We start from the raw sequence: 72,089 nt of genomic DNA on the forward strand, positions 1-72,089 counted from the left end.
ACAACACATCTTGTAGATATTAACTTAAAATATGTTGTTTCAATAAAAGTATGTTATTTATTATGTATTTTATGCTATACAAATGTTGCAGATCTACATTTGTTCATTGTATTGAGAATTGAAGGATATTGTGTTGTTTATCCTTTATTTGCTCATATATTTCACTTCAAATTAAACTATATTCATAAGATATGTTGTACATTCATGAACATATATTGAGAATTCGTAGAAATTATGCTATGCATATATGGACATTCTGTCGAGATAAGGGCAAATGCATCTTTTTGTCCACAACAAAATTTGTAAGAAGGTGCATTTTCATATTCCATTGGGTGCTGAATATAAATTTTTGTTTTCTAGACTCTCTAAGTGAGATTCTGCCTTCGAATTATTTAGAAAAAGTTTAAAAAAAACAACAACATGCTAATTAAGAAATAGGGCGATGGGATGAAAAATAATATTTGTCTTCCCACAAAAAGGATGAAGTATAACTGAAAATAGTTTTTCTATTTTTTAAAAATTTTATTTATAGATCAACAGGTATTTTTCATCTAAACACTGAAAGATTTGCATGGAAATTTATGATTGTGATACAAGTAGGGTTGATAAAATTGGGCGTCCCCCCACACACGCGTATATGTATATGCTTGGTGACTTGTCAATGGAAAACTGAGAATACATATATTTAGTAATCACTAAAATATATTATATTTGTTATTCAAGTTGGATGACTTGTTAGTGAAGGATATGGTTATTTACAATTATGCTATACATCATTTACTACTAACTTTTATTTCACCAATTTTGTCTCTCCAAGTTTAATATATATATATATATAGATATATATATAAAATGTTTGAATAGCCTAGTGGATTATATATATGTTTGGGCTAAATATGAAACGTCGTTCAAATAGGTCACGAGGCTAGTTGGGCTGGGTAATTGAAACACCAGGCCTAATATAAACAAAAGAGGCTGGCCCCGAAGCTTAATGGAGTTCACAACACATAAACGTGCCAAAATCCCGTCAGCTTCAAATATCAGATCGTTGGCACGAAGACACGATCCTAAGTGATGCCGAAATCTACGTCCAAGTAGTTTGGTGAAACAGGCTGATGGAGAGACCGTGCCATAAGTTTTACGGGATTCTTGAATCTTTTGTAGAATGTGCTAAGTCCCAAAGAAAAGGCTTCTACTATCAGACACTATAAATAGGAAGAAGAAAAAAACAAAGAGGACAGTCAACACTCGATCAAGACTCGCATGATTTACATTTACTTGCCCTTTTCGGTTCTTAGTTTTTAGTCTGTAATTTTTTAACACTTCAATAAAATTACATACTTATTTTACCAAAGCCTACTATCTTTTTACATCTGAGCGAACTGTGGTAAGGGAACTCGGGATCCTTTTGTTATCTATTTGAGACCCAGCGTCTCTAGCACGCCTGGTATTTATTGTTCAATCACGAACAATTTGTGGCACACCCAGTGAGACCTGTGTAACAAAGATGGCAAGGACGCGAAAAGATAAAAGGACTGATGAAATAGGTGCTGGTTCTCACGGACCAGAAGAGATCTCTACGCACGCAGGATCAGAACACTTATCGCCCGATACTGGAGCAGCTGATCATCGTGATCACGTAGTGCCGTTGACAATAGATAGCAACAGCATGAACCCTAGCTCCAAGTCAGGAAGTGGCCAACCCAACCCATTGATCATATCCAACGGACCTGTGGCAGAAGTGCTGCAGGGAATTCAAGACCGGATGGATAAGCAGCTGGAAGAGAACTAGAGGTTCTTTGCAATATCTCTGGAAACATCAGAATGCAGGGAAAAGGAACGACAACAAATCATGATGCAGGTTATGCATTAAGGCATGGAGAATATAGCCGTATTGTTGAAAAGCACCCATCAGGAAGCAGGCTCGAACATAGGGCCGCTCGAGGGGCAGCAAGCTGGAGTTAATACAGGTGCTGGCCATCGGGGCCGCACACTTGTAAGAGACATCCCTAACTACCAAGTATTTGCACACAGTCATCCGTTAATTAACCCTTCATATTATCTACAGGATCCTGGCACGAGTGGCATGGGGGGCACGATAATGATCCTGGAAAGTGCTGTCGAGCCTCAGAACTAATTGGTGAACATGGAGGCTTTACGGGATGCCATTCAAGATATATACGGACCAGGGCTGAGGCCAATCGACCGCCCCACCTTCTTAAAGCCTTATCTGGAGTATATAGATAGGGACAACCCATACCCTCGGGGGTACAGAATCCCTGACTTCACATTGTTCTCAGGAGACGGTACATAGTTAACCCTGGAGCACATTGGGAGATTCACAATCCAGTGCGGTGAAATTGCTAATTATGAGAACTTTGTTAACTTAAAGCTGAGGTTGTTTCCAAATACTCTCACGGGCCCGGCGTTCATATGGTATACATCATTGCCTCGTAACTCAATCATCAACTGGATGGAGATGGAACATAAATTCCACATCTAATTCTATAAAGCAGAGCCAGAAGTCAGCATAGCGGAACTCTGCAAGCTCACACAACGGGCTGGAGAGACAGCAGACCAATACTTGGTGAGGTTCAAATGCCTGAGGAGCAAGTGCCACGTGCCGCTCCTAGAAATCAAATTTATCAAGCTATCACAGGCAGGATTGAATATAGAGCTCCAGAAGAAATTTCATGGAATGGAATTTTGAGATTTCTATGAACTTGCGATCAAGGTATGGGGTTATGAGGAATTACTCAATGAAGAGGATCATCACTAACGGACTACAGTTAGGACCTACTTTGGGGACCTAGACATAGCGGTGGTAGAACTAAAGAATGCTAGTAACTACACATGCCCAGCCCTGGTTAGGAAGGCCGGAGAACTGCGCAAAAGACCAAATGCAATCCAGTACATCTTTGATACCATAAAAACAAAGGAAATTTTTGATTTCCTCCTCAAGGAAAACTTCATCTCTCTGCCCATGGATCATAAGATTCCCTCGAAGGAAGAACAGAGAGAGAAGGAATACTGTAAGTATCATCACTCGTGGAGTCATAGTACCAAAGCATGCTGGGGATTCAAGAATGTCGTCCAGGACCGGATCAATAAGGGAGTTTTGAAATTCCTTAAGGAAGAGTCCATGGTGGTAGATGAGGACCCATTTCCCCCATTTGCTATGGTCAACATAGTAGAGATAACCTCTAACAAACAATGGCTCAGAAAGGCTGATGGTAAACCGAAAGATGGGAGACCTTGAAATGTCTGGAATAGAGGTAAAGTAACTTAAAGAGACGCTAAGACAGTATGGGACCGCCTGAGGAAGCCTACGGGCTGGTCCAATAAGAACAGATCTTCCAAATGGGATATAGGCTCGGAGGGGCAAAACATGAAAAGCCCGAATGGCTCCAAAGTAATTTGAGACCATTTGGGAAAAACCCAGAATGGAGACAGTCAGCAGAAAAGGAAGGAAAATAGCAAATGACCTTTAGGATGGGATGTTGGCCCGGAAGGATTAGTGATGACAGAACCAGATGGATCTAAGGTGGTCTGAGACCATTTAGGAGAACCATCTGGCAAATTTGACTTCTTCATAAAATACTCAGTACCCCTTGAGTCAGGGGAACCATTAGTGGGGACACTAACGGGCTAGGATGTAGGCCCCGACGATTTACCATTACCACCGTCAACGCAATCAGAAAATAGCATAGAGCTTTCTTTAAAGCCAAAATCTGCTCAGGGTTCAGGCAGGTTCGTTACGCCGCCTGGCAACGTGCCGCTTCTGAAATGGAGAGTTGTGAGGCACAAAAATTTCCAGCTACCTTAACAAGAACCCAGAAGTGACGTCTTCAGTGAAAATGAGCTACATAGAGGTACCTTAAACAGTAAAAAACTAAGGTACAGGATAGCCCCGACATTGAGGCTAGCAAATTCAAAAGAAAGTCCACCGAGGATTAGGACGAAGGAAGTGAGGCTGAAAATTAGAAAAAAGGGGCCATTCACATTGGAGAGATACCGCTCAACCTCTACTGCATGGTTTTGTTAACACTACCTTCTTAATTCCGGTCCACCACTGGCAATACCCAGGACCAACAGAAGCAGAACTCCTCGGGGCCAACACAGATGGGCATTTTATCTTATTAATTATCTTATATCTAGTTTTATCTTATTAAATTTTTCTTATATTACTTTTGAGTTTGTTGTTCTTGTCTTTGAACTTTCCATTATCCTAGCAAGTTTTACTTTTTGAAAATTCTCATTAATCTTTATTTCATTATCTTCGTTTATCAAGATTCGTATATTCTATAAAGTCATGTACTCATATATAATTAATTTTTTTAAAAAATATTTTTTGCGACAAACATAGTATTTCTAGTAATTAATGGGAGCTGTGCTTCCTGGGCAATGACGTTTTCCTTCTCCCATCTTATATATATTTGCAACATTTTTTTGGCCATGTAATTTTTTGAGAAATAAAAACTTAATGTATATGCAAATACAATAATTTCAAATTTTTTGTATTAATTTAGTACATATAAGTATTTTAAAGAATAAACTAGGCTCATTGTTACTTAATCTTTTTTTTTTGATAAAAATAATTGTTACTTAATCCATCTATGTGAAAGTAGTGTTAAAATTTTGTTCAATGTTCTTAGCCCAAAACACCATTTGTTTGGGCTTCGGCCCAAAATATTATTTTCGTGAGCTCCGCCCTTCTAAGTTTATCCTTAGTTCAAATCATCGTTTTATTAAGCTCATTGCTTTACGACCATCTCTACATTCACTCTTTGCGACATAATTAATTATTTCCCTTTTTGCTAAGTAAGCAAAAAAATATAAATTAATTTGAGTAATTAAATATTTAGTAAATATTTATTTAATAATTTTCAATAGTTGATAATAGTCAATCATCGATCAATTGTTTGTGCTATGAAATTGCTTGGAGCTAGGCGCTAATTCATATTCATTGATGACAGCAACAATTATTGATTTAACTAATTTGTTACAACAAAAAATATAAATTAATTCGTGCAGTTGCATGGAATTTAAATCTGAAAATAATACAAACTTTGAAAATTTAAATTAATTAATCAAAAATTAATTTACAATAATATCAAAATAAATTAATAATAATAAAACTACAGCACTTGCATATTCTATTTTTATATTAAATATCAATCATCATTTGCCATTGAAATTGTCTAATGAAGTCAAATAATTGCATCTTGTTACTATGAACTTCTCGTCTCTCTTTATTTTCTCAATGCTCTTGTTCCTGAAAATCTAAGATACTATTTGAGAATGCAATCTAATATTATTTTATCAAAAGAGCTTGAAGTGTGATTTTCACTTATGATGTGTTTGGATCAATGAAGATTTGAATTTGAATTCAATCAAAATCTCTTGTATGGATACACAGAAATTTATAAATTTAGAGTAGGTTCAAATCCTACTCAATTTCTTATTACAATTTTTTAACTTTAAATTCCCTTTACACATTAATCATTTAAAATTTTAATTACTTCAATCAATCTAAATACTACCTAAATCGATATTAAAATGCGTTCAATATTAACAAGATTTCACACTAATAATACTTCCTTTTGTGACAAAAAATGTTTAATTTATCTATTATCCGAGAAAAAAGTTATGTCTTGTCTTGAGCCAAATAAAGTTTTTTATTTCAATAATCAATACCATTTGTGTTTTACTGTACCCAAAAAAAAAAAAAAAGCTATTGTTTTAGTTTCCCTTTTGTCAAGGGAGAAAGCTAGCAGGAAAGTTCTAAAGGGTATTATGTACAATAAGGTCCCACTATTTTTAGTTTCCTTGTTAATCAGTTATAAATAAGAATCTTAATTACAAACTAAGAGTTACATTTAAAATTTAAATATCATATTTATAATTAAAACTCCTGAAAATTTACAATTCTTTGAATCGTGATTTGTAACTTACTTTTCAGAATTTTTTTAATAACTTAATTATCATTAATTTTTTCTTTAATACGTAACTGTCATTCTTTTTTTTTTCTAAAAAAAAAATAGGGGGCCACTACAGTGAAGACCACAGATGACAAGACCTAAGAAAATTGGAAAGAGGACACAAAGCCTTCTACCGGTTTTGGAATTAACATAATCAAATAGAAATGGATGTTGTTCAAATATTAACTCATAGAAACATCCCCTCAATGCAGGTCGTCATTAACACTATTATTATTTCATGTTTTTGTTTGGTATTTGTAAGCTTTAAGCTGCCAAATATCCTGTTTGAATTGTATAACTAATCCAATGCTTTATTAGTGGGTATGTTATTGCAATTTTTCTCAAAATACTTAATAAGAAGATCAATCTAATCAGGGCTATAATGTGTAATATTAGTTTATACAATCAAGCCTAGCACAAGGACTTATAAGTGGTAATCAGAATATAGTTTTTAATTTTAAAATATATAACAAAATTTCCTCAAAGCATAAAAAAATTTTATGTTAAGTTATTTCCATTTAGATTTCAGCCATATTTATCTTTTTTTTCCTTCTTTGACCTCACATCTATTTATTGTTATACTCAACAATTCAATTAATAATAATTACTTAGAATACATACACTAATTATATATTTTTTGATGTGTAAAAATTATGTAATTAATTTTAAATTTTTATATATACATAATATTTTAATAAAAGTATAAAGTTCTTAATTTATTCTTTAAAGAAAAATTCAAAGATTTTACCCTTCAAAAATAAATAAATATGATAGATCAAACTATAAAAACTTAATTAAAACAAAATAAATTATAAGAACCTAATTCAAAATTAATTGAAATTTTAGGGAGATGTGGATTAATTTCCCAAAAATCAAAATCATTACACTATAAAAAGACATTTTTTAAAATATAAGGTCGGGCACAATTCCTTATATAAAATGACATTTTTCAATTTATCAAGTGTGAACAAATCATTAAATTGTTTGATTATATGATGCTTACTTAGTATTTTGAGATAAAAACCACTTAAAGACAAATAAGGATTAAAAGCCCTGATGGTAAAAAATATGATAGCTCTACTTTATTTTCTTTCCCAAGCAAATATCCATTGATTACATGCAACTTACCTGCAAAAAAATAAAATGGTAGCGACAAGGATACTATCCTACCAACAACAACTTAAACAAGTTTATAAAATTTTAAAAAATTACAATAGAGACGAACAACGCTATACCATATGTACAGGTTTCACAAGAATTTGATGCCTATAATGGATGATTATAAAATTTTAAAAAGTTACAATAGAGACGTCATTGTCACTTCCTTTGAAATTTGATCCACCACAGCATCTCTGTTTCTTCAGCAAGAACCTATAATGGATGATTATAAAAAACAGAGTTAGTGAACAATCATGCCAAATAAAATCATGTAGCAACCAACAACGATTAAATTATGAGGACTACAAGTTACTAAACACTAGTCATGCCAAAAATTAACATGTAGCAGTCAAGTCATCATAAACTGTTCAGAGGAAAAAATGGCTTGGCCCAGTGAAACAGAAGACCAAAAGCATAATCACATATACTCTCAATCTCAGACAACATTCTTTTCTACCTGCCAAAGTCCATACAATGCCATGGCTTTTATGGAATTTTATTCATCAATTTTATTTTCATTGCTGTGATCTTGGCATGACTCATGTAGGCTAACATTACTTTGAGTGCAAGATTTTGCAAACTATAACTATCATGAGGTTCCAAAGAAAAACCATTGGAGGCAGGTCAGGAACATGCTCATCCATCATTCCTTTCAAGATCTCGTCAAGTTCAACATCAAACAAAGGCTGCGCTTGACCGTTACAAGTCACAGTATCAACAGAAGTACCCTCGTCAACTTGTGAACTTGGAGCCTCCTTGCCAGCTGAATTAACATTAGAATCTACAAAGTCATCATCTACCCATTCTTCTTCTATGAATGGTGCACCATACTGTTCACCGTTCCTAGGACCAGATCCGCTTTTCTTGTTCACCTTGTAAAGTGCACAATAGTCCTCATAATTGGCATATTAAAACACAAAGAAAACACAGAGCTTAGTAAATGATACGTTTTCACTATAAATATGAGTTCATAATGAAATATATTGAAGGATAAAGCAAAAGGGACGTTTGAAGATGATACCTTAAAATTCTGTGATCTTGCAAGTTCTTCTTCCAATGTGTACTCATGCATAACCTGATCAATTCGATCACCACGTGGTGCTCTACCTCTATAAGTTCTTTTACAAGTTCTTCAGCGCATGAATTTGACTTCTGATTCTCCCATTTAAAGTTTCCATGTAATAGTACTTGTATTACTATCGCCTTGAGTAATCCAAGAGCTGCTGTTGCAACTTCTGATTCAAATAATGGACGTTCAGAAGTAGGGATTTGTAAGGTTGGATACTGACGGTTTAGTGAAGGCTAGTAATCAAGGGGCATGTGGTGGAGTGATTAAGGATGCATGGACCTTAATTATATGGGATTTTAATTTGCTGCAAAGTGATTGTGTAGAACAAGCAATCAGCATAATCACAAGAGAACATGGCATCGATTATCCTTATTAGGGTATCATCGAAGAGACTACCAGATTACTCAATAGAAAGCGTCAAGTTTCAATGATTTTGTGTATAGAGATACCAATTAATTTAAAGCTAGTGTTTTGATCTTTAGCTAGATTAGATCATTATATACCGAGTGATTTTTGTATCCTTCGTCATTCTCCACACACGAACGAAATTCTCATGATAATTATATATAGTGATAAATGATTGACATAAGAAATGTGTAATGGATTTTCTGCACTTGACTTAGGCGCATATATATAGATAGATAGATAGATATCTTAAGCAATTTTTGCCTATTAATTAAATTAGATGACACCATGAAATGAAAGAGGCAGTCTTTGTTTTTTTATCTGTTTTTTTATAATTACTTATAGATATCTTCTTATTAAAAGTAATCTATTCCAAACATGGTTGGGTATTAAATGTAGATACTTCTCCCAACGGTGATTTGAATTTTGATTTATCACATGTGAGATACTAGACCCTTTTATAAGATCCAATCTCGTTAGTAGTTTTCTCTTTATTTATTTTAGGTCTCACTCACATAATATTGGATTTAATTAATATAAGGCAGTTGTGATTTTTATAATTTTGGATTTAAAATTCAAAATTTGGAAAATAAAAACTACATAATATAGCATAAAAATAACATGAGGTAATTAATTGATTAATTAGATTTGGATCAAAGAAAATGAGTCAGCCCAATACAAAAAATCCAACAATGTGCAGCTGCAACGAAGAGCGAATTCACGGACACTTTTCACAACACCATGCCTGTTATCATAATGAGTATGAAAAGAATAATCCGAAGATGACTATGGACCCCTATAATAACAAATTTGATGATAATTTCATGTTCACAATACAAAATAATTCTACTTATATGAAGATGATCCAAATTGTAAACTCATATATCCAAAGTATTCACATCTAATTGTATATATGTTACTCAACAGATTTTCCTAATTAGATATTCCACAAGAGCATTGAGTTCAAGGCATTAAAAATCCCTATTTTCTTCTTACTTTTCCTTTTATCCAAACCAAGCCTAATCAACCTAAGTGGTTAGAAAGGAGATTGAACTTAATGAACTTAATCTGATTTTGGCAAGAAATTTTTGTTGAGTTAGAATTGAGTATGATTTTGAGTAATCAAAGGATATTTAAGTATTCTAACCCTTGCAATAAAATTAAAACCAATTTAATTAGTGTGTTAAGTATAATGGAGCAAATAATGGTTTAGGATTCTAGGGTGCTTTCCTTATTGTTTTCTTGAATTTAGAATGCTTTCCTAATTTTACATCTCTACTTTTAATTTGAAATATCTATCACTACATTTTGCTTGCTTAACTTGATTGAAAATTGAAATTTAATGTACATCTATCATTTAAGTTGATTCTCTATGGGAAGGATCTTGATTTACTATTAACTACATTTACTGCTCATACATTTGCAATGTCTATTAATTTTGGTTCGCATCATCTTAGAGTAAAATATATGCTAGAGGAGGTGGTGGTGAAAACATCCAACCTCCAAGTCCCTTGAAGCCAAACCTGCTAGGAAATTAATTAGCAGCCTGATTCTTATTGATTGAAAAGCAGATAGAATTCAAAGGCTCTAGCATGTTCCAAACATCTTTAACCATGGCATGATACATCCAAAGCAGATAGAATTCAATGACTCTCCACCTTTGCCTGAGGTTTTTTTCCCCCCCACTCGATCGAGTCCAAATAATTGGCCTACAATGCCTAATGGCATATTAATGATGGAGTTCATCTTATTTCTCTAGGCTTTAACCTTAAAATTGATACCTGATCAGTACACCTTACCATCTACTAGCACCTTTACATAACCAAGCAACGAAGAGAAGTGTTGCGCCCAAAAACACAAGGTCATTCCTTGAATTCGTAATATTTGCAACCATGAGTTCCTGAATATGTGTATCATCAAAATACTTGTTTTTGATATGAACATAACAGAGTGTTTATTGTAATGGAAATACTTTTCTACAAATTATGACGTAGTTGGATATGCATGGCATAAATCCATCATTAAGTTGCTGTGAATGTTCAAACCCTCTTCCCAAAACGTGAGGTTTCCAAATTTTTTGGAGTCATATTCTATTGTGAAGAAGCACTAGAAATGCCCAGAGACTACACAGACCAACGAAGAATTAGAATACAAAAGTTGGAGTCCCACATCGAGAAAAAGCTAATTTAGGGAGAGGATGAGAGTCTATATAAGAAATGGAAGGAGCATAATTCAGACATACTTACCTGAACGGGATCAATGGGTGATCATAAAGACCCATGGCCTAGGCCTGGGGCTTCCATTGCACTTGGGAGGAGCCCATGCTTAAGGTCTACCTAATAGGTGGAGCCTACGTCGTAATTTGTGGCAGTGGGGGCCTGCGTTCGCGCGGCCCCTACCCAATTCTAATCCCCAAGGTTAATTTCTGGTTGAAGCTGAGTAACAATGTTTTGGGCCTATTGACAAGTGAAAATGTTTTGGGCCAAGAGCCCACTTTTTTGGAAACATCTTTAAATATGTTTTCAGCTCAGAGCCTAGTTAAAATGTTTATATTCATCTTGAAAAAGGTTAATTTTAACTACTTTAATCTCAACAGATTTTTTTATATTCGGAAGGTAGTTGAAAAAAATTCCTTATAAAAGGCCTTGGATTTTGATGGGCTTATTAAGTTTGACCTTCTCATTATCACCAACAAAACATCAAGACAAGCCTTTGAAACATATAACAAAATTTACGCAAGTGTAACAACTTTGAATTAATAGTTAAAACATCACAACCATAACACACCTTCGCTTTTAGTTCAACAAAGTTACATCCTCAACATTATGCTAAATCAAGCCACATTTATATTAAAACGAATGCATTTGTGGAATCCCCCACCCAAAAAAGTTTGAAGGTCATGATACTCATGAAGCACCTAAAACCAAAGAATTAGAAGATGAAAAGTAATTCAGAAAAAGTGGTTTTTACTAATTACTTTATCATAGCAATTGTGCATGTTGTTGGCTTTTTAGGGCGTCATTATGGGACTCTAGTACTGTTGAAGATTTGGAGATATGCTGCTTAACTTTGAACGAGGGGAAGATGCAGATGATAAATAATAAAAAATAGCAAAGCTGTGGTCATAAATAATTAAAAAAATAGCAATTAAAGCTGAAAGGGATATTCACAAACCATGTCCATGGCTGATCTATGCAGCACTATATGCCTATTTTATCTCATATTATTAGTCTTCATAAATGCTTCACTATGTATATGACAACGATAATAACGAGCTTGTTTGGGTTGGCGTACATTCAATGTGACAAAAGAAATTTCCATTTTTTTTAAATCCTCATATCTAACAATTTCATAATGCAGCTAAAAGCAAATATATGGTTCAAGCAAAATGGAAATCGAAGTCCAAAAATTAAAATTTTCATTTTACCCTGGGTTGCTATTCAATACATATTTCTAGAATTTTGAGTAAACTTTAAAAACTCAGCTAATTTTATAAACATGCTTTTGAATTGGTCCTTGACTCATTTTAAAGCATGACAAGTCCCTTACTATGAAACATCAATACTTTAAATTGCCACACATATCTGTATCGATGTCTTTGATAATTTTTCTATATGTATTTGTAAAGCATCATAATATTATTTTTTATTTTAAAAAATTACAATTTTCAATACGTATTCAACACTTCTAGATTGCGATTCGATACTTCAAATTAGATATTTCATGAAATTTTTTTAAGAAATTAAATTTTATCAAAGGTTGTGATATTAAACTTTTTATTACTAATATCTTTTTTGATTTTATTTTAAAGTCAAAAATTAGTTTTCCCTTTAAAAATATGTTTTAGATGTAATAAAAGAATAAATATTATATTTTTCTTAATTATAAAAATGTGAGAATGTAATCTTATGATATATAAATCTAAGGAGTTATGCATTCAGGTTTTGTTCTTGTCTGCAGTGTCTTTGATAAAGATTCTGTACTTGATCATCGATTTGATTAACTTGCAACAAGAAGTTTTCTATTGTAAGTAATAGGTGATCAAGTTTGGAAACTATCCTATGAAGAACTTTGTTTTGGATGATAGCATTTTGAAACTGCCAGTTAGAAACTTTTTCTGTTGGTGTAATAGGCTAGTAAAACCTAATATAGAAGCTATCCTTTTTTTAGATAATAATCAAGGAGGAGAAGATATTGATATTATACCTATTAGTAGGATTAGATAATAGGCAGTTAGATATAGATAAAATAAAAGTATAATTAATATTATGTTTCGCTTGGCATTACACTGTTACTATAAAGAATTATATATGTGTGCGCTAGTTTTACATACATACATGCATACATGTATGTATGTATGTATGTATGTATGTATGTATACTGGTTTGAATATTTTTTAAATTGAAATTGTATTAACAACTTTTAAATTTCCATATCTAAAAGTGATTTTTTATACCAATTAGCCTCCGCTAAAAAATTCAACGAACATGAAATATGTGTGTGTGTTTTATATTTTTATATATTGGACGGAACTTAGATTGTATATATAAATTAAACAAGTTACTGAAGTATTCTTCACTCATATCATATTCTTTCTTTAAATTATTCAATAATTTAAAAGCTTGGAAATTTTGTCTTTGTCTGTGACTGTGACTGTGATCATTACGCTGTTACGCATTTGCCTTGTTTGATTTTCTGGTAAAAAAAAAAAAACAGATAAGTATGTCATAGTGCCCTCAGAGTTTCGAATTATTTTAGAAAAAGTAAAACAAATCAAATTTAATTAAGAAATAGGTCGATGGGATGAGAAATAATATCTGTCTTCCCACAGACAGGATGAAGTATAACTGAAAATAGTTTCTCTATTTTTAAAAAAAATTTATTTATAGATAAGTATTTTATCATCTGAACACTAAAAGATTTGCGTTGAAATTTATTATTATGACATAAGAAGTATTAACTTGTTAATAAAAATTATGGTTATTTATAATTACCTTATATATTATTGACTATTAAATTCTATTTCATCAATTTGTCTCTCCAAATTATTTATATATATATATATATATAAAATTTTTTGCATGCATATTACAAGGCTTGAATAGCCCAGTGGTTTGCATACTTTTTTGGGATTCATGTGGTGTTGAATTCTAATCTTTCCAAAACCATCTCTTCCCCAAAAAAAATCCAACCATATGCTAATGCTCAAGCGACTAGCAGAGGCTGGCAGGCGGCCAGAGCTCCGGTGGCTATGGTAGATGAATTAAATATTTTTTGAAAATAATTAATATAAGGATATTTTTTGTATTTGCACAAGCATTTGGGACCTAGTAGTTATTTGGGCTTTTCATGAGATTTTGGTGTAATTGAATTTATTGGGTGGGACTTGATAGTGATTTTTCCTTGAAAAAAAAAAAACGACCTTCCAGATTGACAAAATGACTAAGCGCTTGGATAACTTAAATATCCTTTTAGATGACATATAATAAAACTGAAATAAGAACTTAACAGTGGCAACTATTAAGGACTTATGATTATATCATGGTTGATCTTAAATAATATTTAAAAATTTTAATTTTAAAAATATTTCTTTCAACAGTAGCAACTATTTATTGCTACATATTGCCAATAATATCATTATTTTATAAGATACTTGTAATAAGTGGTGTGATACTTGTAAACAGTGATTATTAATGAGCATATTTTTCATTAATAAGTCACCAATAACAAGTATCTCATACAATATTAATTATTTAACGAGCATATTCCTCATACTAGCATAAATAACAGACTGTTAAATTCCATTTCACCAACTCTATCTCCAAAAGTTCAATATATATAAAGTATTTTGCAACTATTTAATAGTTTCATTGGTCTAGGGGTTCATATTGGGATCCAAAAGTTTTTGTCCTCAAATTCTCTCTTGACCAATCCATGACCAATGATTTCCTCATTAGTGATGGTGGCTCCAAAATGGATTCTGGTCATTGCTAGACAGCCAGAGTACTTCCAATGACTGGTGGTGGATTTTTCTTCTTAAAAAGTAAGGGTATTTTAGCAATTTTCCTTTTTAAAGTAAGGGTAGTTTGTTCATTTCTGATGACATTAGAGTATTTAGAATGCCTGAGGAATTTTGGAATTATTTCCCCCCGTTTTTTTTTTAAACCTTAGGGAGCAATATTTTAAATGGTTTAAACTATAAAATTATTATAGTAAGTCAAAATTTAGGTATTAGATTTTAATTAAGTCAAAATTAGAGGGAATGAGTTGAATCAAATTAAAATTTAAGAACTAAAAATAAAAACTTCATTAGACAATAATTTTGTTGAGTACAAAAATTTATTTTTTATTCTCTTAGATGATTTAAAAACGTTATTTAAATCCGATTGGCTTAATAATGTGAAATTTTGTAACTGTAATATCAGAGAGAACATAGTAAATAAAATTCTTGCCAAGCATTACTTCGAAAATAATTAGCTAACCGCGGTTAAAATTCCATAACTTTTTTTCTGGGCAATTAAAATTAGTATTTTGCACTGTTATGATTAAACGGATATCGTGATCATTTTTTTTAAATAAATATAAGTAATGAACGATCTCATGATAAGCAATCAAGCATGTAAGAATTGGCTTTTGAACAATATAATTTCTATCTTCAAAATATTTTTCAACAATCCACATTCCTTAACAATAAATCTAGTTCAAACGGTCGCCCAAAAAAAGATTCATAAGTTTATGTTTTTTTTTTTATAGAAAGTGTCCTAAGTTTATAATGTTTGTAATACTGTACATGAATAATTAATGTCGAAATAAAATATTTTATAACATTTTTCGCATATTATTTTCAGGTTTTTGCATAATGACCATCCAGGTCTGGCTATTTAGCTTCAAATTCGAATGAGATTTAAGGATTTTTGTTTTTGTTTTTGTTTTGTTATAATTAGATATTATCCATGTTCAAGGATAAAATTGATAAGACGGATAATTGCTATGACTTCAACATAAAGCTTGTAGAACACTACGAGTAAATAGTTGTGTCTAAAACTAGTTAGGGTTTAAAACCATTTTCCTTCTAAATTTTTGTTTGAGTATTGAGTACATTGTATTGAAGGGTGTGCCAATATCCTCTCTAAACCATTTTTTTAAGAGGAAAATTGCTCTTCCATCAGAGACCCATTATCTTCAACATTATTTGCTGGCGTGGAATAGTTGTTGGGTTCACATACAATGAGAACAAGGCATTCTAACCTATTTTGACCATCTGACATGGCCCAAATGGGTTGGAAGTAATAGCGGAGTGGCAAGAACAAAGCCAAATTAGCAACAAAAAGGTGGAAAAATATGTCAAAATACGTGGGCCCCATGACTATTGTATAGTAGCAGATAACAAAGAAGATAACGAGTCTTTGTTGGAAGGCCCGTTTTGCTCTTGAAAAAATTATCTAGGAGGAATATTGCCTCATCATTTAGTACAAGTTGCCCGTCACTTCCAAAAAAATGTTTAGGGAAAAAATGGTCTTTAAGTATACAAATATAACTCTTTATTATCTTTTACCTTATAATTTTTTTAAAAAAAATCATAGACCACAAAGCCACAAAATATAATAAATAGTTGCTCATATATTCAACAAAAGCCACACTCCACTCATCACAAGAGATACTTTGTATAGAAAGTTCACTTGTTTACGCTTCATTCTCTAAACATGGGAAGACACATCATAGCAAGATTTGCCTTGCTTTTCTTCCTATCCAAAATTGCCCCATTAGGTACATGTGAAGGATGCATTGAACCAGAGAAGCAAGCTCTTCTCAAATTCAAAGAATCCTTTCTTCATGATCCATATAAGAGCCTTTCCTCTTAGAATGTCAAAACCAACTATTTCCTGTGGGATGGCATAGCTTGTCATGATGTTACTAGTCATAGCTTCAAACTTAATGTCAGTTTCCATTTCCTAAAAGCTTCTCATGTTTGATTTATTTGGACTTTTCTTGGAACAACTTCAATGGTGTCCTAATTCTTGTCTTTTTTGGTTCTATATAGCAGTTGAGATATCTTTCTATCTACTATGCTAATTTCACAAGGAAGATTCCCCCAAGTTTGGAAAATCTAACACTCTTGCAGTATCTTGATCTCAATTACAATTATGATTTGCAAATCAAGGACATGAATTCGGTCTCTAAACTTTAGTCTTTGCAACATCTCAACTTGAGTGGTGTCTACCTTGGTGAAGCTCACAACTTGTTCCAGGTACTTCGCATGCTTCCTTCTTTGTTACAACTCTAATTAAGGACTTGTGGACTTCACAACTTGCCAACTTCCCTTCGCCCCAAGAATCATACATTCAATGCCAAACTTCAAGTCCTCAATTTTTTGGGTAATGAAATTGATGGTTGAATCCTTGATGGTTTTTTAAAATTGGACTTCTATTGAATCCCCTGACCTCAGTTTCAACAATATTAGTTCAATGCCATTATGATTGGGTAAATTTGATAGCCTTTTGGAACTTGACATCAATCACAATTTATTTCATGGTATGCTTCCCTTTGCCCTCCAAAACTTAACATCCATTAAGGTCCTCATGCTTTTTGGAAATCATTTGAGTTTATTTCCATCATGGATTGGTGAGCTTCAAAATCTAGTGTGTTTGGGTCTTTCAGATAATGAACATTGTGGTTTCAGCGTCAGTACTATTCAAAACTCAACTTCCATTAAAGAAGTTGATCTTTCTAGAAATAATTTTAGTTCAGTTTCATCAAGGTTTGGCCAATTTAAAAATTTGGTTTCTTTTGATCTTTCACATAATGCACTTACTGGACCCATTCCTATTGTTTTTCGAAACTTGACTTCCCTTGAAGTCCTTTCCTTTATAGCAAACAATTTTAGTTCAATTCCATACATCTTGGTTGGGAGAGTTAAGGAGCCTTCAATTTCTAGATATATTTGGGAATAAAATTGCCACGCCCCAAAAATAAGGGTGACCAGCACAAGATGTAAACCACATCATACATCTCGTAAACCACAAATTCAAGGTTTATTTCATTTAATTAAAATGTACTCAATTTTTACACTGACATTTTAATACTATTGATATTAATCATTATAATAATTATTTCAACATTTTGTAAAAATTTTGATAGAACCTCTTTTGTGAATAAGATCTCTCTAAAATTCTGTATCACAAAAGTTTTCCTTAAACATTTTATCAATCAAGAGCTCAGCTCCTTCCAGCCAATAGGCAAAATGTATAATAAACTAAGGACTCTAATTATAAGTTATGTGGAGCACCTAATTATATATCTCATGACATAATACATAAATTTCACCTTTACATCCATAAGACATATTTACAGAACAAGCCTCCATTCTGTTCCGCAAACACCCATCCTTGGCAAGCAAGACATACAGCATCAATTATGCTATCTGAGACCAAAATAATTTTTCAGTGAATAACATCCCAACAATAAATAAAATGAAAAGTTTGAAATAGTTATGTAAGTTAAAGAGACAATAATTTCCGTAAAAATTTAATAAACTTCATAATAAAATGGCTTTATAAAATTTCAAATAAAATCTCAAATCATTGAACTATCATAGCAAATGATAATTTCACTTGATTTCAATAAAGCACATAAATGAAATAAATATTTATAAACAAATTGCTAAATAAAAACTAATAGAATATGAAATCATTAAATGATTGGATTCATAATTATAGGACTTATCAAAACAATTTACAAACATGGACACACAGTCCAGGAGGGTAACTAACCAAACGCAGCTTATGCCACGAAAACAAACGTGGACACACAGTCCACGAGAATATGTAACCAAACGCAGCCGAAGCCACGAAACAAATGTGGACACACAGTCCACGAAGGTAATGCTAACCAAACACGGCTTGAAGCCACGAAATCAAACGCGAGTACAAAGCCCACGAATAACCATCCCTCCGTTCTATGTGCGTTGGCCATCGCACAGGGCTAGCACCTCCTATAAACACCCTGCTAGCTAGGTGTACCATGGCGCGCCAAGGGCTAACGGAACTGCCGTTAGCAACCAGTGTTCTATATAAAACTCCTTTTTAAAACTATTTTCAAACATGTGAGAAAATCATCACTTTCAAGATACAATTCTCATTCTCAAAATCAAACTCGCATGAATACTTTTAAGCTTTAAAACTTGCCAGAATCAAATTTCATATCCAATGCTCATGCTTGCATTTATTGAATAAAAAAAATTTAACTTCGAACTCGCATGAATCATTCTCTGTATCTATCCAATATTTGATAGAATAAAAATCTCATAATTAAAGTTCAAACTTGACTTCATTGATCAAATAACATTTTAAATTGGTAAAGTTAATTTCTCAAAATAAAGAAATGTTAATCAACAAATATCCAATAATCGCATTAATGCTATTAAAATGATTTCCAGAAAAAAGTAGTATTTTAGTAAAGGAAATTTTGATTGAAAAAAATCAGTTAGGACGCTATCCACTTACCTGAAGTGTGCCCGAGTACTAAAGTTAACTTCTTAGAACCCAATCAAACCTTCGTTCCACTAAATGCCCTATCTAATATAAAAAGAAACTTCAATGGCATAATCAAGTTTGATAAACTCTTTCCAACTCTTGTCAAGTGCAAGCAACAAAACTTAATTAATATTATATATACACATAGCATAATTAATCACTTTAAATTTCAAGTTCTCCTGTCACCCTTTCTATCAAGCAACTCAAAGGCATTCCGAAATCAAATTTTTACACATTATCATTTATAATATCATCCATACAATTTCATAGAATGCAACTTGTCTCAGCACAGTTTCATACTCAAAATTCTTCATACCATTCAAGTTAAATTCATGAACAATTAATACCCAAACTAAGTATGTACCCATAAGAGTTAATGAAATTTCAAAAAAATCATATCCGATCACAACTTAGCATTCCACTAAAATACAATCTCCTAATAAACTTTTTGTCAAAATTCCAAAACTACATTCATTTGCTACTAAAAACTAACATTCCCCTATCAAACAATTCATCAAATATTATGTGCATTCAAACTTAAACCACACGGTTATTCTTTAAATATCTTCCTCAAAATTTCATGAACATATATATATATATATATATATATAAATTTACCAAACTTTTCAAATTTCATTCCCTCAACCAAAATCAATTTAAACTCTAAGAAATGCCAAATCTAAACAAATATTTATCATGCAGCCAGCAAAAATATAATATAGCTACTTGTCAAAAGTGAAATCCTTAATCTTCAACTTAAGCTTGTTAGAACATTCAATAGTAAAGCAAAATTTTAGCGATCAATTCCTAATCCAAAATCTTAGCAATTCTCAATCACAATACATACTCAAATCTGACAAGGGAGAGAGTGAAACTTGGCTCACCAATAAAGCAAAGAGTACCGAAGGAAGGGGAACTAGAATTGCAGTGACAGAACATGAAGATCAAGAAGAGCAGCTGTGAGCCGAAACAGAGGAGGAGAATGACCAGCGAATCAAACCTCCAGCAGCAACAGAAACAACTCCCTTGTACACACTGGCAACGTGCAGAAGGAATAGAGAAAGGATTCAAAGCACCATAGCACAATACGGACGAAAGAGGAAGAAATCAACGGCACAGAGATGAAGGTTGCAAGCTCACGGATCTACTGTAGTTGCAGATGAAACGGCGACTCTCACATAACCTTCGCCGGCAACTGGAAGGACGGAGGAAGAGGAAAAATGGAGTGAGCCTCTCTCCCCCTCCTCCTCTCCACCGACAACCAGCGATCTTTTGAGAAAATGAAGTAGGGAAGAGACAATCTGATCTCTTTTTAATCTGGTTTATTTTCCTTTTTTTTTACCAAGGGGTGAAATTGTAATTTCACCCAAACATTGGAGCAAAATTAAATAAAACCTCTCTCTTGCACGAGGTAGATTCGAACCGAGGAGCTGAAGAATTAATTGACAGCACGACTACCACTAAACCAACAATCCTTCTTGTCTAAATATTTCCTGAATTAATATAAATAGAATTAAATACATTATTATATATTTTAAATTTTTCTTAAAAATCCTGGGTATTACAAAAATCATAGCTACAATGGAAACTTCTATTTCCCAAATTTAAAAAGCATATGTCGTTTTAAAGAATTATACTTAAGAGAAAGCTATCTTCAAGGAGAAGCAATTAGTGACTTTGATTTTTTTTTTGGATGCCTTAGATATGATTTAGAGGTATTGTACTTGAATGATAACAAACTAAATGGCCATTTGCCAATATGGATAGGGTATTTTAAAAAATTAAATTACCTTGATCTTTCAAGTAACTCTTTTAGTGGCAATATTTCTCAAAGTTTCATTCAACTTGTAAATCTTAATGAATTTTATCTTTCAAGGAATTCTTTTAGCAACAATATTCCTCAAAGTCTTGATCAGCTTGTAAATCTTGAAAGTCTTTATCTTTCAAGTAATTCTTTGAGTGGCAATATTCCTTATAGTCTCGGTCAATTTATAAATCTTAAAAGCCTTGATCTTTCAAGTAATTTTTTAAGTGGCAGTATTCCTCAAAGTCTCAGCCAACTTGTAAATCTTGAAGGCCTTGATCTTTCAAGCAATTATTTAAATGGCAATATTCCTCATAGCTTTGGTCAACTTATAAATCTTAAAATCCTTGACCTTTCAAATAATTCTTTTAGTAGAAGTGTTTCTCAATGTTTCAGTCAACTTGTAAATCTAACAACACTTGATATTTCATATAATTCTTTTTGCGGTAATATTCCTCAAAGTCTTTGTTGCCTTGTACATCCAAGAAGCATTCACTACAAAAAAAATATATTAAAATAGAGATAAAATTAGAGACAGCCTAATTATCATGTCTAATAGAGACAAAAATAGAGACTAATTATATTTTTAAAAATAAATTTAATTTAAAAAATATTTTAAAATATAGAGACATATTTAGAGAGTAGAGATTACTTATATACGTCTCTAAAAAAAGCATTGCAAAATCTATCTCAACTTCTATTATTATTCATTAAAAATTCTAAATTAAAAAAATTAAAATGTTAGAAACAAGTTTAGAGATGAATAAATTTCATCTCTAAACTAGCCATCTCCAAATCCATCTCTAATATTAAGGTTACATTTTTTCTAAATTTAGAGACTTAATTTGAGACATTTTTTTTATGAATTTAGAGGCAAAAATTTAACCATCTCTAATTTCCTCTCTATATTTCTTTAAAATTTTGTAATTTTATTTTTATTAATTTAGAGACTGAATTAGAGACGACTGAAGTAAATATATTATAGATTCAATTATTTTTGTTTCTTAATGTGTCTCTAATTCAAAGTAGAGATAGATTTAGAGACAAAGTCATATTTTAATTTTTTTAAATTTTTAGATTATCAATTAATTTAATACATATTTTAAATATATTAAAATATAAATTAATTTTTAAATGTAGAAAAAATTTCATCATTATTTAATGAGCTTCCCATTCAATACAAACAATAAAAATTCGATGTTTGTGTTCAAAAACATTTATCTTCAAAATTTATAGAGTGTTTAAAAATATTTTACACGTCATTTAAATCTTTCTCTTCTTCATTCCTCTTTCTCTAATTTAACCATTCTTATTTTTTAAATTTCTATTTAGTATTCATCAATTTATTTTATAACCATAATTGATTGAATGTTTTATCTCTTTTGTGTTATTCACATTTTCCTTTAGTACGTTTTTAATTTTGATAAATTTTTACTAAATAAAAAATTGTTTTGAATGAAGTCACTAACAATATTTTATAACAACACATTAAAATAAGAAAAAAATAAAAACTTCAAAACATCTATGAAATTGAATATTAAGAAGAATTAATAAAAATACATTTGAAATGACTATAAATAATATGTATACAACTATAATTAATTATTTTAATGCAGAATATCATTTTTATGCTAATTGTGTGTGTGTGTGAATAATGTTCATTTTCAGCATAGGAAGAAGAAAAGAAGAATATGTTCTGAAGTATATAAGAAAATAAATTATTTAATTGATATATAGTACAACTTAAAATTATATAAATAAAATGATATTTAATTTTTCACTTATTAGTTGTAATTTAAAGTTTAATATTTTGTAGTTATTAATTAGTCAAAAATATATACAAAAAAAATTCATACTTATTTTTATCATTAAACATCTTAACTGGCTTTTGAATTAAATTATCCAAATAAATTTTAGTTTATTTAACTAACTTCTGAATAAAAAAAGTATTCAAATATAAATCATGTTACATTCATTGATTTTTCCTCTAACCTTAGTTAAATTTTAACCTTAATTGTAAATTTTTTAATCTAAACACACACTACAAGGCAAATAGTGGAAGACAGTTGTATGAGAGCACGTGAGACACATTCCATGTTGCATTAAAAAAAGACCAATCAATCCGTTCCTTATCCTTTTTATATATTCTCTATTGAGTTGAGCCAACACATATGAATGCACTTATTGAAATCAGGACTGAGAACAGAATTAAAATCACCCGTCATAACTCAAGCATCATCAAAATTTTCTAGATTCCTACCATGAACAAAAGTGGCAAATTAAAAAGGAGACACAAGGCATTTTAAATTAAGAATCTTACAGTGTTGTAATTGAGCATTTGAACAAATATACTCAAATCTGATCCCAGCCTCGTTCCAAAGAACCCAAAGGACCCCTGCAAAACCAATAGTTTCACATCCAAAAGGATTAGATTCAGGGCTGTTGGTTGTATGAATATCTCAATAAACAAAAAAATAAATTTAGGAAAAGTTGATGATGATCCTCCCTTATTTTATTTTCTTTTTCCCACAAGGGACTGGGCTTGTAGTGATGTGGCCCATTTGGCTTGGGTTACCCAACATCACAACATGGTTTCTTGGTTTAGATTTAATTGGGCCCATTGGTGATGCATTATTTTGGCCATCTGCATTGCTTGTTTCCACATGGCAGGATTGGTTTTCAAAATCAGCCTAATGGGCTAAAATAATAGAGACACTAATAATAAAAATATAGGGAAAAAATGAGAAGCTTCGTGTAAGATGAAATTTGAAATAACTAATATTTAAATAAAATAATTTGAAATTATAAAAAAAAGTTATAATAAAACATGAATTTTGACTTGATTTAAATTCAAATTTAAATTTTCATGCATCTAAGCACAACATAAATGTCTTTTTGGGAATACATATAATAAAACTGGACAGATACATAAATTATTTAATATTTAAATATGGATTTTCATTGCATAACCTGTGTAATTAGAAAAGCATCTCTGCAGGAAGTTTGGAGTATATGATCTTTCTATTAATGTCTGGAAAAAGGATAATGAATTTTGGGATGTTAATTCTATGTTGACAGGTTCAGATCATTTTGCAGTGAGAATCAGATTTTTTGAAGGGTAATGTCATTTCTGACTTAGAATTTCTTAGTGAACTGGGTTATGCAAAATATGTATTGATAAATACAATTAAAGTAAATCCATAATATTAAAATATAAAAATTACTGGATAAAATTATGTAAATATAATAAAAAAATCAAAGAATCTCCGAGTAAATGTGGGGTGATAACTTTGCTATCAATAATATAATATTGATCATATTAGTTACTAACATTATATGCTAATTCAATAGTGGTAGAGAAAAGTAAGCCTCATGGATCACACAGTTTTTATCATCACCATTCATCTTCAATGTTGTTTGTATTCAACACTTTCAAACAAACTTTCATGAGAGACATAGTCTTTGCTCTTCGGCATATATCACGTAACTTCAAAGACGTACTTCACCCATTCCGCACGTTATATGTGTAACATTATCAAGATGAAAAGGACATCTATAAGATTTTTAGTCCCTTAAATTTGTCTAAATTATTGAGTTGGTTTCTAAAGTTTGCATTCGTTGTTGATTTGATTCTTATTGTTTAAACAGAAAGTAACACTATAAATATCTGTTAACACGTTATATGTGTAACATTATCAAGACGAACAGGACATACATAAGAAGTGTTGATGAAATTGGACCTACACACATATAATACGCAACAAGAATTTAACTTTTTCTTTTAGGTTGTAAATCATTAAACCAAAAAAAAAAAAAATTCACCCATTCTACACGTTGAAGGTACCATAAAAGACAAGACATGTGTATTATTCATGAGAGACGTAGTCTTTGCTCCAATATATCTAAGTCTTTTGGAATATCACATAACTTCAAAGACTTCATCCATTCCACACGTTATATCTGTCATTATCATGAATAGGATTAACGAAAGTCCTCTCAGTGCTAATTCAACTTTATCCAATAAAATTAAATGGCCATTTATATCATTTCCAGCTTGATATATTTGATCTTCTATATATATCAAATATATATTTCAGTCTTATTACTCTTAAATGACTTTAAAGACTTCACCGGACACCCATTCCACACGTTGTAGGTAACAACATCAAAAACAGGACATGTATTATTCATGATGTAAAAAAATTGATATCAAACAAGATTATCACAAAATATTGTAATCAATTTTTAAAGTTATATCAATCATTTCAATTATATTGAATCAATAGATGCATTAATTCAAAATTATTGAAATTATATATTTGACATTTAATGAATATCCATTTTTAACTACTTTCCTTATTAACTATAAATGAAGTTAGTTAAACATAATTTATATTTGGAATAGGAAGGAGCATATGCCAACTTCCAAGACCAACTCATACAATGCTTTTGCTTTGCAGAGCTAAGGAAACTTCACAAACAGAAATTAGAGGAAAAGATTATATATTTAAGCATATAGTTATTTATAGACTGGAACCCAAAATAAAGGGTGTGTTGAAATTCAATTTCTTTCTTGAATGAGTACATATTTAAGAAATTAAATATTCTATGTGAACATAAGTGAGAATAGAACTTGGCTTCAAGATGGAAATTTTTTCTATCCCAAAAGTAATAATATTTTACTCATATTTTAGCCATGAACATATATAATATTTAAATGAGCAGTAAAAAATATTATGCTAGAATCAAATTACTAACATATAATTTCAACATAAAGGTTCAAGTTAGCAGTACTTTTCAAAGAATACAACTTACCAAAAGGGTTGGGTTTATTAGAAGGGGTTATTCCCTCATAATATAACAAATTAAAATTCAATTCTCTACTATAAGATGTGTTTATATTTAGTGTTTGATAGTGCCTCAAACAGAAATTGACTTCAATAGGATGATACCTGTGGATAACCCAAAAAAAAAAAATGTACACAACTTATTATATTTAATCATTTTTTCCTTAAAAAGATCACAACTAGCATTTGTGGCAATTTGATGTTAAAAAGTCATCCAAATATTCTTCACTCATTTTTTTATTTTTATTAAATATATAATTTCAAAATAAACTTGTAGAACACCACAAGTGAATAGTTGTGTATTTAAAAGTACACAGCTGCTCATTTTTGTATGAGAGCAATGACTTCAATTTTAACTCTGTTACATGACTTCAAAGATTGCGCCCATTCCACACTTTATAATTTATGTAGAAAATAAATATCAAATATCATTTTGAAACATTATAATCAATATTTTTAAAATTACATCAATCGTTGAAAACTTGAAATTGATATATAGATGTATTCATTCAAAATTTATGGAGAACAACTCCCGTCTCACTATAATTTAAAAATAATTAACTACACATTAAATTAAATTATAATAGTTTAATTAATGTGAATTATTTACATATATTAATTAAATTCACATATTTTTATTAATCAAAATATATTTAAATAATTTTATATCAAAATATTCTATTATATAAATTAAATATAATATAGTACAAATATGTATATTCATGTTAATACATAATGTAGATATCATAGTAAAACAAATTTAGTACTAAACTTAAATTCATATTTCAATAGTGTATTAACTTGGACGAGCACTTGTTATCCAAAATGAAGTCTCCAATCCAAGACACTTAAAAAAAAGTGAAAATCATATATTCTCATTCAAAAAATTAACCCTAGAAAAACTGACTTCTTTTATTTTCAATAAAAGGTGCGTTTTATTTCACAAAGGGGCAATTATGTCTTTTCACCAAAAAATTAATTGTAAGAGAGGCTTTTGTGCTTGGAGATTTATTTCAGATTCTATCGAACTTTTAATGCATATATGTTGATTTTGGGACCCGCGATGCAAGCGGATTCTACGAAAGGGCGCTCACAATTTTGACAAAGGAAAATGGCATATTTAATTAATATGAGGACTTGTGAATTAATTTTCTCTTTAATTAATATGAGGTATTTATCAGTAAAAATTATAGCCGTCAGAACTATTGAAAATGAAGTGTGTGAAGCATAATGAATCACGGCAAAGGTATTATGATGTTAATAGATTTGAAAGACTTCGCCCATTCCACACGTTATATATGTATATTATCAACAAGAACAGGATTAAGAAAAGTCCTTTTAGTGCTAATTCAGCTTTAATTTATCCAATAAAATTAAGTGGCCATAATATTCCAGCTTTATATATTTGATCAATCAATCTATCTATCTATCTATATATATATTATAGAATTTATAGCAGTTGCATGACTCACAAACTAAACCAATAAATATTAGTTTATTTTTTTATTCGATACAATAAGATAACTTAGTTAAACAATGATACATTTTATTACGTACTTAAATTTCTTTCCCTCCTTATCAGTTGTAACTATCGAATATGACCAGGATTTCGATGTCTTGTCTTATTGCTTCAAAGTCTTAAATTAATGACTTATACGAGTTCGTGTGTTTAGAATGTTAGAAAAACAAGTCATTATATCGAAGTACTCTTCATCTTTAAATTATTCAATAGTCTAAAAGGTTAGAAATTTATGTGTGTGACTATGATATGATGAATATGCACTTGTTCTCTGTTTTATTTTCCAGTCTAAAAGGAAAAAAAAAAAGATAAGTAGGTAGTAGGGCCCTCAAACTTTCGAATTATTTAGAACTTATTATAATCATTGACATATCTGACACGCTAGAAAAAAAAGTAAAAAGAATTAAATTAATTAAGAAACAGGCCCACATGGGATGCAAACTTATTTATTTCCCTTCCCACCACAAACAGGATGAAGTATAACTGAAGATAGTTTCTCTAATCATATTCACAAATCAAAAAGTATTTTATCATCTGAACATTAAAAGATTTGCGTGAAAATTTAAAATTAAAGTGATCATAACCTATAATTTAAAAATATAAACATTACTGGATAACATTATGTAAATATAATAAAAATAAAAAATCAAATATAAGATTTATAGCAAATTTTATGACTTAAACCAATAAATATTAGTTCATTTTTTGTATTCTATCGATACAATAACAAAAAGATAACTTTGTTAAATAATGATGATACATTATTTAAATTAATGAAATAATGATTTGTTTTAATTCTTACGATTTAAAGCATCTATTTAAATCAAAATTTATTTGTATGTGTGATAATAGATGTGTAAAGTCATCTTTATATAATTAAAATCCAGATGATGAGAACTTGAGATTTGAATGGAGAACTAATTGTAATGGATACAAGTAAATGAAGCTTAAGTTTTTTTCATTTGCTAAAGATAGAGGAAACGACTAAGGTACATTTGCTTATATTACATCTATTACAACCAATTCTCCAATTACATGTTAATACTTGGGTTTTTTCTTCTCTCACTCATCATTTACTTAAATACAATGGGTTATAATTATACTTATGATAGAATCCAAGTTATGAGATTTAATTATATATTTTTTATAATGGACATAAGCAAATGAGCTTGAATTTTAGGGGCTGTTTTGGAAAGTACATATTATAATTTTTTGAAAAATACAATTATTGGTCTCTATATTTTAAAGGGTTTTGGTACTAGCTAGTCCCTATATTTTTTTAATACTCCCAAACCCCTAAGTTTCATCCATTTGCAATGTTAATCCCTATATTTTTAAATATAATTTTTTTATAATATTTAAATTTAATTTAATCTTTTATGCAGTAAAAAATATTATGCGGTAATCAAATTTTTAACATATAATTTCAACATAAAGGTTGGAGGGAACCACAAGTGGACAGTAGCTTTATTAGAGATTATACAACTTTTTATGACCTTTAATCATTTAAAAAAAAAAGATCATCACAATTAGCCAAAGAGAGTTTAAATCCATGACCCCTTAGCCAAAATATTATATCATGTAATTAAATATAGTACAAATATGTTCTTTTTGCCATAAAATATGTATATTCATGTTAATACGGAATGTATTATGGTAAAACAAATTTAGCATTAAATTTAAATTCATAATTCAACTGTCCAGTAAAATGCAAAAGAAAAACGTATGATTTAATTGAAAAATCACACATCTATTAGTAAAAATTATAGACATATGAAATGTTGAAAATGAAGTGCGTGAAGCATAAATAATTACGGCAAAAGTGATTTGGACTAGCACTTGTTTCCCAAAATGAAAAGTTTCCAATCCAAGACACCCAAAAAAAAAAATGAAAATCATACATTCTCATTCAAAAAATTAACCCCAAAAAGAATTGAATCTTTTATCTCTATTAGATGACTTTAAAAACTTCGCGGATTCTAGACGTTATGTAACGTCATCAAGAATAGCACACACACAAAAGTGACAAAGGAAAATGGCATATTTACAATTTCCAATATTTATGTTTAAATCTTTTGCAATAATGAAGCCCTTAAGATGTTCATATACAGTAATTAAAATGTTTTGTTAAGCTATTCAAGTATGAGTAGATTAAGACGGTAAAGAAAATCCCACATCAAATAAAATTAAACTTAATAATTAATATATAATAAAGAAGAAAGATCTATAAACTTAAATATTGATGTTTTGAGTTGAATTGTACGTAATATCCTTCCTGTTTAAGACTTGGTTTTTGAAAAAGTTAAATTTAATAATTAATATATAATGTATATAATAAAGAGGAAAGATTACTCTTGCAGCATAATTTGGGTTTAGAGATAAAAATTTAAAATTATATTATACAAAAGAACATGGGAGTACTGGGTTACGGTGATAGTTTCTCTGTCGTGTTCATGGGCTCAGACTTGCTTGGGATAAGGGGTGGCTGTTATTCTCGAATCTGATTCTGGGAATTGCTGATTCAACATTATAATTTTAAACAGTTAAAATTAAAGGGAATGATTTTGTAATTAGTCAAAATTTAAAAACTGAATTTTAATCAGATCAAAATTATAGGGAATGCATTGCACTAAATCAAAATCCAGGAACTAAAAATATAAAATTTCATCAGTCACTAATTTTGTTGAGCACATACTCCCTCTATTCTTTTATTGTTAGAGAAACTATCACCTTTTATTTATTTTTTATATAAAAAATCACTTATTTTGATAAACATTTATTATACATTTTTTAAATCACCCATTACAATTTATATTAATGAGAAAAATTTTAATCCTGAAAGTGTATGTTAATTTTTTTATTCTCTTAGATGACTTAAAAACATTATTTTTAATCCGATTGGCTTTATTATGTAACAGTAATTTTTTTGGGCTGGAAATTTTGCAACTGTAATGAAAATTGATCATTTGGTCCCTATAGTTTTGACCAACTTATAACTTAATTCCTAAACTTTAATTCATTATAACTCAATTTTTTTAATTTTAACTTATTTGTAATTCAGTCCTTAACTTTTTCTCTTTTAATTTACTCCCTATAGTTTCAATCACTTAAAATTGATCCATGTACTTTTAAAAAATAAAATTATTTTGAACTTATCCTCTTGCAATTTAGTCTATATATTATAAAGATTAAAAATATTTTAAACTTTTAATATTTGTAATATTTACAAAGATTAGGGTTTAATAATTTAAAATATTAGTAATAAATTTTAACATAATTCTAATCTTTATAATTTTATTGCTAATATTATAAATATTAAAAGTTCAAAATATTATAATTTTAATCTTTTAATCTTAAAATTTTTTAAATATTAAAATTTTAAAATATTTTTAATTTTATAATTTTATTTTTAAAATATAGAGACCAATATTTAAGTGATAGAAATTATAGAGACTTAATTGCAAGAGGAAAAGTTCAAAGACTAAATTACAACCGATTAAAAATAGAAGAATTGAGTTAGAACGAATCAAAATTTAGAGACTAAGTTACAAGTCGATCAAAACTATAAGGATTAGATGATTAATTTTTTCCAACTGTAATACCAAAGTCAGAACCATATTAAATAAAGGGAAAATTAGCTAACTGGAAATGTCGATCAAATTTGTCTTAAATTGAATATGTATGTATATAGATCTTTAGCAATTTTTGTCGATTTGTTAGATTTGATGACACCATGAAATGAAAGAGAAAGTCTTCGGTTTTTCAATTGCTTACAAATATCCTCATATTAGAAGCAAATTTTTTAGTAGAAATTTAAATCTTAATTCGCTATGTTGTGAGAAACTAACCCTTTCTACCAAACTCAACTGCATTAGTGTTTTCTCTGTTTTATATAAGTTTTCACTCACACAGAGTATTGGATTCAATTAATATACGGTAGTTATGATTTTTATAATTTTGGATCTAAAATTCAAATTTTAGAAAATAAATACTACATAATATAGCATAACAATAACATGAGGTAATTAATTAATTAATGAGTATGAAAAGAATGCTCCGAAGACGACTGAGGACCCTAAAGAAAACCAATTTGATGATAATTTCATGCTCAAAAAAAAAATCGACTTATATGAAGATGATCAAAATTGTAATATCATATATCCAAACTATTCCCATCTAATTGTAGATATGTTACTCAATAGATTTTGCTGATTAAATATTCCACAAGAGCACTGAATTCAAGGCATTAAAAATCCGGCCAGCAATAACAATTTTTTGTATAATAGTTTAAAAAACAATAATTGAACAGGTGATAATTAAATAATTGTAATCTTATTTATATAATAATAATTTTAAATAAAAATTATAATAAAAAAATACAAAAAATCGTGAACAGAAACAATAAAATAAAAATACTTTTCTTTATATGTGATGCATTGCTCTCTATTGCAGTTAATAAATAAAAATTTATTAACTCATGCAAATTATAGAAATATAAAGTAATTAAGTCCATATTTACATTTCTTTATTTTGTTTATTCCCTCCAGTATATTAAGGAATTTAGGGGATACCTTTGGCATATTTGTTTCTAGGACTCAAACTCAATACTCCAGAATAAGTGTTGAATCAACCCTCAACTATTTTTAAATAAGTGCCCCTCAGTTACTTTACTTTATTGCATATTTTTTAATTGCTCATAATTTTTTTATTGGACGAGCAATATGATCAAATATTAAATATGGCACCTTTCTAGACGGAGATATTTATTGTATACTTTTATATATAGAAGATGACTTCAAAGTCATCTGCAAATACTTTCCATACGTTATATGTAAATAATATCGTCTAAATTTTGTTTTTATTACATGACTTGGAATAGTCCAAAGTCAGTCAATATTTCGGTCTTTATTTGAAGCAAAAGTCCTTTAGGATGCGTTTACTTAAATGAGAATTTGGATTCAGTCCAAATCCCTACATAAAAAGTTATGATTTGAATTTAATTTTAAATTTAAATTCATTTGTTATTGCAATTCTTTTATGATTTATCTTAACTCAATTCTTTAAGAATATCTTAATGCCAAGTACGCAAGGCCTCTCATCATAATCTCTCATCATAATATTTATTAAAATCAATATGGTGTTCACTTTATGTGCAGCGTCTTGCAAAATGGAAATGCATTCGGTGCTCTCCTCATCACTTCTGATGAGATATAGACTCTTTAAATTTAATTTGAATGGTTCAAATATAAACCTTTTTATTTTAATTTTATATTTATAATTTTTATATGAATTAGTGTTGGTCACGTTAAAGACTTTTGTTTTCATTAGAAGACTTGGAGTAATACTTCCCAATGTTTCTCTTTTGAAAATGATGGACCACACGGCTTCAGCATATATTTAATTCTATAATTTCTTAAATTTAAGAAATTATTTATTTTTATATTAATTAAAATTTTAATCTTTATAAAGATTAAGAGTTTTAGTCATTTAAAGTATTAATCCCTAAATTTTAAAATATATTATTTTAAATCATTAAACTATAGGAATTGAGTTGCACTCAGACAAAATTTAACTCCATCTTCCATAAATTCATAGCAGAAACTTTATAGACAGTGATAGCTTCATCAGTCAATGTTAATTAAAATTGTAAGAAAATTGAGTAACTACATAGATTTAAATTATTTTTTTATTATTTAATTTTTGGATAAAAATTTGTTCATACTAGCTTCGCATATATATATATACACTCTTCCTCTGATCTTACTTATAAGATATCTTTTGAAAGTAATTTTTAATCTAAAATATGAGACACTTTGTATTAATTAAATTATTTTTTCTAATATTATCCTCTCTTGATTAGTGTGAAGGTATTTATATAGTTGTATCATTATTTAAAGTCAAGGATAAAAATGAAAAGTACATATTATTGTTTTTATGCTATCAAGAAGAAAACTAACCTTTTTCAAGATATATGAAATGATTGAAAGTATTTTATAATAAGGATCAGAGGAGCATGTCACATAGACATAATTTTTTTATTACTTACTTTTTATTACATTGCCATGAACATGATAACTCTGCTATGTGTATAATATCGTTTGTATTATGCACCGTGAAAGATTCTTTATGAGAATAATGGATTTGGATTTAGTAAATGTGATTAATATAGGCATTGAATGTACGTACTATCTAAACTATTGAAAAACAAATCAATGATTTTCAATTCATACCCCAATAAATGAGTGATTTTATTTAAATAATTGATATCAATTTTAATGATTTAGATGTTACAGGTACTTAATACATGTACTAAGTACAGTCACCGAATCAAAATCTTGAAAACAATGACTTCAATTTCAATTCTACTACGTGACTACAAAGGTTGCGTCCATTCCACACGTTATATAACATTATCACAAATAAGACATACACATAAGGGTTAAAAGACAAATAGACACCTAAATTATAAGTCTAAGAGCATTTAAGACTCTAAACTGTTTTTAGTACAATATTTATGTTTCAATTTTTTTAAAATAGTGCAATATGACTCCAACTATTAACAAATTTTAATTTTGATCATTGGTTGACAAAAAAGTATAGAAAATGACCTAAAAATTATGTAAACGAACAGAGAAAATTTTTTGGTCAGAGTCTTTTTGTATCCTTTTTGAAATTTTTTTTGTAATGTTTTGGTTAACTAATAATCAAAGTCAACTTTGGTTAATGGTAGAGGTTAGACTGCATTGTTTGAAAAGTTAAAAGAGAAAATTACACAAAAACAAAATAAATTTAGAATCTTTGACGCTACTAGACGTATAATTTAAGGGCCAATTTATCATTCAACTTATAATTTATGTTGAAAATAAAATATCAAACATTATTTTAAAATATTTAATAAATACTTTTTTAAATTACAACAGTCGTTGAATTTGATATATAGATGTATCATTGCGTTTGAATTAAGGAATTGATACATTTTTCCTTCATGCAGGGGAACAACTCACAGTCTCTTGCCAGTCACTACCCTCTCAGTATAATTTAAAAAATAATTAACTATTCATTAAATTAATTATAATATTTTAATTAATAAGAATTATTTATATATGCTAATTAAATTTGAATATATATTAATAAAATATATTTAAATTAAATTTTATATGAAATTATTCTATCACATGATTAAATATATATAGTAAAAATATATATTCATGCTAAAACAAAAAATAATATATGTGTACGTTGCCCATTAAAATGCAAAAAAAAAAGACTTTATAATTTTATTTAAAAACAAAAAATTTCAGTAAAAATTATATCCATCAGAAATGTGGAAAATGAAGGTTGGGACGCATAATTAATCACGGCAAAGGGGATTTAGACACGCACTTATTATCCAAAATGAAAAGTCTCCAATCCAAGACTACATTTGGGAAAAAAAATGAAAATCATATATTAATTCATTCTAAAAATTAACCAAAAAATTTGAGTCTTTTATCTCTACTAGATAACTTTAAAAACTTATTCTACACGTTAAGTAACATCATCAAAAATAAAACTTACTCAACACTGATGAAGGAGAATGGCATATTTATAATTTCTAACATTTATTTTTAAATCTCTTGCAAAACTGAAGCCCATATGATGTTAAATTGTTAATCACATACATTAATTAAAGCTCATGTTTTGAGTTTATAGATTGTAAAGTTCTTTTACTATTTCACGTCCAAAGATACCATTAACACGTTATTGCGATTAAAAATATATTATAAAAAAACTAGGGGACTATTGTTTTGTAATTACTACAGTATCGGAAATTAATCATTTGAATTTATTAGTTTTTGACTCCTTCAAAATTGAATATCAAATTTTGATTTATCATTACTCAATTCCCATAATTTTTACTTAATAAAAATTCAATCATTAGATTGTTGGTAAAAAAAAAAAATTCAATCATTGTATTCACCTCATTTTAACTTAATTCATGTAATTTTAATCATTTCAATTTTCAATCCGTACATTTGAAAAATAAAATTAAAAGGTCCAAAGTTTTCTTTTCTGAACTTTCGGAAGATATATTTTAAATGGCTATTAAATTACTGAGTTGCAGTGAATCAAAATTACAGGGAGTGTGTTGCACTGAATCAAAATTTAGGAATTAAAAATTTAAAAAAAGTTCATTTGATCGACCTATTTTAGTTAGATGACTTAAAAATGTTATTTAAACCTGATTCGCTTAATGATGTAACAAATTTTTTTTTTGTGCCAGAAATTTTTGTAACGATAATATGTATCAAAGTCAGAACCATAGTAAATAAAATTCTTGCCATTCTATTCAATGAACGATTTTGCAATATGCCTGTACGAATTGGCCTTTGATATATATATATATATACACATATCTTTAAAATATGCTTAACAGTTTCAGAACAACAAATTTAGTTCAAAGTTCAAATGTTCACCCAAAAAAAGGTTCTTAATTTATAACATTTGCAATACTGCACAAGAATAATTAATGTCAAAATTGAACATTTTACATTGTTATAATATTGTTTTGTATATTATTTTTCGAGTTTTTGCATAATGACTATCCAGATCTGGTTATTTAGCTTCAAATTCGATCAAAATTTTAATAACCAATTCGATAATAATTTTTTTTTTATTTGATGAGTTGCCTTCTATTTCAGTCAATAATAAAAATTATTAATTTACAAAATTTATTAAAATGTAAAGTCAGTCATTATTTACTTTTTTTTTTTAATTGATATGTTGCTTTCTTTTGCGTCAAAAAGATTTTTGAAGTCATTTCCGATACTTTCGGATAAGTTTCTTATGCATAAACCACATGACTCTCATTCATTAATAAATAATTACAAAACACAAATATACCTTCTATTTTTAAAAATTTATTTTTATCCGCCTAATTATTAGTTCACTGTTAAGTCATGTTAGATTAAAATACTTCTCTTTAAATCTAAATATTGTTTAAGAATCATTCAAATCATCCAAAGAAATTAATTCATATATTTATTTTTATTTTAAATTTTTAGTTATGTAAACGTATTTATTTAGTAATTTTTTAAAAAATAAATACATAATTTGGTTCAGAATAATGAAATAAGGATTTAATATAATAAATTTATCAATATACTTTATGTTTTATTTTTCTTTAAATTTCATTTTTGACACAATTTTTAAATTATTTATTTAAATATCAACATACTTAATTATTTAAGGTTTTCTAAATTGGAGAATATATTAGAAAATTAGATTATAAGGGTAAATTAATAATTTCAAAATTTTCATAATAGTTACAACTAAAAAAATTATTTTAAATTCTTTAATAGAATATTCCTAACAGTGTTAAAAATTGAATTAAAGTGTAGGTTTTCAAAATAGAAAAAAAAATCTCTATAATCTTAATAAAATGAAAGGATAGTCACTATATTTTACTCTAATAATAAAAGTGCAGCAACTTTGTCTACATCAGCGACGCATATATCGGCAATACCTTATACAGTATCTTACACTTTCAAGACGTTATATGTAATATTGTCTCAGTTTTGTTTTCATTACATGACTTGGAATAGTATAACAAAGTCCGTCAATGTTCTGGTCTTAATTCATTGAAGCATCACGAGAGATGGCTTCCTCTTCCTTAATCAATTCAAATTTTATTCATGAAAATGATCAGACAATCAACACGGCAAATTGATTCAAAAAGGGGGGAAAGTTCGTTGTGACTTCTCATATTAATATTTATAACTTATAAATAGCACAATGATTTGCTTCAATTTGATATTTTACTCTCAGAAGGCATACTATTTATGTTCAATACTAAGCAGAACATGTATAAATTTGCATCAAGTAATTACTAATTAAGAATCAAAAGATTTAGAAATGTGAAATGAGAATCAAGGATACGCCCTCTGATTCTTAATATAAGATGACATTAACAAACTTCATGTTTGTTAAAAAATGTTAGTATAATCTTGAAATTATTTTTTTCCACATTGTTTAGGAATTAATGACTATTATAAATTGCTGTTTAGGAATTCTTTATTTTTTTTGCCACACTGTTTAAGAATTAAAATGATAATAAATATACAAAAGACAAAATTGAAAATAAAAAAGCATTAATTACTCTAACTTCGTCTTATATTTACGACACAAAAGCTTTCAGATTTTGTCTTATATTAACGATGGGAGTTGTACTTTAACAAATTGGTGTAAATCTTTGGGATAAAATATGCCAAGGTCGCAAGATGTATCATCATAATATTTGTTAAATCAATGTGGTGTTCACTTTATTTGCAAGGTCTTGAAGAGTGCCCAGAACAAGTAGGGAGACATGGGGACATAGCTTGGTCAATGAAATAGTGTTGGTCACATTAAAGACGTTTGTTTCCTTTAGAAGACTTAGAATACCTCCCATTCCCAATGTCTCATTTGGAAATCATGATAATGGACACACAAAAGCTACAAGTAGGATCGATGGACCAACACTAGGTTTAAATCTAAGAAATTATTTATTTTATTTAGTTAAACATACATTAATTCAATATATTTGTTATATTATATAAATATAGATATATGATTATTTTCATGGTTATGTAATATTATGCGGAACTTGATTTAAAAAGGGATTGGACCAAAATATTAATTTTGATCATTAGTTGACAAAAAAGTATAGAAAATGACCTAAAAAATTATATAAAAGAACAAAGAAAATTTTTTTTGTCAGACTTTTTTTGTGCCCTTTTTTAGACTATTTTTGTAATGTTTTGGTTAACTGATAATTAAAGTTAATTTTTATTAATGGTAGGAGTTATACTGCATTGTTTGAAAAGTTAAAAGAAAATATTGCATAAAAACTTAAGGGCCAATTTTTCATTCAAGTTATAATTTATGTTGAAAATAAAATATCAAACATCATTTTAAAATATTTTAATAAATATTTTTTAAAATTACATCAGTCGTTGAAATTGATATATAGATGTATTAATTCAATATTTAACGATATGGTATCATTGCGTTTGAATTAAGGAAATGATACATTTTTACTGGGGGACAACTCACAGTCTCTTACCAGTCACTGCCCTCTCAGTATAATTTAAAAAATAATTAACTATTCATTAAATTAATTATAATAGTTTAATTAATAAGAATTATTTATATATGCTAATTAAATTTGAATATATATTAATCAAAATATGTTTAAAGTAAACTTTATATCAAATTATTCTATCACATGATTAAATATATATATATATATAAAAATAGTAAAATATATATTCATGGTAATAAGGAATGTATTATAGTAAATCAAATTTAGCGTTAAACTTAAAATCATAATTCAATAATGTAATAAGTTTAATTAAATGTTCACTATAAGTTTTTCAAATTCTCAAATAGAATATATGTATACATTCTGATAAAACAAAAAATAATACGTGTGCACGTTGCCCATTAAAATGCCAAAAAAAAAAAACTTTATGATTAATTTAAAAATAACAGAAATTTCACAGTTTGGGACGCATAATTAATCACGGCAAAGGGGATTTAGACTAACACTTGTTATCCAAAATGAAAAGTCTCCAATCCAAGAGTACACTCACAAAAAAAAATGAAAATCATATATCAATTCATTCAAAAAATTAATCAAAAAATTTGAGTCTTTTATCTCTATTAGATGACTTTAAAAACTTATTCTACACGTTATGTAACATCATCAAAAATAAGACGCACTCAACATTGATAAAGGAAAATGACATGGGTGGTCATGATAATTCTCAAGTGCGTTAGGTCAGTTTGGATTTCAGTTGTATATAATTAATTGTGAAAAAATTAATTAATATAGTTGATTTTAATTATAATTAGTTATGTTATAACATGATTATATTTGGATATTATTTTTTAAAATTGATTTTGATAGAATTAAAGATGTTTTGGAGCTCATTTGGATTTCAGTTGAATATAGTTGATTATGAAAATAATTGGTTAATATAGTTGGTTTTAATTATAATTCAGTATATTATAACATAATATGTTTGGATAATATTTTTCTAAATTAATTTTAATATAATTGAAGATGTTTGGATGATTTAGTCAAAATTATTTTTAACTATGCAAATTACCATAAAAGATATTGCTTTTCAAAATTAAATTATTGATAAATTTGTATCTAATATTATTAAATTATTAAATTTTATTTAACAAAAAATAAATTATTGACAAATTATTTATTATTAATATGATAAAATGAGAATCAAATAAGCTTGTATAAATAGGTTAATAAAAAAATTGATTTCCTCCTCATTAATCGATTATTTCATGACTGCGATGTTTGGATAATTTCCTTTTAAAAATCAATTTCCTCCCAACAAGTTATCATAAAGAATATTGTCTTTTAAGATATAAAAATTAATGTAATTGTATATAATATTATTAAATTTGTTAAATTCTATTTAAATATATATATATATATATAATAGTGATCCAGTTAGCATTTATATAATATTTAACATATATTGCATGATTAATTATGAAAATTATATCTGAAAATCATACAAAAATTAGAAAAATATTTTATAAAATTTAAGTTATATTATATTATAATATTAATAAGATATTCTATATATCAATCTTCATCACACCTTCTGTGTGTTTTAGTTTCAAGATCCCATAATTTTACTTTTAATTATAATATGCCGGTAGTTTTGGAAAATCTTGATTGAACCCTGCGGCAGCATGAAGTGCGCCATCCTTGCCTAGAGAGTAAGGGGTATTTTTGGTGGATTGAAATTCTGACAAATAATAATGAAGTCGAATGCAATAATTAATTATAAAAAGTAGCTACAAATTGTTTAAGGTAAAACGAATTTGTAGGAGGAAAAATGAGATGCTTGGTTTTGGACAAACTTGATCAGAAATCCCGAATGCTCTCTCAGGCTAGTAGAATCACTAAAACATTTTGGGCCCGTTTGTTTAGGATTTAAAAAAAATAATTTTTAAATAGTTTAAAGATTTTATAAAAATTATTTTGTATAAATTTTATAAAAGCAGGTATTATTTTATATTTAATTACAATAATAAAAAAGTGATTATTAGTTAATTATTTTTAAATTTTATGATATCTTTCTTGATTTTTATTTTTTTTATAAAAATAATTTATTATTATATTATTTAAAACTTTATAATATCTTCCCATATCTTTCCTCATTAAAACACTCTTTCTCATTTATCATATTAGATTATTTTTAAAAGTTACTTAAAGTAGTTTTCTTAAAATAATCATAAATATACTTTTTTTAATTCTGATTATTTTTAAAAGTTTAAACAAATATTACAAAATAATTTTTTTCAAAAAATAAGTAAATTTCATGAAATAAGCTAAACTAAATGGGCTTTTTAGGCCTATGGCAAGGAAAAATCATTTGTCACGGGAAAAAAGCTATTGGCCAATATGGGTAATGGTTTTTTTTATCGTACTCTAAAATCTAAAACAATAGTTTTTTTTTACAACTTTAGATACTGAATGAAAAAACCGTTCCCTACTGTTATTAGCTCATAGGCAACAATTTAGGATTTGAAAATAGGCAACGAGTATTATCTGTTACTATGCTGTGGCAACAATTTTCTTATATTACCTCTAAATGTCTTATTTGTTGAGGGGATGATTTACTTATTTACATTTTTTTTATAATTTAGTAGAAAATGCGGTGCTTAAAGACAAAAGTCACAGTTAGCACTCTCGGCACTTTGATGGTAAAAAGTCATCCAAGCATTCTTGATTCTTATTTTCCATCTTTTAAAATAAAACTCCTTGTTATTTTGAAAAAAAAATAATTATTTGTCTTTATAAGAATTTTATTGTATTTTATTATTGATCCTTGTATCTTTTTTTAAATGTTCTATTAGGTTTTTTTTTAATCTGTAATGTTAGTCTCTCTACTTTTAAATATTTTCAAAAACATGATGATGTAACACTAATAAAGATGTTAAATCATTTGACCTATAACTAACGATATTAAATCTTGTGATAAATGTTAAAATAAGGATATAAGATGACAATCTAATTAGTAAATTATAAAAAAATATTAAAATATTACAAGAAAAATTAAGAAAACTTTATCTGTCCTTTTCTATAATTTTAATGTCTTTTTCTATAATTTTAAAATTAATTAATCGTTAAAGCTAACGTTTGTTAATCGGCGTTGCACCTTTATTAAAAAATTAAAGGAAAATATTGCAATAAATATTATTTTTCCTTATACCGAGCACTCAACTATTACCATTCTGATAAATGATTATGAAAAGAATAACCAATTTTTTTTTTGAATAACAGAGCAAGCTAAGCTTGAATAGAAAACTACAAACTAAAAGAAATTAAATACTAATAGCAGAATCATTCACTATAATCTAGAAGCACTCGGATGGAACTTCAAAAGAATAACCAATTTGATTATAATTTCGAGTTCACGAGAACGACAATAACAATCGTGGGGAAAAAGAAAGCAATATACATTTTTACAAGAATAAAAAATTTATTGGCAAGCGAATTTGTCCCTAAAACTGATCATATTTCTGATCAGACCAAATAATTATCAATCCGTCTCTTGATGTAACATAATTACATAAAGAAACAATAAAATAAACACACACACAGTTTACCTGAGGGTATCTGTCGTTAAACAAATACTTAATTTAAATTTTATAATTATCATTAGTTAATTCCATTTCGTTAGTTAAAAAAATTCTTACCATACAGAATAAAGAAGACTGACAATTAGGTATCAAAACCTTCAATTAATGACAACTAAGTCTCCAACAAAATTTTTAGAAAATATGAGTTGTACATATCAATGAAGTCTCTAAAGACCTCTATGTCAATAATTTTTAAAGTAAAAAGACTATTTTATCCTTATTGAAAATAACAAGCCCCAATTATAACTTTTGTTTAAGGAATCACAACTTTTATTTTATAAATCGTGAGCGTTGAACAAGAAATTATAACTTGTTAAGTATAATTTTTGTTATTAAAAATAAGTCATAATCACAACTTTTGTTCTGTGAATCACAAAAATTAATAAAAAAATTATAATTTGTCAAGTGTAATTTCTATTATTAAAAAATAAATTATCAAAATAACAAACCCCATTCACAACTTTTATTCAAAGAATCACAAGAATTAAATAAGAAATCACAACTTATCAATAGGGGTAAAATTGTCTCTTTAATTTAAAATTTATTGACAAAGAGATTCCCAGGGACTTTAGTGGAACTATAATACGTTGAAGGATCAAATTATTATGTATATAATTTGAAGGCATTTTATTGCTATCTTCCTTATTTTCAACTCATTTTTTAAAATTTTTTGTCAAGGACATAGGTGTCATTAATTGAATGTTCTAGAACTTAACTGTCATTATCCTTATAGAATATAAACAAAATCAAAAATCATTATCCCTATAGAATGAAAACAAAATCAAAAAGTACTTTTCAAACAGGAAAATATACTTTCCTATAAAAAATCAGAAAGTAATTCCCTATTAAAATTATACTTTTTATTGGCGCACAACAAAGGCTTGACGTCTCTTAGGCTTGGACTTTTGATAAGAGCAAGTCAGTGAAGCATTCTTCACTCAAACTTTTAACGGGAGCACGAATTACACGGGTTAATTAATAAAGACTATAGCTTGGGAGTCAAGCATGCTCTAAATAAAATAAATAATAATATAGCAAATTAGTGTTATGTTATGCGGTAACACATTTCTTTGACAAAAGTGAGTTAGATACACTTCTAGATAAAACAAGATGCAATGAATTCACAAAATCTTGGATCGAAGTTGTAGACCTTGATAAAGCAAATTAGAAATTTCTAATTTTGTTTTCATAAGTTGCATATAATGGAAACAAATTTAAATGAAATTAGCATCTCATAATTAAGCTATGAATGTTTCGTAGTACGTAGGAGTAGGAAGTTGATCGTTCTTTCCAATAAAAGGTTCAGTTTCTACTAGAGAATCAATCCCCCATCAGATTGATATGAAGTTTCAATATCATGAAGTTATTCTTCGATACATCTGTGATCAAATCATTAAAATTCAAAGATATTGATCCTTATGCTATGGTTTTGAATTTAACAGTTTGATCACAGACACACTAAAAAAATAAATTGATGGATTCTCATGCACTTTTCTTTATTTTAGACTATTGGATGCTCATGACTTATGACTTTTTGAATATTTTTGCACCTTTGCCCAATCTTTTAAAGGAGTGTATTGTCTTTTCTGTGGATGAAAAAAAATTAAAATAACTAATAAATATAACTACCTGGTTACCAAATCAATATTTCATTATCCATGTAAGCAAATTTTTATGGTGTTACATCATTTTCATAATTAAAATAAATTTAAGGGACTAAATCAATAAAAATTAAATTTAAGAGATTAAATTAATAACTAAAATAAATTTAAAAAGCTACATGTTTTATTATCTATAAAAGTTGAACTTTTTGATGGAGCACAACAAAGCTTGACGTCTCTTTCTAGACCAAGACTTCTGATAAGAGCAAGTCATGCACGAATTGCACGGGTTAATTAATAAAGGCTATATGGTTTGGAAGTCACGCATGCTCTGAATAAAATAATAATATAGTCCTTAAGTTTTCCTTAAGAAAAATTATAATAAGAAAAAATTAATATGCAAATCTTTCTAATTTTCCTTAAGTTTGAATTAGATTCCCATAATTTATTTTGTTTTAATCAAGCTTTTATAATTTAATTGATTAAATATGTTAGCCCTTGAAAGTTAAAATTATTAATGAATGATTGACTTTAAAAAAAACTTTTAAAATTTATTTAAAATTTTGGTTTTATATTTTTAGCCTACAAAAAATTATTTAATACAATATTTATATTTTATTATTTTTCATAAAGTTCTATATGTATAAAAGTTATTTAGAAAACATAGCCTAGTTATATAAATTTTGAGTTATAAAAATTATATAATTAATTCTAAAATTATATAATCTTTTATTAAACATATAAAAGTTTTTAATTTCATTTTTTTGAAAATAAAAATTAACAGATTTTAACAATTAAAAACTAAAATATTTAATTGATTAAACCATATGGGCTTATGGTTAAAACAAAATGAATTATAGGAACCTAATTCAAATTGAATAGAACTTTAAAGACTCATAAATTAATTTTTTTTATAATTATAATATATATGTGTATGTGTGTACTGTGAACTAAAACATATCTTTCATAAGTCGCATATAATTTGACATGAAAAAAAAGGTGGATTTAATGAAAATAAATTTAAATGAAATTAGCATCTCATAAGTTATGCACGTTTCTGAATGCTGGGAGTTAATTTCTACTGAAGAATTAATTCACCTATCAAATTTTTATGAAGTTTTATGGCCATTACAAAAATAGAAGTTAGTTTAGATAGTTTAGATATTTTATAAAAAAGATTTATTTTATAGAGATTTTATAAAAATATGATATTGTTTTGTTTTGTTGCAGTACTCAAAAGTTATTATTAGTTAGTTAGTTTTAGATTTTTTTTTAATGGCTTACAAGTATGTTCTTATTAGAGTTAATACTATTTGAGACACAATCACACATTAAATGTGAGTATCTCTTTGAGATAGGATTCATAACCCCATTGATATTCTTAGATTTTATACTATAAATTTTTTTATCATTTTATCATTTTCAAAATTTTATAATATCTTTTCGTATTTCCACAATTTTATGTAATTCTCTATGATCTATTGCATCAAATTATTTTTAAAAGCTATTCAATGTAGCTTCTCCAAATAATCAAAAATTTAATTATTTTATTTTTGCACATTCTGGCTATTTTTATTTTGAAAAATTTAAACAAACATCATGAAAATTTATAAATTATATTTTTTTTATAAAATCATTTTAAAGTACGACTGTATTGTCTTCTTCATCAATGGAACAAGTTAGAATAACTAACAAAAAGCTAATAATGATTTTAATGTTCAATTTAGATAAAATATATATTAGTTTTAATATATGAGATTGCTTAAAAATAACAAATAAACATTTATTGGGAAAAAGTTAATAACCAAATAGATGTAGTATAGATGGTAGCAATCTACTATTGGGAAAAGTTTAATTTTGGAAGTGTATATGAAAGAATTGAGAGAGGACAATCTTTTAAATGGCCCTTAAATTTTTTGAGGGATTAACCTCACTTTCAGCCCATATGTTCAAGTTGGGTTGGATACATTAACCTTCCAGGGGACAAGTCAGTATTTTGGTCCATATGGGCACACACATATATATACACACACAATGTATATATAAATACAAGATGATATATATACAGGATATGATAAGTCATAAAATTAAATTTATAATAAAAATAAAATTAAAAAATGGTAATAAATAATTCTTCATGTGTCTTATAATAATAAAAAGGAAATCATTCTCGAAGTTGTCTTATAATAAGCACAAGATGAAGTGTGTAAGGGGGTTCCGCCACTACTGCACACGACATGCATAATTGATGGGGAAAGTGACCACTAACACTAATATTATATGATATTTATCACCAATAATTTGGTGTCCATGTTTTAATATAACCCATGGCACTTTTACAATAACTCCCAAGTCAGTCAATGGTTTTAATTTGTTATCTAATGTTAGTGGTTATATATGTGTGTGTCTTTTTTTATTACTTATAGGTATCTTTTTATTAGCGGTAATATTTTTTAAGGCATGATCAACTACTAATCCACTCTAAAACTTTTATGACAAAAATAGTTCAGCAACTATTACCTCATATCAGCAGTAGAATCACAAATAAAATTCTAATTTCAACAATATCACATTTAATTTTGTATAACAAAAGGTCTATCTCACATGCATCATATTACCTCATGTAAAACCTCCCATTAAATGCTTCCATTAAATGAACTACTACATATTAAATGAGTAAAGATCATCTCTGTCGCCACGTCACCAGCAAGTGATATACAACAATGACAAACCTTAAATTATTTATACCCTTAATTGATTTATGCAACAACGAATGCCTCTCATTTCTACAGTAAGAATAGTAAAAATCTCAACTCATTTCTACAGTAAGAACGTGAGAAACCTAAAAGCCTCCAATTGAGATCTTGAGATCATCAAAACATTGCTTAAGATGGAGAGATTTTGAAATCTACGCACCTCAAAAGTTACTCCTCCCCATTAAACATCAGAAACCTTCCCATTCTTAAGCTGAATACTCATTCCTACGTGTTTGTCATTCTTTCTCTGTGTTCAATTTCATTTCTATCTACTAAGAGCAAAATAATATTTTTGCTCTAAAGAAATATTGCATTTGAGGCCTCAAGGCCTGCAGATAATTTTAGATTCATTTAGGCCCTAAATGAGATAAACTCTATTTTTAGGGCCTTTAATGCCATTTCTCCTTTAAACATTTAAGGGCAAAAATAACCCAAAATTGAATTCAGAACACCTGCATATCTTATGAGAATAGTTCATAGATTATTATAATTTTTTAAATTAATAAATCAGATATTTGATTTTTTTTTTTTGAAAATATAAAAACCTAATTTCATTTTAAAGTTTAATGGTTTTGGGCATGTGGCAATTTTTTCAAAAAAAAAAACACAATGCATTTTAATATACAAAACTTAATTAGACTTGATTGTTGTAGTAAAACAATTTAGGCCCCCACCTCCACAATTTAGACTTGATTGTTCCATTATTCTATTAAATGGGAATAATATTCTTTCCTTTGGAAGAGTATAGGCATCCAAATAATAGATTTTTTAAATTTTATTTCTCCGTTTGATGTCCATATGATAATTCCCAACTTTTTTTTTTTGTCCAACCCTTTTATGCTTATTAATATATATGAATATATATATATATGTTCAGTTTTTGAGCTATTTACCATTTCTAATTTATAAATAATTTAGCATGTTGGGGACGTGCATATGGAATAATCTTGATGAGAGTCAAAGCTCACTTAAGTGAAATCTATGCCGTAAAAGATTATCAGGTTAATATTTCAACTACAGGTTGGGGATACCGTTAATATATACTCCCTCCTGTCCAAATGTAAACAATTTTTATGAAAAATTTGCATATCAATAAAGTTTCATAAAAATATATAATGTTTTCTATTTTTACCTTAATCTCAATTATCAATGAACTTCATGATGATCGAATGAAGGATAAATTTACACGAGGATTTAAGTTAATAAATATAAAGAGTAAAATCATTATCCATTTATACCAAAAAATATTATCTTTGCACAATCCCCATACCAAATATGCTAGTCTCTGTTGGCTTTTGAAGTGTCATTGGTAGGAGTAGAGCTAGGATTTAACAATAAGGGAGGCTGAGATTAAGAAACACACATTTTATAAAACTTTCATAAATTTTAGCGGAGGCAAAAATATGCAACATCTATATAATACCAAGAAAATTTAAAATCTTGGGTTGGTGGTGGCCCCTGATGGTCTCACCTCCCTCCGGCACCTTTGTTTATATCATTGGGTCTCAAGTGCTGGAGATGTATGTGCTTGTTTTCCACAATTGGAAGGTGCAGCTGATTAAACATATGTATACCCAAATGCCATGTGCAAGCTATGTCGCTTCCAAAGACACTACTACAGGCTATTGAAAAAGGCTAGTAATTCGTTGTGATAGCTATGAAGATGATAAGAAAATTCATTTGGTCTCTTCGAATTTGGCTATTAACAATGAAGGTCTTCAGGTTCAAGTGCTGAAATCGAAGTGTAAATGTGGTGAGAACGCTTTGGCATCAGTGTACAAGAGAAAAAACTATTCTGAAACATGGAAAAGTATAGTCAAAGTATGGGATCAATTTCTAGCTAGCTTAGACAAAAGATGCATATTCCAGGTAAAATGTCCAGCTTCTAGTGCGATAACTAGCCAGCCATGAATGAGCCTCCGATTAATCTTATTAAAAATAATAGCCCTCCTGTGGAAGTGAAGGCTGTGATTGGCCAATTAATTCATTAATGCTAATGGTATATGGGACAGGTAAAATGGCCAATTGGCTTCACTTCTCCACAATTAGTCGAATTACTACCAATAACCCACCCAGTGAGTTGAGAGGGAGTGAAAAAATTGTGTGGAAACCATCCACCGATGGCTCTTTTACTTTGGATCAGCCTACGACTTTCTTTTCGAAGGTGCCGAAGAACACAAAAAAAAAAAAATTATAAACACAACTCTGGAAATGGAACATCCCTGAAAAAAATAAAATAAAAACCTTTTTCTAGCTTGAGGGAGAAACTAGCAAAGCTGAAAAGGATATTCCCAAACCATGTCTATGGTTGATCCATGTAAGAACTATGCCTATTCTGTCTCTTGTTATTAGTTTTCATAAACGTTTCACTGTTTGTGTGTGACAACAATGACACTAGTTGTAATTCTTTGGATTGGCACATATTCAATGTGACAGAAAAAATTTCCATTAATATTCAATTATGTTTTTACTTGTGAGAAGTTTTTAAATTAATGTATGTAATCTTCCTTTAGTTGATAAAAAAATATTGTTATTAAAGGATGAACAAGACTTCCGTCCAAAAAAAACAAAAAGGAAACAACGCCAAACAACGAAAACATTTAATAGAGGGCCTTAATTTTGTTAGACTACATTGTATCAGTTGCAATGGTCATTGTGAATGCCCAAGTTTTACTTGTTATTTTGGCCAATAACTTGTTATTGTGGGCTCTGAGTTTATCTTTAATTCAAAACATTTTAAAATACAAATATCTATCTTGATTTAATTGAAAACTTTAAAAATTTAATTGATAAATACTCCCTCTATTTAAAAATATAAAGTATTTTTTTGTATTTTTATGTATAATTAATGATTTTTTTAAAAAAATATCATTAATAAATAAATCACTTTTTATTTATTTTTTAAACCAAATTGATAGTTGAGACAAATTCAATAGACCAAAAGTTTCATTTTCCATTTAATGTGTGGAAGATATTAAAACACTGTCTAACCATAGATGAATGATTAAGTAACTAATAGCTTTATATTACTGTGATCTGTTTCAAAATATAAATTTTTTAGAGAAATTTTTTTTATTTTATTTCAAATAATATTTTTTTAATTAAAAAGGAAGGCACTAACCGTCTGAGATTAGAAGAAAGATTGAAGCCGCAATTTCCCATTTGTAGGGGCATTAACATGTCACTAGGTTACAAAGACATTGGCTAATCTTCTAAAAGTTTAATTCAACACTCATTAATATTTACGCCATTTATATCAAAGAAAATATTTTTCGCCATTTTTATATCAAATAACCTTTTTACATGAAAAATGCACGAAGCACTTCGTGTAAGGTGTTGGAAGATTATATGGTCTGTGTTTTGCATGAATTTTGAAAACATTTATGAATACTATAATTTGTTTAATAAATTTTTTGAAAAAAAATTATATTCAAGTCCCACAAAAATAAATTTATTAGAGGTCTCATAAATTTCACAAAGTAATTTCAAGTTCCAAGTATCATGTATTAATAACTTAATTAAGGGCATTAGCAACTGGGTAACGGCCATTTATAACTTGTAATGAAAAATGATAATTTATAATAGCAAGTTATAAAGGACCATTATCCAATTATAAAACGCCCTCAGTCAAGCAGTCAATGCATGATTTGAACCTAAAACTATTTTTGTTAAATTTATGAGACCTCTTGATAATAAATTTTTTTATGAGATCTGAATGTAATTTTTCTATTATTTAATAGAAACACACACATATAAACCTTTTGGAACCATCATGTCTTCGTTTATAATATAAATTTTACGATAATTTACGACAGAAATATTAAAAAGTTAAATATGTGGAGTAAAACCAATATGGTTTTCACCTTTTTTGGTACGCATTGCAGAGTTACCCTTTCCACGCGGTTTACTATTATTATTATTATTATATGCACCAAACATCTAAGTCAGTCAATGCTTTATAATTTGTTTAATAAATTTAATATTATAGATGTGACAATATGTAGTTAGTCAGGTGGGAGCATATCAACAAGCATATCCTACAAAATTGAAAATTAAAGCCTTATGTTTCCTCGCGCGTGCATGAATAGAAAATCATTGCATTCACGTACAACATATATTCAGCCTGTCACTTTTGTCCAATCACTATAAAACTTTCTACAAGAGTGGTCTAACAATGAGTTCACATTCCGTGTTCATCACAACGATTTTTGAAGTGGTGATGAGTATTGTGATGCTTGTCATCTCATACAGTCTAGTCCAGTCCAATTGTATTCTTCTATTTCCACTCGGTTTTTCAGTCAATGCATTTTTCCTCCCTTTCACACTTGATGGAGCCAAAGAAACTTCATAGACAATGATGAAGATATTAATCACCCAACATTCTAAAGGGTCTATTATGTTCCAAAAAGATATTAATCTTAGCACTTTGATGCTAAAAAGTCATCCAAGCTGAGTATTCTTCACTCGTTTTTTCATCATTTAACTTTTTTTAACGTATAGTTTCAACATAAAGCTTGTAAAAAACAATAGTGAATAGTTGTGTTTTAAAGCTAATACAACTCCTTATTATTTTGGAAAAAAATACAATTATTAGTTCCTATAATTTTATCATATTTTATTATTTAGTCTCTGTACTTTTTCTTTTTCAGTATTTCAGATTCTTTAATTTTTTTATTTACAACATTAGTTGCTCTGCTTTTAAATATTGTCAAAGAGACGATAATATGATACTAACAGTGTTATATAATTTGACATGTAACTAATATTATTAAATTTTATGCTGAATGTTGAAATTAGGGTGGAGTGACCATCTAAATATATTCTAAATAGTACAAATTTAATATTAGTTTTTTTATGATTTTTAATATTAAGTTTGGACCATTCATATTAAATTTAAAATGTTCAAACTATGATCAGCTTTACTAAAAAATTTATAATTTATATAATTTTTATTTTAATAAATATAAAATAAAAGTAAAAATTAAAACGTTAAATTTAGATTATTCAAATTAAATATGCGTAGTCCTTTTTTTCGGTATAAAGGAGGCTCCGAGGAGGCAGCCATCAAATGAGCGAAGCGAATCCAAAAAAAAAAATCTGTGAGAAATGCTATTAAGGGGGTTCGGTCAACATGTGCAACTGATGCAGAAACTGACTCATTAACACCAATATTTTTTGGCAAAAATTACATTCCAGTCCCATATAAAGAAGTTTATTAAACGTCTCATAAATTTTATAAAATACTTTTAAATTTTAAATCTCGTACATTAATAACTTAATTAAAGGTATTGACAATTAAAAAATGATTATTTACCATTTGTAAAAAAAATAAAAATTTATAATAATAAGTTGTAAAAGGTGTTACCCAATTGTCAATATCCTTAATTAAGTAATCAATGTACATGATTTAAGACGTAAGAATATTTTATAAAATTCATGACCTCTTGGTAATAAACTTTTTTCTGTAGAACTTGAATGTAAATTTTTTTTATTTTTTAATACAAACACACATATAAATCTTTTGGAATCATCATGTCTTCGTTTATAATATAAATTTTACGATAATTTACAACAGAAATATTAAAAAGTTAAATATATGGAGTAAACAAATATGGCTTTCACTTTTTTTGGTACGCAATTGCAGAGTTACCCTTCCACATGGTTTGTTGTTGTTGTTGTTGTTATTATATGTACCAAACATCTAAGTCAGTCAATGCTTTTGTGTTGTAGTGCCTAAGAAACTTCATAGATGTATCCTGATGGCTTCCTTGATCATTCATGAAAATGAACAAATGATCTAAAGGGGTATAATTCTAAAAAAAATTAAAAATCATTAGACATTAATATTATTGCAACATTGTTACATGCATAATTATTGTAGAAACTGGCATATCATTTTACATTTTATAACATTTTTCGCGCATTATTTTCAGGTTTTTTTTTTTTGCAGAATGATGGTCCAGTTCTAGCTAATTTAACTTCAAGTTTGAATAGCGTTCTAAGATTTTTTTATTGTGATAATTCAAAATTAATTATTCTGTTTGAAACATGTTCGTGGATAAAATTGTCAAGACATAAAGATTGAATTAGAAAAAATGTCAAGTCATATGAACCTGTAAATTAAAAGATATTGAATATAAAGTGCGTCAACAACCAATTATGACTTTCACTTTATTCGTAGGCATTGCAAAGTAACCTTTTTCCACACGGTTTATTATTCTATGTACTTTCGTGCTGCAGCGCCAAAGAAACTACATAGATGCATAGTGATGGCTTCCTCAATCATTTATAACACTTCATTCTTGAAAATGAACCAACAACCTAAAGGGTAAATTGCTAAAAAAAATTAAAAAAAAATCATTAGACGTTAATTTGTTGAGTACATTAATTTTTTTTAAATTCTCTCATAACTTAAAATGTTGTCAAAATTATTCAAATATTAATGCCTTAATTATGCAATTGTAATTTTTTTATATATTAACTACCTGATAGCCAATATTAAAAACAGTTTAACGACCCAGTGCACATCAGTGTTTTGTACTGTTATTATTTTTTAAAAAAAAAAGACAGAGATGTAATTGTATAGAAGTTTGAATAGCATTCAGAGATTTAAATTTGTTAATTGTAATCATTCAAAATTAATTGTTCTTCTGTTTGAAACATGTTAAGGGATAAAATTGTTAAGACGTGATTTTAATAATTTTATGCTATTAAAGATGCTTATATCAATGGGTTTACGGGAGGTGGAGATTGTCTTTTCTTTAATTTAGTATAATATTATAATTTATATTAATGGTTTAAGGTAAAGATCAAAGGTTATAAGTATTTTTCTGTTCCCAAGTAAGTAGTAAAAACTTTTATTATTTAAATAAATTAAGACTTTAAAGTTTTATAATATATGTTACAAATTATTTTCGGGTTTTGCATGATGAGTATGCCGAGACTGATAACTTCGATCATTTTATGTCTTAGTTTTAAATTTATAGTTTTGACTGCTTATGCATTTATTGACGATGCTAGAGCCCAAAAAAATTCATGAATTTTAATTTAGAAAATAGAACAAATCAGCTTTTAAATTATAGGTCTCAAAATGTTTAGAATTTTAAATTTATTTTTTATATAATATTTCTTTTTAAATTTTGAAAATAATTTAGTATAAAACTTACTATTAATAAAAATCAATTTTTACGATTAGTTGATAAAAAATGACCAAAAAAAACCTTCAAAAATTTTAAATAAAAAAAAGATCGAGAATGTTGGACAGCTGTCCATTAGGAAGCTTTGTGAGATTTCCTTTATGGCTTTGATTTTTGCAAAGGTTGATAAGATTCGCGAAATATCTTCCCTAATCACGCAATCACTTTGTTAATTTAAAAATCAAATTGGACAGTTTGCAGTCAGTGCGCTCTTGTAAAAAGCCATCCAAGAAATGTTCTTCAAAATTTCATTTTTCCTTTAAAATTTTTTAATGCATAACCTCTAACCACACGGAAATAATATTTCCTTCGATTTTATGAATGTAAGAACTAGATGAGAAATTTGTTTTAGTTTTAAATATAAGGTCTCAATCTCCTTTGTCTCCTTTATTTATTATGTTTTTCCAAACTACCTCTATTGATTGCTCCAAAAGGCCAATGTAATTAATTTATTAAAATGGTATTTGAGGGAAACTAACATTTTTTTTTACAAATAAGTATTCTACCTAATTTTCATAATCTATGTAAATTAGTTAATTGGCTCTTACATTTTAGGACCAAGTCAAGGGTGTAATTGTATAAGTTTTACAAGCATACAACTTATTATCTTATATTAATATATTTCAAAAAATTCATGTACCTCAAGTTTCATAGCCGAAAAATACTATAAATATGTGATCTTCATATTCATCAAAAGCCACCTCCACGCATATCACTAGATATATTTTCATACAAAAAAACTCACTTGTCTAAACTTCTCTAAATATGGGGAGATGCTCCATAGTTGGCTTTGTGCTGCTTTCCTTGTTTGAAATTGTTCAATTAGGTTTGAGTGAGAAATGCATTGAATTAGAGAAGCAAGCTCTTCTCAAATTCAAAGCATCCTTTCTTCACGATCCAAATGAGGAGATCTTTTTCTCTTGGAATCCCAAAACCAATTGTTGTCAATGGGATGGCATAGCTTGTCACAATGTTACTGGTCATATTCTCAAACTTGATCTCTCTTACCATGACTTAAAAGCTACTGGTGTTGATCCATCTTTGTTGGAGTTGCAACATTTGATTTATTTGGACTTAGGTGGGAACAATTTCAATGCTATCCCAATTCCTGTCTTTTTTGGCTCTATAGAGAGGTTGAGATGTCTATCTCTTCAGGGTGCTAATTGCTCAGGGAAGATTCCAATCAATCTTGGAAACCTCACCCACTTGCAGTTTCTTGATCTGAGTTGGAATGATTTTCGCATCCATGACATGAATTGGGTCTCTAAACTTCAATCTTTGCAACATCTCAACTTGAGTGGAGTCTACCTTGGTGAAGCTTACAACTTGTTCCAGGTACTTCCTATGCTTCCTTCCTTGTTACAACTCCAATTGGCAAGATGTGGACTTCACAACTTGCCCACTCCTCTTTCCCCCATGAATTTCTCAAGTAACACCAAAGTCCAAGTCGTCAATCTTGTTTCTAATGACATTGATGGTCGAATCCTTGATGCTTTTCAAAATTGGACTTCTATTAAATCCCTTGACCTCAGTTCCAACAATTTTAGTTCAATGCCGCCATGGTTATATCAATTTAAGGATCTGGTTTCTCTTTATCTTTCAAGGAATGTACTTGTTCGACCCATTCCTGTTGTTTTGCGAAACTTGACTTCCCTTGAAAAACTTTACCTTTGTAAAAACAATTTTAGTTCAATTCCATCTTGGTTGGGAGAGTTAAGGAGCCTTCACTTTCTCGATATTTCCATGAATCAAATCATAGCCAGAGTGGAAACTTCTATTTCACAAATTTTACGAAACATGTGTCATTTGAGAGAATTACATTTTGAAGAAAGCAATCTTCAAGGAGAAGCATTTGGTGACTCAGATTTTCTTGGATGCCTAAGATATAGTATAGAGGAATTGCACTTGAATAATAATAAACTCAATGGCCATTTGCCAACATGGATAAGGTATCTTGAGAAACTAAATTATCTTGACCTTTCAAGTAATTCTTTTAGTGGCAACATTCCTCAAAGTTTTGGTGAACTTGTAAATCTAGATAGCCTTAATCTTTCAAGTAATTCTTTTAGTGGCAACATTCCTCAAAGTTTTGATGAACTTGTAAATCTAGTTAGCCTTGATCTTTCAAATAATTCTTTTAATGGTAACATTCCTCAAAGTTTCAGTCAACTTGTAAATCTAACCATCCTTGACCTTTCAAGTAATAATTTAAGTGGCAATATTCCTCAAGGTCTTAGTCAACTTGTAACTCTACAAGTACTTGATCTTTCAAATAATTCTGTCAGTGGCTATATCCCTCAAAGTCTTTGTTACCTTGGATATCTTAAAAGCCTTCATCTTTCCCATAACAGTATCTCTGGTGAAATTCCAAATTGTTGGAGGGATAGACCTTTGGGATTGGTTGGAATAAATTTTTCATACAACAAACTTTCTGGTGAGTTCCCTATCTCGATGGGTAATCTTTCCTCATTGTTTTTGTTGCATTTGAACAACAACTATCTTGAAGGGAAGCTTCCATTGACTTTGGCAAATTTGCAACAATTGCAAATGTTAGATTTGGGTGGGAACAGGTTTTTTGGAAGTATACCGTCATGGAATAATAACACATTTCCTTCATTGCGTTTTCTGAGGTTACAAGATAACATGTTGGTTGGTAACATTCCTCCACATCTTTGCCAACTCAAGTCACTCCAAATTTTGGACCTTGCAAATAACAATTTAAGTAGCTCAATACCCCATTGCATTGGCAATTTTACAGGAATGATGGAAGGCAGTGTTGGTTTTTCAAGATTGGTATATTTTGATAGAAATTTCAACATCAGCTATAGCACATTAGAACAGCATCTTAAGCTGGATATGAAACTAGTTATAAAAGGAAGAGAATTTGATTATACTACCACCCTTTTCCTGGTGGTCTACTTGGATTTGTCAAATAACCATTTGATAGGATCTATTCCGCTTGAGTTATTCTCACTCACTGGATTGATAGGCTTAAACCTTTCACACAATCATTTAGAGGGAGTAATTCCAAAGATGATAGAGAATATGAAATCCCTTGAATCCTTTGACATCTCTTGTAATCAAATTTTAGGCACAATTCCAAAGAGCATGTCCAAGCTAACTTTTTTGAGCCATTTAAATATGTCATACAATAACCTTTCAGGGCCGATTCCAACAGAAAATCAATTCTTGACTTTGAATGATCCATCCATTTATGTTGGAAACCCTTATCTCTGTGGAACCCCAGTACAAAAGTGTCAAGGCAATGATACTCATCAAGTTCTTGGAACCAAAGAATGGGAAGATGGACATGATTCTGAAAAAGTGTGGTTTTACTTTGTCATAACAATTGGGTTTGCCATTGGCTTTTGGGGAATCATTGGGACTTTAATGTTGAAAAAGAGTTGGAGATATGCTTGTTTCAGGCGAGTGGAAGACGTAGCAGATGAAATATATGTGCACACTATATTAAAGATAGCAAAGATGAAGAGGATCCTCAGAAACCTTGTCCATAGCCCATCTGAATAGCACTAGACGCCTATTGTGTCTCTTGTTATTAGTCTTTGAAACTGTCTCTCTCTGTGCATGAAAACTATGACAATTTGTAATTAAGGGTTTTGATTAGTATGTATTATTCCATGTGACGAAAAAATCCCCATTAATATTTAGTTTAATAATTTATCTCTGGTTTAGAGAATTTTTTTATTCGTAATTATATTATTCTATTACCATACAAAGAACTTCTTACCTAATTAAATTTAAAAAAATATTTAACTCTTCATAAGTATGTCGCTTTAGCTATACTAACTTTCATAAAATAGTGTCAACCATTATTGTTTAATTGCACGTGGTTAGAGATGATATATCAATTGCTCTTTTACCAATTAAGCTTTAAAAAAAAGTAATGACATTTTAAGAATTATTGGTAAAGTAATAATAAAAAATTAAAAAACTGGTGGAGAATGTTCTAAACATTTAATTCTAAATCATGTACGTTTTATCAAATAAATCACAACTTTTTATAAGTTGAGGAGACTTGGCCACTTAAAATAGCATTCGTATGATATCTTTATTTCTAAGGATCTAAATCTTTAAATGTTGTGTCTTGAAATAGAATTCAAATTTTTATTAACAAAATTAGGCGTGTGTGTTTTTTTCCTCTTTACACGCAAACATGTGTAATTAATTATCTGTATCAAGTTTTATCTTATGAATTTTTCTTATATTACATTTGAGTTTATTGTTCTTCTCTTTTAATTTTTCATTATCCTTGTTTTACTTTTTGAAAATTCTTATTTTTTTTATTTCATTATCTTCATTTCTCAAAAATCATATATTCTATAAAGTCACGTGCTCATATCTAATTATTTTTTTTTAAAAAATATTTTTTACATCAAACATAGATATTTGTAATAATGGGAGCTATGCCTCCTAAGCATAAAACTTATTGTATATACAAATACAATCATTTTACTAAGAGTTTTTGTATTAATTTAGTACATATTAGTACTTTAAAGAATAAACTAGGCTCATTGTTTCTCAATGTTTGTTCTTTTTTTCTTTGGGGGGTAAAAATCATAGTTACTTTATCTACATGAAAGTAGTGTTAAAATTTTGTTCAGTGTTCTTAGTCCAAAAAAAAAAAAAAGCAAAGAAACAGTTACTTGGGCTTTGGCCCAAAAAATTATTTTCATTTATCTGTAGTCTAAAACATAGCTTTATCAAGATCATTGCTTTACTGCCATCCCTACATTCACTCTTATGTGACATAATTAATTATTTCCCTTGTTTGCTAAGTAAGAAAAAATATTAATTAATTTGAGTAATTAAATATTGAATAAGTATTTATTTAATAATGTTGCAATAGTTGATAATAGTCAATCATCGATCAATTGTTTGTGCTATGAAATACCTTGTAGGCGCTAATTCATCATACTCATTGATGATAGCAATAATTATTGATTTCGGTAATTTGACACAACAAAAAAAATATAAATTAATCCGTGCAGTTGCATTGAATTTAATTATGAAAATAGAACAAAATTTAAAAATTTAAATTAATTTACAATAATATCAAAATAAAATTAATAATAATAAAAATATAACACTTGAATATTCTACTTTTATATAATATATTAATCATCATTTGCAATTGAAATTGTCTGATGAAGTCAAATAACTGCATATTGTTATTATAAACTTTTTGTCTCTCTTCATTTTCTCAATGTTCTTGTTCCTGAAAATCCAAAATACAAACATTCCTATTTGAGAATAAAATCTAATATTGTTTTGTCAAAACATTTGGATCAATGAAAATTTGGATTTGAATTTAGTCCAAATCTCTTGTTTGGATGCATAAAAGTTTATAAATTTAGATTAGGTTCAAGTCTTAATCCATTTCTCATTACAATTTATTTTAAATTTCAAATTTCCTCTATACTTTAGTTATTTGAAATTTTAATCACTTCAATCAACCTAAAAACTACCTAAATGAATTTTAAGGTTTTCAATATTAACAAGATTTCACACTAATAATAATCCCTGTCATGACAAAAAAAGTTTAATTTATCCATTATCTGATAAAAAAAATTATGCTATGTCTTGGTCCAAGGGGCAATGAAGTTCTAGAGGCTATTATTTAAAGTAGGTCCCAATAAATTATTTTAAAAAAATAAAGCACAAATATTAATTTAGTCAATTATGAAAAAAAATTTCAATTGCAAACTAAGAATTACATTTAAAATTTAAACGTCCTATTTGTAAGTAAAACTCTTAAAAATTTACAAATCTTTGAGTCATGATTTGTAACTTAATTTTCAGGAAAAAAATTGATAACTTAATTATCATTAATTTTCTCGGTCAATACTTAACCGTCATTCTTTTTTAAAAAAAAAAATAGGGGGCCACTACATTGAAGACCCTGTTCTATTTGATGACCACAATGATAAGACCTAATAAAATTGGACAGAATATACAAAGCCTTCTAATGGTTTTAGCATTAACTCATTGAAACATCCCTTCAATGTCATCATTGAGCACTATTATTATTATTTCATGTTTCTATTTTGTATTTACAAGCTTTAAGTGCTGCCAAATATCTTGTTTGAATTGTATAAATAATCCAATGCTTTATTAGTGGGTATGTTGCAATTTTCTCAAAACACTTAATAAGAAGTTCAATCTAATCAGGGCTATAATGTGTGATATTAGTTTATAATACAATCAATCCTAGCACAAGGACTTATAAATGGTAATCAGAATCTATTTTTTTAATTTTAAAATATAAAAAAATTCCTCAAAGCATAAAAAATTTTATTAAGTTATTTTCATTCAAATATCAGTCATATTTATCTTTTTCTTTCGTTGACCTCACATCTATTGATAGTTCTACTCAACAATTCAATTACTTTTAATTACTTAGAATACATGTACTGATTATATAAATTTTGATGTATAAAAATTATGTCATCAATTTTAAATTTTTATATATAATCTTTTAATAAAAATATAAAGTTCTTAATTTTATTTTTTAAAGAAAAATTCAAAGATTTTAACCTTCATAAATTAATAAATATGATAGATCATACTATAAAAGCTCAATTAAAACAAAATATAAAAAAAGTGAATTATAAGGACTTACTTCAAAAATTAATTGAAATTTTAAGATGTTGACTAATTTCCCAAGAATAAAAAATAAAAAACATTTCATTAAAAAGATCTATTTTAAAAAAAAAAATAGAGACCGGCACAAAAAAGAAAGGTAAATTCTTTTTTTTTCAATTATTAGAGATACTCTCTATGTTGTTTCTTTTTTTCTTTTTATACAACAACCACTTCAAACAAGCTCAAATCACATTAATGTAAGTATCGATAGCTCTCAAAGACGCCACAACACATATAGTCAAGGAAGGTTTCTGCCATGCATCAGCAGGCTATCAACCAATAGCAGTCAGCTTCAAAGAGTTCAGCACAAATGAGATGTGAAGATTGTAAACATTGTATTTTACCTGAGTTTTTAAGTGTAAATTAAAAGTAATAAAAACATGATAAATAAAATAAAGGAATAAAAAAAAGAAGGGCTTTTGTGATAATAATAACAATAATATTTTTTACCCCAAAATTTCCTTAATTATGATCCCATTAAAGTTGACTTTTTTTAAAATGAAAATTTAGAATATTTGAAATCTGATTTGAGAAAATTGCACCTTGACTAGGATTTGTTTTTAATTAATTAAGAAAAATCTGAAATCTCAAATAATAAAAAAGATTCAAAATAAAAATTGCCTTTTTTGTTTGATCCTATTATTAAATAAGAGAACCCTAGTTAGCACCTATAAAAAGGTAGGGAGAGAAGACGGAAGGGATGAAGAAATTGGGAGAGGAGGCAACAAATCACAAAAAAAATTTTAGAAGGATAGAAAGTCAAGCGAAAACAATATTTTGAAGATGCAAAGGTAGAAGACTTTTCTCCTATTCTTTATTTTACTCTTCCAATGCTTAAGTCTAATTAAGTGATTAGGAAGGAGATTTAAATCATTTGTATGCGATGTACCTATTGTAATCCTCTTTCTTGTTTTTTTCTCCGTCTTGTGTAATGTCACAAGAATATGGTCAAGAATTTGTGATCCCATCTTCAGAAATCATCCTTATAATAGTTGGATTATTATATCAAGGATATCAATCCAAAATCATGCTTCCTTGTCTGCACCCTCATTTATTTATTTATTTGTTGTGAATGCATTTACATTAAATTTTTTTCTCCTTTATGCATAACATAATGTTTGTCCCAAAAGGTGTGTGATTGGTGGATGATCTCAATCAACGTTGTTAATGTTACTTGGCCATGGGATTTTGGTTTTTCACACTTCCTGTTGATTTTGAATTTCAATTGATTGATATGCTTGAGTGATATTAAATCACCATAACTATTAATTAAAAAAATTCTCTTTGTATTTTATTTTAAAAAATAGTAAAATTTATAGACACATTTTAGGTTATGTCATAGGTGATAATAAGTTACCGTAAATACCTAAAAGCCTTAAACGAGATATCATGAATGACATTAAGTTATCATAAGTAAAACAATAGTAATAATAATAATATTATTATTGACATTTTTATGGTATCTCATGAATGATACTAAATCACTATAAATACTTAAAAACTTTAAATAAGATACCATGAATGACACTAAGTCATCGTAGGTATTAAATTTTATATTTAAAATTTTAAAATTAAATTTTTCTATAAAAAAAATTCACTTTGAAGATTCTTTAAGATTTGTCATGAGTAATACTAAATTACCATGTACATATAGAAGCCTCGACTAGTGGACTGCAAGTGATACTAAATCACCGCAGGTTCTAATATTTGTTAAATTTCCCTCTCTTATGCATTATTAATAAAATAATAAAATAATGAAAATTTAGCATATTTTGGGTTATCCCATGAGTGATATAAATCACCGTAGATTTCTAAAAGTATCAAATAAGATATCATGAATGACACTAAGTCATCGCAAGTATCTAATTTTATATTTAAAGTTTCAAAATTAATTTATTCACTTTGAAAGTTCCTTTAGGGTTTGCCATGAGCAATATTAAATCATCATATGTGCTTAGAGTGTCAACTAGCAAACTGTGAGTGATACTAAATCACCGCAAGTTTCAATACTGGCTATTTTTCTTTTATCCAAAGGTACATCCTTATGTCATTTTTTTATTTGAAAATAAATATAATTATATAACACAAAATAATCTTCTCTTTATAAAATAAATTAATAAAAATTAAAAGAAAACCTAAATAATAATATTTCGAACTACATGGACTTTGATCCCTACCACAGGATACGTAGGCCCTAGGCTTTGATTCTAGGTCAAGACCTTTCATGTAAATAAATAATTTATTTTCTTTTATTTTTTTCATGTGCAATCAAGGATAGCCAAGATATTATTAAAAGGCCAATTAATTTACACAATTAACTTAGGGTAACCATTCTTATGAACGAGTGTCGTGGGGTGCCTAATACCTTTTCCATGCACAACTGGCTCCCGAACCCTATTCTGGTTATTAGAGACCATTTATTTTTTAAAAAGTTTTCAATATTATTCTTTTAAATTTTAGTGCGACTCCTACATTTATTGATCCTTCCTTTTTGAGGAGATCACGATCCGGGGGGTGACAAAGATAATACATGTGTGTGTGTGTGTGTAACAACTTGTTTGCTTGATATATATATAACAAGAGAATAAATCTCTATATCAACATTCTCCCTTTTGAGTTTGTAACAAGTTGTTCGTTTGATATGATAGGGAGGGGCTTCAAAGAATTCTCTTATGCATGAATTATAAAGCATCATTAAACAAAATCTACTGATTCTCAAAGGATCAATCACTGGGCGAAAAACTGGAGAATGATTTTAAAGAAATGAATCACTAGGTGGAAAACTTTGGAGCAATTCTTGGGAGAATGAATCACTGGGCGGAAAACTCATGAGTCATTCTTAGTTAATACAAAATACTAAAATCAAAATAAAGAGGGAGGGAGGGCTAAAGCTTTGATCCAAAATTGATTTACTTAACTTGGTTCTGGTACCATAAAAGAAGTCATGAGAGAGATAAAGGAGACAGGAAAAAGTGGTGTGCTTTGTTGATATGAAAGGCTTACAATATAGATGAATCTAATAATAATTGATGAATATCCTAATAATATCCAACGAATACAAAATATCCCATAAATCTTAGGATAAATTGGCCTAATATGTAATAACCCCAGAATTTTAGTAGAATTAAAATTTATGATAAGAAATTCTGATTGTATTTTATTTAAAGTTTGGGAGTAAATTATAAACCTAAGAATTTAAGTAAGATTAAAATTAATGATAAATTATTTGATTGTATTTTTTTTGTATTAATTTTGGAACAAATAAGACAGTGGGAATGTTGGATGCAGTGGAAATTGTGTTAATAACTCATCTATTGGATCATTGGCTCGAAAATTTTGCTAATGTTAGGGAGGTGTTTTATTTTTTTTTCAGCCTTTAGTAAAATTATTGTAATAACCCAAAACAATAAATAATAATAATAATAATGATAATAATAATTAGTAATAATTTATTTGATTATAATTCTATTAATTCCAAAGCAGATACATCAAGAGATGACGGTGGAATTTAGTAGATTTCATGTGACCTATATATTTTAAAGAGGTTCTAGGTTCGACCTTAATGAGGCCAGGAAATATCTTTTTTCCTCTTTTAGTTTTAGAATATGGTGAAGTTACCATAATGCCCTTCAGTAAAAAAAAAAAAAGGATACAAGAAACAGAGAGACTAAAATGTACGCTTTACTCTTCATTTCCCATCTACTGACTCCTTCTTGAATTATCAAGAGAGAGAGAGACAGAGAAACTCTAACTAGAAGACAACCCTCCCATCATCTTCATCTTCATTCCTCCTTTCCTCGTCGCCGGTGTGCGTGTATGCGTAGGAGACGTCCGTCGACTGCAGTAAGGAGCTTTGAAAAAGTCACAATCTCTTCCTCCCTATTCCTGCATTACAGTCGATCTATCCTCCTCCCTACCTTTGCATCATTGTTATGCTCATGAGTGTGACAAGATTCTTCATCATCCTCCCCTATTCTCCCTTGTTCGTGCATCGGCCTCTTCTCCCTGATCATGTTTCAAGCCATTCAAACCTCTCCTTCTCCTTTATTCTTGCCAAGGTGCGTTATAAACCTTTTTCTTCCTTTGATGTTGTGTTGTGCCATGCTGGTGCAGTAGAGGGAGTTTTGACTTCTTCCCCTTCATTTCTTCTATGCTCTTAGGGTGCGTATTGTTCCAATTTCTTTCCTCTACTTTGGAAGACCTGTGTATGTGCGTGGGTGTTGGGAGTATGAAATTTTCCTTCCTAGTTCCGTGGTTGTTCATGAATGTGAGGAGGTGAGGATTCAGTTAGGCTAAATATTCATGTTTTTAAGAGCATATCTTTAATATGTGATTTAACTTGAAAAATTTGATTATTATAAGAGGAAGATGACTTGATTTTCTTCAAGCTTGAATTGGTTTTCTTGGAGATAGAGATTGATTTTGTTTTAAGAATAAGACTCAGGAAGTTGATGATTCCAATATATAAATTGGAGAATTTTTGAAAAGGAAATTTAAGAGAAAGAAATTTGGTATTATAAATGAGCATTGATGCCTACAGGAAGAGTTTTGTTTAGTTATGTTTTTTTCTAAAATCTCATTAAACATCCTGAAAAATATAACTAGCTTGGATGCTATTATTTTGTGAATTGAGCTTGCCATCATGAAGAAATTGGATTATGTAACTGTTGAAATTGTGCCCTACGGCCAATCATTGTACTATGCATATTGTTATTTAATGAATTTTTGTTCTGTTATCATATTAATTATATGTTCAATATGATAACTGTATCCTTAGAAACATTATAGTAATTGTCCTAAATGTCTTTGGTTGGTCATCTATAAGGGATCATAGATGAAACAAGACTAATATGACTTTAATTAATTATAAAATATAAATTAAAGTCATAGGCACTTGAAAGAGTACAAGGTGCTGGACCAACCCACTATGAGAAAGCTACATGGTACAAGTCATAAACTTATCTCATATGTAACTGTATCACTAAGCCCTTTGACTTGAGATCATCATGGATTCCTATATGATGACTATTGAACTTTGACCTAGTCAAAAGTCACCTTTGATTGGGTGATCATAAAGGCTATGATTGAATTTAGCAATATTTATGTAAAAGAATATGAGTGGTCAAGATGGAACTTATCCCTCACATTAAGTGAGAGATATTACTGGGCCCCTCAATGAGTAAGACTGAAAAAATATATGGCTATACTACAATGAGAAGGGTTTTTCCATTGTTACTATCAGTCTATTCAAAGATTGAGAAAGTAACGATCAGGTAAAGGAGAATGATAATTCTATGTCTCATACTTAACCAAAATATCGCGTGATAAAAGCAATGTGATACGGTTGCATGATAAGTTACATCGGATCATGAATCCCCATGTGAATTGGATAGTTGTAATGTTTTGTTAGAAACTACTTATGACTTGTGGGCTAATAGCATAATTAGCCTACTGCTAATTTCACATGAGCCTATAAGATCGCACACAAGAATAGTCCAACTCAAATTATAATGTCCAAGTTCATTGAATCTGGAATATGTCTAGATTCAATGAATGTAATATAGGGTGAATGAATTATATATATATATATATTTAAATATTTATCAAATAAATATTTATATATTTTATATAAAATTCAAAATTCAAAATATAATTATATGTATATATATTTGTGTGTATATATATATATTCATATGTGTGTATATATATATGATATATGTATGTGATATATAAAATTAAATATATATAATAAACATACATACATATATATATGTCTATTCAAATACATATGTATATATATACCATTCGTGTATATATATCTATATATAATATGTATATGTGATATATATTATATTATGTTATGTTATGTTAGTCTTAAATTTAATTTTATATGATAGATTAAATTAATGAATAACATGATATGAGAGAATATCATGTTAGTTTTATAATTTGAATTATAAGATAAATTTAAATTAGATATAATATTATGGATTAAATTTATGAGATAAATTTAATTAAATTTTCGTGGGCTTTTAAGTGAAAAATGAAAACTCTAATCCATATACTATATATAGATGGGGACTTCCTTTATGAAGAAAGAGAGAGTTAGAAAAGTTATGATAGCTAATAGAAAGAAAAACTAATGTTCAAAAAAGAACGGATGCTAGGAGCGCTAGCACATTGTTCGAGTTAGAGAGTTGTTTGTATGGATACTAGTAGAGAGAGTAGATCTATGTTGTCAGCTCCTCAAATCCAAACTCTTAAAGAGAATGTGTGCTGACTTTAAAGAATTAAAAGGCAACTCTTTTATCTACTTTGACTTAAATAAGTTCATTCAATAGTAACCTATTTGGCTTGGATACTATTTAATTATGAATATAATTTAAGTTTTGCAAGAAATTTGTTAATAAGGGTGCTAGTGTGTAATTAGTTAGATTCTTGAGAGTTGTATGGTCGGGTAGAGGAGTTAGTATGTAAAGTATTGGAAAGATTGAAGAATATGAGACTTGGTTAATTTAATTATGATGATTTGGAGCCTGATTAATTATGGTGTTGCCAATGTTGAAAGATAATTTATTTAACTGGAATAAGACCATTAAACCTTCATTTTATATTGGATAGGGTATTTAGAGGAAAGAAGCGTTTATTGGAGTTGTAAGAAATGAATTACAAATCTTGCGAATACTACAGGTAAGTAGATAACGTCCCAATCAATTTATAAATTAAAAAATTTTCTTTATCAAAATATTGATTTAACAATTTATAGATATTATATATTGCTCTTGTATTAGCTCCTTTTGTTAATTAAATTGTTTTAATTCTTGGAGTCATGACTTATACTTTTTGGATTGATGGAAATACTTCTACAAATTTTAGTAGTCTATTATTTGATAAAGCCAACTACGAAAATTAGTGAACAATTTATAAAATATTAATTATGAATTTTCATATTTAGAAAGATTGATGTTTTACATATTTCATGCGAGTTTGATATTGAGAAGTGAAATTATACTTTGCAAGTAATGACTTTCTCGCATGTTTGAAAGTGGATTCAAAAAAAAACTTTATATAGAACACTGGTTGCTAATGGCAATTTCGTTAGTCCTTGGCGTGCTATGGTTCACCTAGTTAACAGGGTGCTTATAGGAGGTGCTAGCCTCGTGCGATGGCCAACACCCGTGGAATGGAGGGATGGTTATTCGTGAGTATCATGCTCACGTTTCTTTCGTGGCTTTGGTTATGTTTGGTTACTTACCCTCATGGATTATGTATCCACATTTGTCTTCCCGGCAAAAACCATGTTTGGTTATTTATCTTCGTAAATTGTGTGTCCATATTTGTTAATTGTTCTTATAAGCCCTTGTAATATGAATTTAATTATTTGATGATTTTACATTCCATTGGTTTTAATTAGTAAATTATTTATAATTATTTATTTTATTTATTTACTTTCTTGCAATTAAGTGATAATAATATTTGATATGATATTTTAATAGTTCAAGATTTTATTTAAACTTTATAAAATCCTTTTATTTTTTGAAGTTTATTAAATGTTTATGAAAATTATTGTCTCTTTAAATTGCATAATTATTTCAAGCTTTTCTTTATTTATATTCAATTATTTATTGTTAGTACGTTATTCACTGAGAAAGATATTTTGGTCTCAGATAGTATAGTTGAACTTGTGACTTGAGGTATCCACTAAGGAGTTTTATTACTAAATTGAAGTGAAAGAATTGTTTTAGTCAAATCCTAATTTGATAAAAATTTGAACTTTATACTTACGTTGGCGTCTGGCCTTAGATGCTCCATGTAAATTATAGGTAGGACCCTCACATTTATTTTAAAATTGAATATCTAATTTAATATTGTAACAATTTCTAATCATTCTATTAGTGTGTTTAACGTATTAACTTTAGAGTTTCTCCAATCACGGCTTAAAGGATGTGAGTTTTGTACCCATATCTTGTGCCGGTCACACCTGATTTTTGAGGTGTGACAAAATAGCCGAAAATAAATCTTGTGCCTAAAAAATATGGACCAAATTTTTTAAAAGTTGAGAGTATCACTAGTATAAAATATGAAATTTACAAGGTACTTTTTACATCGGTTGGAAAGCAAATGGTGTAAAAAATATAGACAGTGGTATTTTTGTAATTATGTTGAAGTTATGGACACCTTTTACACCGGGTGGACTCACCCGGTGTAAAAAGAAGACTTTTCACACCGAGTGCATGGCCGCCTGATGTAAAAAGATGACTTTTTACACCGAGTAAGTCCAACCAGTGTAAAAATTCTTATTTTTACACCGAGTGGCATGCAACCGATGTAAAAAGTTAGCCTTTGTAAAAAGTATAATTTCCATACCGGGTGCATGGCCACCCAGTGTAGAAAATATTTTTAAATTCTCCTCCTTAATGTCTTCTTCCTCCATTCATTTGCTCCTTCTTCATCTGCTTCCTCCCTCTCACCGCCCTCCCCCTCCTTCATCTCCCTGTCGTCGCCCCACTCCCCCTCCCTTTCCAGCCCAGTCGTCGGCCCCTCCCTGTCGCCTACCCCCTCCCCCCGTCTCCCCCCCCTCGCTGCCCCCTCCCCCTCCCCTTCCCTCACCCGCCCCCTCCCCCTCCCTCGGCCGCCCCCTCCCCCTCCCCTGTCCCTACCCTCCCTCCTCAATGCCTCTGCCTTGCCACTACTCCTTCTCCCCTCTTTACTCTCTTAGTGTTGAGCCGTTGCTACTGCCACTCAAGTATGTATTGAATATGAATTTTTAAATTTTATAATGCTTAAATTTAGTTTTTAATGATATTGATTGTTGCTATGAGGGCTGTTAGTAGCTTTATAATGCCTCAAATTATTGCATGTGATTATTTATTTGGTTTAAAATTTTTAATTTTTTCATATAAAATTTTCTAAAACTGTTGGGAAGTCCAATTTTTAGGGGAGACTCTATCAAAATTTTTTTTGAATTCATTCTTTCATCTAAATTGCTTAAATTTAATTTTTAATGATATTAATTGTTATTGGGAGTGCTATTAGTGGCTTCATAAGGCCTTAAGTTGTTACATGTGATCATTTATTTAGTTTAAAATTGTCAATTTTTTCTTATAAATTTTTTTTAAAAGTCTTGGGAGATCCAATTTTCAGGGAGACTCTATCAAAATTTTTTCAAATCTTAAATTAATTAGGAATTTAGTTTCTTAAAATAGTTTCAAATCTTGTAAATTTTTTTTAAAAGTCTTGGGAGATTCAATTTTTAGGGGAGACTCTGCCGAAATTTTTTCAAATCTTAAATTAATTAAGAATTTAGTTTCTTGAAATAGTTTGAAGATAATAACATTAGTTATATTCTTTAGGAGGTGACACATGGATCATAGTTGGATGAATGCTAGACAAACAAGTGACAAGTATGATAATGGGGTGAAAGAATTTTTAAAATTTGCTAAGAAAAATGATGTTGATAGTAGTGAAAGGTTCTATTGTTCTTGTGTTAATTGTTTGAATGAGAGGAGACTAGGTGTTGTCGAGATAAGAGAGAACTTAGTTTGTAATGGGATTTGCAAAAATTATAGTAACACATCTCAATGTGTGGAAGTTGATAATCTTGATGATGAAATAGAAATCAATGAAGATCAGTTAGAGGACATGATCTGTGATATTGGGGAAGAAGCTTTTGAACGAGCACATGTGTATGCTAACTTGTGCACTGATGCAGAAAAGCCTCTATACTCGGGGTGCACTAATTTTAGTTTGTTATCTGGGGTGTTAAAACTAGTTACCTTAAAGGCAAGATCTAGGTGGAGTGACCAAAGTTTCACATGATTACTAGAGTTACTTCAAATAATGTTTTCGAAAGGCAATGTACTACCAAATCATTATTATGATGCCAAGAAGATCTTGTGTCCCATAGGTATGAAGTATAAAAAAAATACACGCATGTCCTAATGATTATGTGTTGTACAAAAAAGAGCTTGAAGAGGAGGAGAAGTGTCCGAAATGTGAGGCACCATAGTACAAAGAGAAAGGGGCTCCTACAAAGATCTTATGGTATTTTTCAATTATACCAAGGTTCAAGCATTTGTTTGCAAATACTAATGATGCAAAGAACTTGATGTGGCATGCAAATGAGAAGATATCTAATGGAAAACTTTGACATCTAGCCGATTCTCCTCAATGGAAAAAAATTGATCACTTGTTTCCCGAATTTAGAAATGAGCCAAGGAACTTGAGGCTTGGACTTTCTACAGATGGAATGAATCCTTATGGTAGTCTTAGTAGTATACATAGTTCATGGCCTTTTCTTTTGGTGATTTACAATCTATCACTTAGGTTGTGCATGAAAGGAAAGTACATGATGCTATCCATATTGATTTTAGGACTAAAACAACCTGGAAATGATATTGATATTTACCTAAGACCTCTGATTGAAGATTTGAAAGTGTTGTGGGAGGTAGGTGTGAAAGTATTTGATGTAAATCAGAAGGAGAATTTTAAGTTACGTGCTATGATCTTTTGTACTATAAATGATTTTCCTGCATATGAAAATTTATCTGGTTATAGCATGAAAGGTCATAAAGCTTGTCTAATTTGTGAAGAAAGCACAAACTACCATCAACTTCAACATGGAAGGAAGATAGTCTACCTTGGCCATCGAAGGTTTCTTAGACGAGATCACCCATATCATAGATTAAAGAAAGCTTTTCATGGTCACCAAGAACACAATGATGCTCCAGATGCTTTGACTAGGAATCAAGTGTATGAACGTGTGAAAAACGTTAATATTATCTTCGATAAGACTAAAAAGAATACTGGTGCAAAAAGCATATGGAAAAAAAGGTCTATCTTTTTTGACCTCCCATATTAGCACAATCTTGAAGTAAGGCATTGTACTGATGTTATACACGTGGAGAAAAACATGTGTGATAGTATTATTGGAACGCTTCTGAACATACCAGGTAAGACTAAGGATGGTGTGAATGTAAGATTGGATTTGAAAGAAATGGGAATACGGGAAGACTTACCCCAAGACCAGAAGGTAAATGAATTTATTGTCCCCCAGCTTCTCATACATTATGCAAATCTGAGAAAATAAGTTTTTGTGAGTGTTTACATGGAATCAAAGTTCCTTTGAGGTATTCTTTAAATATTATGAAGCTTATACCTGTGAAAGAGTTGAAACTGATAGGCTTAAAATCTCATGATTGCTATGTCTTGATGCAACAGCTATTACCTTTGGCTATTCGAGGCATATTGAAAGAAGATTTAAGACTTACAATAACTAAACTTTGTTTCTTTTTCAATGCTATATGCAGTAAAGTTATTGATCCCCGTAAACTAGAAGAGTTAAAATAAGAAGCTTGTACTATCTTGTGCCAACTTGAGATGCACTTTCTTCCTATATTTTTTGATATTATGGTTCACTTAATAGTGCATCTAGTAAGGAAGGTAAAATTGTGTGGTCCTGTTTATTTGCGATAGATGTACCTAATTAAGAGATATATGAAAATACTGAAAGGGTATGTCAGAAATTCATATCGACCTGAAGCATTGATAGTTGAGAAATATATTGCTGAAGAAGCTATGGAGTTTTGTTCTGATTACTTGTCAAGTACAGAATCAATTGGACTTTTTAAATCTCGTTATGAGAAAAGGAAATATGGTTAAGGCACATGTGGAGTGTCAATAAAGAGCATGAATCATGATGAATTACAAGAAGTACATTTATATATCTTGAATAATATTGATGAAGTTAAAAATTACATATCTTCTCATAAAGAACTTCTAAAGGCAAAAAATTATCAAATGAGAATGACAGAACAAAAGTTGTTGAAAGAGCACAATAAGACTTTTGTGGATTAGTT

At 28.9% G+C, this 72,089-nt stretch overlaps 1 protein-coding gene, 1 long non-coding RNA gene and 1 other non-coding gene across 3 annotated transcripts; 2 read left to right on the forward strand and 1 right to left on the reverse strand.

The window, feature by feature from the left end:
• Positions 1 to 10,851: 10,851 nt before the first annotated feature.
• Positions 10,852 to 11,012, forward strand: LOC129296495 (U1 spliceosomal RNA). Its single transcript, XR_008589810.1, has one exon. It is a non-coding gene; the product is annotated as a U1 spliceosomal RNA (small nuclear RNA).
• A 6,770-nt stretch (positions 11,013 to 17,782) lies between these two features.
• LOC129290605 (uncharacterized) lies at positions 17,783 to 20,413 on the reverse strand. Its single transcript, XR_008588460.1, has 2 exons — positions 20,030 to 20,413; positions 17,783 to 18,034 (listed from the first exon to the last, which is right to left on the reverse strand). It is a non-coding gene; the product is annotated as an uncharacterized LOC129290605 (long non-coding RNA).
• Positions 20,414 to 54,310: 33,897 nt separating this feature from the next.
• LOC129317718 (receptor-like protein EIX2) lies at positions 54,311 to 57,214 on the forward strand. Its single transcript, XM_054962116.1, has 2 exons — positions 54,311 to 54,903; positions 56,732 to 57,214. Exons 1-2 carry the CDS (start codon positions 54,334 to 54,336, stop codon positions 56,759 to 56,761), a joined length of 600 nt encoding a protein of 199 aa, XP_054818091.1. The 5' UTR covers positions 54,311 to 54,333; the 3' UTR covers positions 56,762 to 57,214.
• The last annotated feature ends 14,875 nt before the right edge of the window (positions 57,215 to 72,089 follow it).

Source organism: Prosopis cineraria, unplaced genomic scaffold (genome assembly GCF_029017545.1).
Source record: "Prosopis cineraria cultivar Desert tree isolate PC_DT_omini unplaced genomic scaffold, ASM2901754v1 PC1, whole genome shotgun sequence".
In the NCBI taxonomy this organism is placed as follows: Eukaryota; Viridiplantae; Streptophyta; class Magnoliopsida; order Fabales; family Fabaceae; genus Prosopis; species Prosopis cineraria.

Excerpts from the sequence above, each read along its gene's own strand:
- LOC129317718 (XM_054962116.1), top strand. The coding sequence starts at position 54,334 with ATGGGGAGATGCTCCATAGTTGGCTTTGTGCTGCTTTCCTTGTTTGAA. Across the intron at positions 54,904-56,731 it reads AAGCTTACAACTTGTTCCAG|GGCCGATTCCAACAGAAAAT; the intron begins GTACTTCCTATG and ends ATAACCTTTCAG.